This window comes from Mastigoproctus giganteus, chromosome 4 (genome assembly GCF_048544385.1).
Source record: "Mastigoproctus giganteus isolate SK-2022 chromosome 4, ASM4854438v1, whole genome shotgun sequence".
In the NCBI taxonomy this organism is placed as follows: Eukaryota; Metazoa; Arthropoda; class Arachnida; order Uropygi; family Thelyphonidae; genus Mastigoproctus; species Mastigoproctus giganteus.
This window is the reverse complement of record NC_143578.1, coordinates 98,371,767-98,443,855: the sequence shown is the minus strand read 5'-3', so window position 1 is coordinate 98,443,855 and position 72,089 is coordinate 98,371,767. Positions and strand designations below refer to the sequence as shown.

Genomic DNA, 72,089 nt, shown 5'->3' with positions numbered 1-72,089 from the left:
TTACTTTCTTCTGTTCTAAGTGTTTAAGTAGTTCGACTTCTTTATATCCTAATCCTCCTCTCATGTTCCATGTTTCAATATTTAAAATGTCCGTTATTCCTTTTCGTTTCCTTTTCCTAGTCCGAGTCGCGTCCCTTTGTCCGTCCGGTTTTTCTCTTTGAGCTTTATGAGTTTTTATTTTTTTTTTACATGGGGAGGGAACCAGCCTCCCACACAACCCCCAAACTGGAGGACCAGTATGTTACTCTTTGTCTGATTCCTACCCTTTGACCTGTCTGGCTAGGGTGGCCCTACCGGTAGTCTAGCTACCGCCAGCATAGTTCTCTGGGTCATCGGGATACTCAAGCCTCCCCCACCGCGACAAGGTGGTAACATTTTGGGGAGGTTAACCTTTTTTGATGCAGCAAATTAAGTGTAAGTGTTCTTCGCTCAATTACACGTGATTTCACCTTTAATTCATCTATTATTAGTCAACGTCATTAGTAAAGGACTGACGGAGGAAGGATTACATAACGTTGTGTGATCGATCGCCCCCCGCCCCACACACACACACACACACACACACACACACACACACACACACACACACACACACACACACACACACACACACACACACACACATCTCATTGTGTATAGCGATTCAAGAATGCCAGCAAGACTGAAGAATGTTGAAGGATTGTTCTTTCGTGATGAATCAAGGTTTTCTTTGAGAGAATGATGACACCAGGATCCTAGTGAAAGAAGTGTTCCTGGTTGTGTTCAGCAAATCAAAAACAAGAAATCATGATAGGATATGCGGTGCCATCTCTTACGATAACCTTATTTGAAGATTAAATGCACGAGGCATAATATGATATGGGTTTAAATTAACTACAGTATATAATATCGGTTTACCATTAGTAAACTGATATATAGGAGAAGCCAATTATGAACTGTTGGTGTTGATTCTTACTTCCTGATGTTGATTATTTGGTCTTGGATAGCAAGCATGAATCCTTCTGTTACGGGGAAGAGCTTCCTGCTCGTGACCCATTGGAAGCAGTCTTATCTACGTAGTGTTGATGGAGGTCAGGTCTTTGTAGTGTCTGCCATGGAGTGCCTTCTTTCCAACCTTTCTGTCTTCTTTAGTTTCTGTCTGTATGAGTGGAGGTCTCCTTGTTGAGGTTGAGCCAGTGGCGTAGTTACCATGTAGGCAGGCAAGGCAATTGCCTCCGGACCCGGGTACTTTAGGGGCTCGGCATCTTTGGTTGTCTCCTCTTTTTGCGATTTTCATTAATTAAGTAGGGGCCTGAACATGTTCTCTGCCTCCGGGCCCGAAAAACGGTAGCTACACTACTGGGTTGAGCAGTATGTGCCGTTTGTCTATCTTCCTTATGTCATGGTGGATTGGCGCTGTGTTTACCTGGAAGTAATTCCTCGGGTTCTTAATCGTCTTCTTCTGTTGTCCAATGAGGTCTGTCAAACCTCTCCTTTCTTCTTTCCGGGCTATGGTCAGTCTCTCGATGGCCGACTTCGGGTGGTGTTGGCGGCTCTTGGTCATCATTACCCTGGTCAATCTCATAGTCTCCTCCAGTTCGGTGTTGGTTCAATCTGTGATCTCGAAAGAGTATGTTGTTATTATTATTTTATAATGTTTTTTAAATATAATATGCACTACGGGCATGTGCCTAGTTAAAGTCTACAACAGAGTAGTATATAATAAGTGCAGATACATAAGATTATATGCATTATAATAGCTATAAATTCAGTTTAAAAGTAAAATATGCAATATGTACAATGATGGTACAGTATTATCAGGAAATCAGTCCTACACAAAAAAAAAATAACAAAAAATTTCATTGCTTTTTATAATCCCATATCACGAAAAAGTCATAAGAACCGTGACGTAGAAGTATAAGCAAGCCATCAACCAGATAACCGGTTCCAGGTAGCCGTGTGAAACCCTTTCCTATCCAAAGAAAGATGAAAGTCACCCTGGTTTATAAGTGCGACAATTCTTTTAAAGAAGGAGTTCTTGGATATCTGTAATCTTGATCTACCAACGTGGAAGGTAATCTTCTGTCTCGTAGCTGGTGCATGAAAATTAAAATGGCATAAGAGATCTGGTAGTTAACTTGATCCAGAGAAAATACACGATACAAATATAATATATTTGTTTCGTTATTACGCATTACTGAATTTGTGACTTTGTTTGGTTTCATGTATTTTGTTTCATTATTCAGAAGAGCGAGTTGCATAGGTAAGTTCCCCTCGTGAAGCTTTGGTAAGCATGAAGAGCACGGCAAAAAAGCAGAGAGAAAAATATGAATTAAAATATGTTTGAAAAGTGGTCAGCTCGTGAGTTTATCTAAAGCAAAGCAAAATTGTATCGTGATACAGAAAGTGGACTTGAAAGAGTGGAAAATGTTCTCTGGACCAACGAATTACAATAGACCCTATTTCAATCGGATGGGAGATTCTGGATATCTGGATTAGCCAGGGGCTGTTCGGGCTACTTCATCCTAATTGCTTTAACAGGGGTGGAATTTTGGTAGTGTGGTTTGCTTTTCCTGGATTTTTGTAAAGGGAAAATGAACAGGTTGTTCTACTATTATGTATTAGACTAGGAGCTGAAAGCCTTTTGCCTTTTAGCACAGTGGCTACAATTATTGTCCACACCGTGTGGAAAATGTCTGGATCGAATCCGTCAATGACGCCAGGAATTTTTATGGACTTTTTTAAAACTGTGGCCAGGTTAGCATTAGTTCAGGAAGTCTGTTCCAGCAATCACCTACCCGCTGGCTAAAAGCAAACTTCTGCACATCTATTCTACAACTGTCTTTCCCCAATTTGAATTTATGTCCCCTCAGGTTCTTAATCTGAGCAAGCGGAAATATCCCGTCAGCATTGAGCCTGCTCAAACCATTCAAGGCCTTATACACCTCGATCATATCACCTCACAGGTGCCTGTCTCCAGATGCTGCAACTTGTACAACTTAAGCCTTTCTTCGTAAGCGCACCCCTTTGTTCCTCTCACCAATCTTGTTGCCCTTCTCTGTACTCGTTCTAGCAGCTCTACATCCTTCCTAAAATGAGACCTCCAGACCTGTATATAGTATTCGAGGTGTGGCCTGACCATTGCCTCATACAAAGGGATAACCGCCTCCTTGTCTGTGCTAGCAAAATTCCTATATATCATTGACAAAACTCCATGACTGCTCTGGCAGCCCGTCTGCACTGCTCAGAGAACTTCATATCTGACTGCATAATTACCCCCAGGTCTTTTTTATTCCTCACCTCCCTGAGTGTAGTACCACACAGTTGGTACGTTTCTCTTGGGTTACTGTTACCCATATGGAGTACTTTGCATTTGCCAATGTATTCCGTATGGGTACCTAGGTGTGCGAGCTGCGACTTAGGAAACCCTAATATAGACATGATTTTCTTTCCTTTTTTTTTTTTTTGCTGTAAAAGTAAGTCCTCCACAGCATCTTAGTCAGCTCAATAATACAGCGCCACGGCATCTTAGTCGGCATGGTACATAGCCGTCTACTACTCGTTTGAAAAAGGACAGATTTAATTTATATAGATGACTAGAGGAATCTCAAAGTCCTCTCAATTGAAGATGTCGTTATCTGACCTCAGGCAGAGGACTTGTTAGAGTTTTACCAGTGAGTTATTCCGAGTTTTTCAGTCCGCAAAACGTACAAATCCGACTGTGACTCTTCTAAAGATATGATATACAGATATGAATGACAAGTTCGAGTGTAATTAAAATAAATAATAATTTAAATTAAAAAAAACTTTCAAAAATAAACAGTTTCGAAATCAGCCTATAACAAATGTTTAAAGTATATTTCTGTCTTCAATAAATATCCTGGTTTTAGAATTATTATAATTATAATTAATAATTAAACTTTAGTCATTTATAATTATTTAATTACTTACCTCATTAATGATTTAAATTGTTAAGTAATTAATGAGTTTTCTGTCATTTGTATAATTTTGACGGTAAATATTTTAAGGATAAAAATAAATTAATAAAAACTAAATATAACTTTTGATAATGCGATTTCTTACGACTATACTGTATTTAGTTTTCATAATACGACTGACAACGAAAAACCACAATGCTAAAGGAAATGCGACGCCGCAGCCAACCTGTGAACCTATGGAACACCAATAGCTGACTCTCTGGAACTAACCCAGAATTAGGTTTTGACGATGGAACTCGGTCGTTAACATTCTGCAAAATATTTAATATTAATATAGACAAACAAATTTTATAATATCTACAAAAATTTTGATGTTCATTTTGGGAGACTGTTCTTGAAGGGGTTTTTTAGGAGCATCAGCGACTAAGGCCATATTGCTCCGGTATATTCTATCCGTAAATTTTGTGTTCTGTGATCGATTTTCTGTTTTTTGGACGAAAAACCGGAATTTCCGGGAGAAAAAACCATGCTAGCCTCGCCTGAGACCGACTAACTCAGCCACGTTGTGAAAAAGGTCCATAAAAATACTGTACATTATCGACGGGACTCGAACTCAGGTCTTTTCCACCCAGTGTGGGGGAAGACGGTGATTCCACCAATTGTGCTACCCACGAGAGCCATTTTGGGGGAATGGTTGTATTTTTATTTCCATAAACTGCTATCGACCAGTTGATTAGGCTAAGATTCTTCATGGCCTATACTTTGCTGGTCTCTGTTCTAAACAATTCTGACCTTCCTATGCTGATTGAATTTTACCGTGGAGGACCTTATACGTTTCATCCGGTTATTGTTCTCTGCTTTAATTGAAATACGTGATAATGTGGTTTGAAGAGAGCAGCCTGCTATCGGTAGAACAGCCAGTTCAGGACCTGATCCCAAACAAACCAAGCATCTGTGGAGAGGATTGTGAGAAATCTATCACGGAGGCCGAATTCGCCAGTTGCATAAAACCATTTCCTAAGTTAGGATTGCCCGATTACTGAAATATTTCCGTTAAAATGTCGAAAATTGATGGGAAGTTTGACGCGTATATTGAAGGCCACAAATGGGCCTACACCATATTAAAATTGTGTTTTTGTTCACTTACTTGAATATCTTATGGTTTAGAATACTTTTTTATAGTATAGTATTCTAACTATGCTATCAAAAGTTAGCATACTTTTGATAGAATACAAGGAAGTCAATCCAGCGAGACATCGGTGCATATCGTGTTTGTAAATTGCATGTATTCTATGGTCAGTCTCCTGTTTTGTGGGATGCAAATCCTACGTTTGAGGGAGAAAAAACATCATACTCTCCGTTCGAGCCAGATTAATTTGGATGTGTGTGTATGTGTGACAAAAGCCCATAATTTTTTTTCCACGAGATTTGAACCCAAGCCTTTTTCACACAATGTGGATGCACAGCGATCACTTTTGTTAGCTGCTAAACGTGTCAGTCTACATTAACAGGATAAACTCAAGAACCTGAAGCAAAGATAATTCACATGCATTACACGAAATGCTTTTATTGATGAGTACTTTCAAAATCGGTGTATAATGTGCAGTAACACGGTTAAGAATGGTCGAACCAATTTTATGTGAAACCATGCTAAATTTTGAAAGTTATGTAATTGTTTGTAAGTTTTTTCCATGAATTGTATAGAAAAGTTTCAAGTTTACTTTCAAAGAAATGGTATGTTTATTTTGTAGTTTATTGGCAAATCAGCAACAGAGAGGCTATAATGCGCCGATATTGTTGCAATGGTCGAGATTGTCTCAGTGGTTGGAGTAATATACTATCTAAAATATGATATAGCCATTTGTTTTCCCGACACATTTACCTGAGAAACTGCCTAGGGCCGTTTTAGTAGTATATTCTTCCAGAGGCGTAACGAGGATATGGTGAATGTGACCCTGGACGTCAAAAGGAGTTAAAGAAAAAGGCATAGAATAACTGAATTTAGATTTCATTTTAAAAATATTACTATTGCTATTACACTATCAAAGCTAGATACATTTCTATAATAATTTAATAATTAATATTTTATTTCATAATTTAATTTTAAAAGTGAGAAAATGTGAATGCCTTGTTTTTGAAGATCTCAATTTTCCCCTTGATTGTAAATATTGGGAAGGACTCAATAAGGGACAAAATTTTTAAATAAACTAGACGATTATTATCCATATCAGCAAAGTACTGGGGACAGGCAAGGCAGGATTAACTGAAGTTCAATGACACATTTGCTCCAGGTTTACAAATATTTTTCTTATAAATATTTCATATTAAGAGAGAGAGAGAGAGAGAGAGAGAGAGAGAGAGAGAGAACAAACTCATCCACGCAAACTGCATGTGTTCTATGGTCGATTTTCCTATTTTACTGGACTTAACTTTGCTATCCCCGCCTGAGACTGACTAATTCAGTCATAGTATGAAAAAGGCCCATTGAAGTTTTTCGTGCCACTGACGGGATTCGAACATAGACATTTTCCACACGCTGTGAATATTTCCGTGCGAGGACTCTCTAGCATCTCAAGGTAATCAGAACTCCAGACCATTAAGGCTCCTGTTTCAAGGAATCCGATCTTAGGGCTTCTAAAATATGTGGGCCACGTCACCAGGTTACCTAAATCCACCATTGGGAACAAGATATTCTGGATCACATCGTCATCCTTGATACAGACTCTAGGACAGACTTGGTGTACGGAAATCCTTAGGGAGAAGTGATCATGAAGTGCTAAGGCTGATGATAACAGTGAGGTTCTGGTATTCAAAAGTGTTTCAATTTCAGGAAAGGGGTTTACATTCACCATATATCCCATAAGGGCTAGACTGGTTACTTTTTCTGATCGTCAGTTTTGTACAAAAGCATAATCTCTGAAGGAGAAAAAGAAAAAACATCGTGATGTACTGATCAAAGCATTGCCTGTTTTTCCATACAAAAGTGTGACAACAGCAAACTGCTTCTACTGGTAGTTTCGACTGATGGTGCAAGAGTTGCCTGTCTGACTCGCGCCTCTGTGAAATCGATCAGTATGTGGTTATGTACGCACGCAGCCACACCCACCCATCCCACTGACATAATGGCGCATTTTCACGCTTGGAACATTCAGATCACGTCGGTAGTCTCGGCTGGATGAAGTCAGCATGGAATCAGTGGATCGATGTGCGGAGAGAAAATATATAACAAAAGAGAATGAGCTCTTCCTGGTCAATATCATGCACGAATAGAACACTTGTAGATATATCTCGGAAGCAACGGTGAAACTATCATCCCGCCAGCTGCCATCCTGAATGGGGACAAAGAATTAGGGAATCCTGGACGGTCGTACGTAGTTATTAAAGTTCACGGAGAGTCCATGTACTTTAACAAGAAATCCGTTTAATCTCTGGGAAACCCCTGATTTATAGTTTTGCCACTACTCGGAAACGAAGATATATTTCATGAAATGAACTGTTTTCTATACAGAATTTAAATTTGAAACTGCATCTGAAAATTATTATTATTATTATTATTAATAGCCATATGGTGCAAGGAAGCCTGAGGCTTATGCTGCACCAGGAAAATAAATAAATTCCCGAGTTACCCTGAGAGAGAGAGAGAGAGAGAGAGAGAGAGAGAGAGAGAGAGACAAAAGTAGAAGGGAATCACCAAGAAAGAGAAGAATGATGATATCCAGCTCAGGACCCTGGGTGTGCCAAGCCCATACTCACCAGATGTGATCCCCCGGGGTTAATACTGTGCAATGCAATTAATTTAGAAAAATAATTCGTAATTATTTTTATTTGGTTATTTTTAGTTGCATTTTAAATGCATAGATATGTTATTAAAATTTATTAAAATTCTATTCTAACCAGTTTAATCAAAATTATATGCAAATTTCATTGAATATAACCCGACATATATTTTAAAATAAATAAATAGAGAAATAACCGGTAATTTGTATTAAAGTTTTTGTTGAATTTATGTTTGTTCGATTTCTATGAAATTTATAAGGGCTCGATAAATGTTTTAAAAAAAAATCAAATATAAATATATATGGAATCCATATCAAAAATATGGACAGACGGATGATAAACGAACAAACATGTTTTAGGTAATAGGCACTTTTCTCATTTTTGAACGCACATAAAAAAAACTAATCTTTAAATTATTAATATAATTTATTCTGCAATTAATCAGTTTCGCTAAACTGACGCCGGTAGGTGTCGACTTAAACATTCATAATTTAGCAAATCATTGCACTGTGGCAGACGACGAGATTTGGAAGCTAATGAGTGTAATTAATAATGTATTTTACGGAAACATCTGCCTGTAATATGATTTAAAAATAAAATTGCTTTAATTTGAAAGTATATTAAAACCGAAAGCATTTCAACGCTATTGCCTGGTGAATAAAATGCAAATATTCAGCAAGACACCGGTGATTCTGATATCTGATAGTAAAGGTGAGTTGTTAAATATTTGTATGAACCGAACAAGTGCAGATTTGAAAAGTAGGTTTAACGAACAATTTCAAATGATTTTTGAAAAATAGTTCCTTAGAGGAAAAAGTTTTATTTTAGTCAATATATGTACAGCGTACGTTTATTGAAGCGACGTGTATATATATATATATATATATATATTGATTTCGGCATTTAAATCAGTAAATAAAATTTATTAGATTAATACAGTACATAACATAATTTTTTTTTTGAAAGAGATGTACGAGAGTCACTTGTCTGCTGAAAGAGTAGAATCTTACTTGTATAGCGGACACAGTGGAAAGTATTACATTTGCAGTTTCACTTTTTAAAAATGGAGCCCTAGTTTAAGAAATTATGCTGTTGTTATTTGGAGGACTTACGATGCAATGTCAGCTAAAGGTCATTACGCGCCTAAAGAAATGATGTAATTTTAGAATATATTGTAGAATTTTTTACGTTATTATTATTATTATTATTATTATATGTGAGATAGTGTACAGATTTCAGTTTATTAAAAATAAACTGGGATCTATAAATAATTTCACTTGGTGACAGTGTTTTCCTTTCAAATGTATTTCTTAAGAACTATTGCGTTATGTCCTTTTTGAATTATGATATTTTATAATAGTAACAATTAATAATTTTATAATGTATAATATTATTTACAAATTTCATTATTGTTTAATTATTATTAATGTTTAGTGAACTATTTAATTATTATCAATTAATAAAATGATAAATCATTTAAATTAGTGATCCTTGTTGTTAATTAACGATCTGTATTAAAATCGTAGTGAAGGACTTATTTTCGTAAATGAGCATCTGAAATTATTTTAATATAAAATTATTTCAAGCAATTTTTTTTTTTTTTGGGAAAGTAGCTTTTTTGACAAGATATAGGAAACAGTTTTTATGGTGAGTTGAAATATAAGCACGTTGGGGTTGGGAAAGGTTTTCTTTTCCTACAGTATATAATTCTTAGAGAATAAGTTCATGTGTAGTGGTAATCGTAGTTAGTTATACTTTCACTTCTTAGAGTTTAAAAGCAATTATAAATTAAGACAAATTTGGGGAAGGGACTGTGGTATTCCACAAATCTTTTTTAGTACAACAGAAGCGAGCAATTCCTGTGAAACCCGTTATATGAAGCAAACTGAAAGCATGATCTTATGAGAAAATTACAGCCCACTTTCTGACTCTGTATAAAAGTATCGTTTGGAACTTAAAAATATAATTTTGAAAGAGGCAGATTTAGAGAATTCTAGTACTTTCTAATATGTGACTTTAAGTTTGTTGAATTTCGAAACTGATAGCACTGTATTTAACTATTACTCTGTATTGAAAGTTGGCTGTTTAGTATATGGTATGTGGAATTCCAGGCAGAAATTTGAAAATGCAATGGTAATATTCTGCTTATATCGTATATAACAAATATAAATTTGAATACTATATAAATTTTCTATTTATATAGTAATCAATAGCTTTTCCGATTACAGATTGTGTACAGTCGTAGCGATATACGGTCATATTTTCACAATTTATCAGATAATAGTAAATATTAATCGGAGTTGTAAAAGAAAATTATTTCCATTCTTCTCTGTAATAATGCAGTCAATAGAATATGCAGTTATAACTCGTTATTGTTTGTTATTTTGGGTTTTTTAGGAGCGTTAGCAACTAAGGCCATATTGTTCCTGGGGGATATGCGGTGGTCATTCCCTGACCTTTCCGCATCCTTCGTATTTGGTAGTCATGGGCTCGAACCCCGAATCTAATCAAGACCTGGCACTTTGCCGTCCCGGGGTGGTTTCCTTATGGAAATAAACGGATAATAATAATAATAATAATAAAAAGTGTGTGTTACCACTGCTGCTCCTGGCTGCGGAGGTGCCTATAACTCGTCTTTTAAGACGAGTTGTAACTGCATATTCTTTTAAGACGAGTTATAACTTTATTGACCCATGACTGCATATTCTTTTAGCCTTTTAAGACGAGTTACAACTTTACTGACTCACAAACGAGATTTTTTTTTTAAATTTAAATGCTTTTTAAGCGAAACTTTTTCAAATAATTGCAATTTCAGGTAATCCTAGATAATTCGATATCAATCCATTCGCCTTTCGACAGAGTGTCACTAATAGAGACTACCTGCTGTCTGATGATGGAGCCAAATAGCTCCGAAACCGTACCACAGTAGTGCCTTTGAGTTTTAATGGAATGTATGTGTTAATTGGTTATATATTGCATTATTGACGTTTTGTATATACTTTTGTAATTTGATCTGTTTGTAAATTTGAAATTTGTGTTTGTGCACACTTTATACAATGTGTGACTTTTGTATTTATGTAATGTGTGAATTTTGTTATTTGATCTGTTGATAGTGTACACCCACCCCTCTGGCCTGCAGGCTGCCAGGGGGGTGAACCAATAAGGTAATAAAGCAAATTTTAATAATAATAACTAATGAAATTATGGAACTAATTAAACAAAGTGATGAATTATAGAAACCGTTTTAGAAATTCCCCAGCCACTATAAAAATTATAAGTCCTTAAGAAAAAATTCCTAAAATGATAATAAAACAGAAAAATAGATATTGTAAACAACTTTTAGGAATAAATTATTTTTAAAAAAGAGAAATAGAAGGCAGTTTATTAAATAAGAAAAAAAAATAAACGAAAAGAATATGAACGTACTATTGAACCCAATCCACTGAGAAAAATAAACGATACCCAATTACCATTAGCAAATAAGTTTTCTATGGCATTTACACGAACCTTAAGTATAATGAACATTACTGTCATAAATTAGCTAGCCGTTTAGAAAATAATTATGTAGCTCCTAACCCTTGTGTTATAACTAATCCAGCATATCCAGAAATTATTAAACTAACAGACCAGTTAAAGCAGTGGTTTTCAACCTTTTTTTTAATAACGGCACCCTTAAGTAATTTATTTTATTTTGTGGCACTCCTACTCAATTTTCTGCCTATTAGATCCGATTCTCTCTCTGTACACATATATATAATATTAAAAAATATATATGTTATATGATAGCTATATTATTATAATAACTATAAACAAAATTAAAATTCATAATACAAATTATGTATACTTATATAATAATTTTATTCTTTATATAGAGGCACTAAATAAACATCAATTATAGATCACCACAAAATTAAAAACATAGCGTACAATGGATACTGTAAGCCTTTTTATAATGAAATGAATATATATATATATTTTTTAAAAATCAATTTAATTAAATTAAACCTAAATTACGTGGCACCCCTGGAATGTTGTTGCGGCACTCCGATTGAAAACCAGTGAGTTAAAGAATGAAAAATCAAACTGAGAAAGTAGAAGTAGAAATGAAAAGAAACAAGAATATTTGCAGTACTGTAACTGTAAATATTGCAGTAACTACAAAATTTGCAATTATATAAGCTGCTGTCAATTCATCACAAGGATGTTGGTTATAGGATATTATCTGACTCATTTGATAATGTTTAAAATGATTCCTATTTTAAAGAATGTCCTATTGAAATATTATATAAATTTATTTATGATGTATTGATTTAATCCCAGACCAGCTAACGTACCAGCTATATAGTACTACACTTAAGGTAGTGGAAAATTAAAGTCCTATGAGTAATAGTGCAGTCAGATATGAAGTTTGCTGAGCAATACAGAGAGGCTGCCAGGATAGCTCATGGGGTTTTATCAATAATATACAGGAATTTTTCTAGCAGCGATAAGGTGGTGATTATTCCATTGTATAAGGCAATGGTCAGGCCACACCTTGAGTACTGCATACAAGTCTGGAGGCCTGATTTTAGGAAGGATGCAGAGCTGTTGCTGCTGGTTACAGAGAAGCGCAACGAGATTAGTGACGGGAACAAAGGGGTCTCTTACCAAAAGAGGCTTCAATTCTGCAAATTGCAGCGTCTGGAGACTAGGCACGTGTGAAGCGATCTGACTGGCAAGCTCAATGATGATGGGATTCTTCCTGTTACTCAGACTACGCACATGAGGAGGCACACATTCAAATTGAGGAAAGATAGTTGTAGGATAGATATGTCGAAGTTTGCCTTTAGCCAATAGGTTGCTGATTTCTGAAACAAACTTCCATCTGATGTTTTGGAAGTGGAAAACCTGAATAAATTCAAGGAAGGGCGAACTGTTGGAGGGGATATGGATAGGTGAAATGGGCAGATCATTTACTTATACTTGAGTCTCTATCTCCAAATATGGAGGTGGTAGTAGTAGTAGAGGCATATGATACAAGAAAGCAAGCTTATGTACCATCAGCCAAAAAAAAAAAAAAAAACATTTCACACAACCATTCCCTCTAAAAGTTTGTCCAGTTCCTCCTTGAATTTATTTAAGCTATCAAGTTCTACAACGGCAGATGGAAGTTTGTTCCAGCAATCAACTACCCGCTGGCTAAAGACAAATTTCTACATATCTGTTCTACAACTGTCTTTTCTCCATTTGAATTTATGTGCTCCCTCAGGTTTGTAATCTGAGCAAGAGGAAGAATCTCGTCAAAACTGAGCGTGTTCAAACCATTCAAGGCCTTATACACCTCAATCAGATCACCTCGCAGGTGCCTAGGCTCCAGACGCTGCAATTTGTAGAACTTAAGCCTTTCTTGGTAAGTATACCCCTTCGTTCCCTCACTAATCTTGTAGCTCTTCTCTGAACTCGCTCAACCAACTCTACATCCTTCCTAAAATTGGGCCTCCGGACCTGTACGCTGTACTCAAGGCGTGGCCTGACCATTGCCTTATACAAAGGGACAATCACCTCATTTTCCCTACCAGCAAAATTCCTGTATATTATTGACAGTATCCCCATGACCTGCTCTGGCAGCCTGTCTACACTGCTCAGAAAACTTCATATATGACTGCACAGTTACTTCCAGAGTGGGAGCCTATTGAATAGGAATCTGCTGTGTACTCTTATCAAAAAAAAAAAAAAAAAAAAAAAAAAAGCAAGGGTAATCAACTGTTTGGAAGCATTAGTTTCCCTTTAACTCACATTTAGACAATGTTAGAGGTAAAATTTTAAAATAGCAAGAATCATTCACCAGCGAACTCATGCTTGTTTAATATACAGTAGCTTCTCAACGTATGGCATTTACACGCACTATTAAGTGTAATGAACTACGCGAAATAGAACTTAATAGTACTTACTAGTTCAAATAAATCACGGACCATCAATGAACTGAAAGCCATTCAAGAGGATACGCCCTCGCGGTAGCACAATAGTTTCGATCAATGTTCTTCTACACTGTGTAGAAAACACCTGGGTTCGAATCCTGGGTCTCGAAGGGAAGTTTTATTGGCTTTTTTTCGATGCGGTCGGATTATTAGGTCTCAGGTGAGGGTTGCGTGGTTCTATCTCTCAGAAATCAGTTCGTTTTCTCTGTAGTCTTTTGGGTTACTTTCCTTTTAAATTTTTGGATTATATTGTCCAAAAAAACAGGCAAACAGTTTGCCTAATTTTACTTTAGAGCAATAGTTTTCTATAGGGAAACCCCAACTTATGCGGGGCACCAGGAATATGAAATAAAGGATATGTTAAAGAATTCAAGTAAATACAGACATAACTGACGCCTCATGGCCATAGTTTCCTTGGTGCTTAACACATACGCAAACTAAATAATCTGTCTAGAGGACATGCTACCAACCTTCGTAATACGGAGCATTGGATACAATTCTGCTTGAACGTATTAAGTGAGACTACTTCTAACTTATGACGTAATCAGGATCATGCCAAAACCTGAGCTAGATTTCTGCATCAGGTCGGGTTTCGGGTAATTCTGTGGTTCTAATTTTTTTTATAAATAATTCATTGCCACACGACACCAAAAGACCAGAATTATAAGATTTAACAGAAAGAAAAAGGAGAAAGACAGATGATTTTTTGATTAGTAGAAGATTCAAGTGAACATGTTGACCACTGACGAAATCCAAAATTATATATGACATTGAAATTTCCGAAATCAGTTTTTGACGATGAAGGATATTTTAAGTTGTTGAAGTGGTAGAGGAGAAAAAGATTTTTTTTTGACAATTTTGCAGCTGTGTCTTGTTTCATATCTACGAGCGTTGTAGCCAGTGTGAGCGATTTTTCTTTGGTTGGATTTCTAATTCAAGAAGGAATAGAGCTGAACCGAGAAACTGTTGATGATTGTCCTCTTTCTGCATAGCAGAAAAATTAATTATGTTATGAATATATTTTCATTATTTTTTTTCCGTATTATATACAAGAACGAAAAAATTAATTATATTATTAATATTCCTTTTCTCAAATTCCAAATTCCGCCAAAATTCCTTTACTCAACAAGATAGGCTTCCTCAGATAATGAACTCTTGTGTAGTCTTAGCTCCACATTATACTGAGATTCTTAAAATTATAGAACAATTAAAGAACAAGAAATCTTATGGACTGGACTGTATTACAGTAACCGAGGTAAAGAGAAACAAAGAACAGTTCTCTGTTCTCTTGGTAGAGCTAATAGCACGGATGTTAGAGTCGGGAACCTATCCTACAAACTTACTGTCATTTAAGATAATTCCTATATATAAAAAGGGACCACCAGATGACTTTTGCAACTACAGACCAATAACAATACAGTCAGTTTTAAATAAGATAATAGAAAATTATATATTTTCCCATATAAGCAAATATTTACATCAATATGGACTGTTAAACAACTCTCTATTCTCATATCAGAAGGGCAAGAGCACACAGACATTATTAGAGAACTTAATAGACTCTCTAAACTTACATTTAAACAACAATAACTTCATATTGATTTTATTTATAGATTTGACCAAAGCATATGACCTAATTGATATCCCAATATTGCAACAGAAATTACTGAAATATGGTATAAGGGGAAGACTCAATCAACTACTAGCAAATTATTTAACCAAGAGAAAAATAACAGTAGAAGTAGAAAATACAAAGGGGAAATCTTATAATGTAAAGAGAGGAGTACCTCAGGGCACTCATGCTGGGCCAATAATGTTCAACATCTATATAAATGACATATTTGAAGTAATTAAGAACTCCTTTATAAAAATTTATGCAGATGATATAATCTTATATACAATAGGAAAGGACCTAACAAAAATGGTGAATGATTTACAACAGGATGCAATACATTTACAATCTTGGCTGCACGATAATAAATTAGCACTCAGCTTTGAAAAAACTAAATTTTTGGTAATAAGGCCTCCTCATCAAACCTTGGACATTCAACCCTCTATCAAATTGCACAAACATGATTGCCTACATGAACAGAATTTCCAGAATTGCGAATGTCTAACTGTGGAAGAAGTCTCAAATCATTGTTACCTTGGGTTATGGATCGACTACAGTCTAAGTTGGATAATGCATATAACAAACTTGTACAAAAAATGAGATTTTATGTGTACTTTTTCTACTACATTAAGAATAAGTTAAATCTTAGAACAAAAGTTACCTTATATTATGCATTAGTGGACTCCCAACTCAATTATTTAGTAAATATATGGGCACGAGCAAATAAAACAGAAATAAGGGCAATAGACAACTTAATGAATAGGATTCTGAAACTTTTAATGGGGACAAACTCTTGGAATGACCTGAATAAGAGAAGGCAATTTTTGTTGAAACATAAAATATTGTATCCAGTTGAAAAACTGAAGTTAAATCTATTCTTAAAAAATCTTAACACTATTTTTGATGAGTCGAATCTGCAAAGAAATGTCTCACATAATTTAAGGAACCCAAAAGCAATTACTTTGCCTCACCCTAGGATACTAAATAGATTTGGAGATAGGCATACAATGAATGTAATAAACAACTTGTTGGCTAGCATTGATTTCAGGCTCAGGAGAAGTTACCCCATCTCCAAATTAAAATTCCTAATAAGAAAATTCTTGATACTCAATGACACAGTAGATTAGAATTGATATGCAGATAAACTACCTCTGTTTACAGTGTGGAATATACTATGTGTAGTGACTTCATAGTCTTTTCTGTAAGATAACAAATTTGTACAAAACTTGTAAAGGAAAAACTACAACTTGTTGTCAAGAAATTTACTTTTCTTAACAAGTTCATTTATTGTAAACGAATTCTCTTGATAAATAAAATTGTATTGTATTGTATTAATATTATTAGTATTCGTCTTATTATTATTATTATTATTATTATTGATGCGTAAAATATTCAAGACAATTTTTTTTAATATGGCAATTGGTTTTTTTTTTTTTTTTCACGGGTTGCGGGCACAAACAACGCGAGTCGATTTCGGGTACGGTTTCAGTTACTATGGGTGCGGGTCGCATGCGTGTCTAATACAAAGGACTGCGCGCAGAACTGCGCCTGAGGTATGTTTCACCCGAACTTTAAGGAAATCCATTCATAAATAAAGGATAAGTTTAAAGAAACTTTAGAACCTCCATTTTATTATTGTCCTAATTGACTAGTGAATTACCTTGTACAATTATTATTTTTATTTAACTCTATGGTTAGGCATAGCGTACCTAAATATTTATGTCCTTGCCTTCAACCGATTGTGAATTTCAATTAGGTTTTTACCACTTAATATTTTGATTTAGACAAGCATTAATCTTCACAGGTTACTTAACCTGACTTCTAGGACTAGTTTATTTTAAAATACGAGCAACAAGAACTGTGATAAAAACACAAAGTGGTATCTCCTTCTTTAGACAAAGAATGAAAGTACAACTGACTCCTATTGAGTTAACTCTGTAGACTTAGGGCGCATTACTTTCGGAATTATAAGCGAGTGTAGTCTTGAATATTTATGTAACAGTATTTTTTATGCAAATACGAAAGGTTATTGGAACTTGTAGTACTCTAGGTATGGCACCAAGAATTTGTCTTTGGTTGTGGTGAGGGAGGTGGGGAGGACTAAAGATCAGATCAGCTGTTTTGACGTAGATAAAACTGTTAAAAAATTTTTTTTGTTGTGTATATATATATTTTTTTCCGTTTTAATTATATATCTAGATTGTATTTTTTAGGAAAATAAGCCTAAATATGGAGGGTAACAGGTAGTTTCCTGGAAGTAATTCAACGAATAAAATCCTTCAGTGGAAGTAAAATCCTGGAAGTAACTTCAATGAATAAAATCACTCACCAAAGCGACTAATTGGCTGGCGAATCATTTCAAAGTGGTCAGTGAACGATCATCGGAAAAGTTACATATGAGCAGATTGCCTGCGTTGTAGGCTGGATTTTCTAATAACAGTATTGCTATAAATTAACCGTGAGTAAACTGGCGGATTTATTACAGAATTAGCATTAGCACTAGCAAGGGCACATGATGCAAGAAAGCAAGTTTATATAGAATCAGCCAAAAAAAAAAAAAAAAAAAAAACATACACACACCCTTCTCATTTCATCCATCCACTCGCTCCAAATGTTTGTCTAGTTCTGCCTTGAATCTGTTTAAACTATCAGCTTCTACAACGACAGATGGAAGTTTGTTCCAGCAATCAACCACCTGCTGGCTAAAGGCAAATTTCCGCACATCTATCCTACAATTGTCTTTCCTCGATTTGAATTTATGCCCTCTCAGGCGATTATTCTGAGCAAGAGGACGAATCCCATCAGCATTGAGCATGCTCAAGCCTAATCTTGTTGCCCTTCTTTGTACTCTTTCCAACAGCTCTACATCCTTCTTACTGTGGGTGCGGGTCCTGTATCAGACCTGTATACAGTACTCAAGGTGTGGCCTGACCATTGCCTTATACAAGGGGATAATCAACTCCTTATCCCTGCTAGAAAAATTCCTGTATATCATTGACAAGACACCATGACTACCCTTGCAGACCGTCTGCACTGCTCAGAAAACTTCATATCGACATGAACAATTATCCTCAGGTCCTTTTCACTCTCTACCACTGTCAGTGTAGTACCACACAGTTGATACGTTACTCTGTGGTTACTGCTTCCCATATGCAGTACTTTACATCTGTCAATGTTAAACTTCAGTTGCCACCTCTCAGCCCATCTGCTCAACTTTTCTAGACCCTGTTGCAACAGCGTACTGTCATTAATGTCATTAATAATCCTGCCGACCTTCGTATCGTCTGCAAACTTGGACATTAAGCCTGATATACCATCATCAATATCATTATTGAATACAGAAAACAACAATGGACCCAATTGAACCCTGGGGGACTGCACTAATAACGTTAGTCCACGAAGAGCAGTGTTCATTGAGTACCACTCTCTGTCTTCGCCCACTCAACCATCCCTTTATCCATAGCAGCAATTTGCCTCCAGTGCCATACTGCTCCAATTTGTGTAGCAGTCTTCCATGTGCAACAGTATCAAAAGCCTTTCTAAGATCCAAATATATGATATCAAAGTTATTCCCTGCATCCAGTTGCTTTGTGACCACATCATACTATCCAATCAAATTAGTCAGACAAGACTTCCCCTTAGCAAAACCATGCTGTATCCGAGCTATAACTGAAGTCTTGTCTAGATGATCCTGCAGTGCTTCTTTAACCAGTATCTCCATTAATTTCCCTGGAACATAAGTTAAACTAACAGGTCTGTAATTATCTGTGTCTCCGTTTGATCCTCCTTTGTGAATTGGGGATACATTTGCACATCTCCAGTCCATCGGTACCTCCTCCGAGTCCAAGGAAGCTCTCATAATTATGGCTAAGGGTTTGCTTACTTCCTTTGCTGCCTCTTTAATATAACTGGATAGATTCCATCCACCGCAAGTGCCTTATGTTTATCTTCAACAATTTCTCCTCCGCTTTACTCTCTCTCAGTTATTACAAGGTTATCTAGTTTATTGCCAGAGTTTAATACACCTCTGGCATTCCCCTCCCTGAATAACTCCTCATGTGTGAATGTAGATGCAAAATATTCATTGATACTACCTAAGTTAAAAATTTCTTTGTATTAAATAATTTAGAAGGTAACTATTATGTTTACTTCTCTGTGAAATAATTCGTGGTACAACTTAAGTGTTTACGGAAATGTTATAACAATGTCTTATTATCTTGCAGCAACTTCGAGATGATCTTCAAGAAGTACCTCTGCCAGATCCAAAAAAGAAAAAGAAACCATCTATACCCACCTTAGGAACGTCCTACTTAAAAGTTAGTATTATTACCATACGAAATTGTATTGATAATACGTTAACTTGGGTGGCGCATGCTGGCTTCTGTTGTCTGTTTTTTTATCAATGTTCGAAATGTTTACTTAGTAAACATCTTTATATGCCGTTATTATGTATCTCTTTCATTGTCTCTTTAGAGTTTATCCCTTTAGAGTTTTTGGACTTCGGAAATTATCAGTTACTTGAATAGTACATATGGTAAAGGAAACGAACGTATGCTGCACAGATTTTGTACGAAAAAAAGAATTGAACTCAGTTGGTTTTACTCTTCTTAGTATATGTGCTCATCTCAGGTTTATATCCTGAAAATTTTAAGAATTGTTAACTGATTCCGATTTTAAAAACATTCTGAACTACTATAAGCCTTCGATTTTACGGATTAATAAGGTGAAGAGAGTGTCCATTATTTCCGAATATCCGCTATATCGAAATCTATTTTCGAGACCATTTATACCTCACATAATTAACGATTTAAACAGTTGCTCGGCATTAGCCTTATGAAATTTATAGACATTTCTACAAAAACTAAAGCATATTAAACTTCTCTTCAGTGTAACTTCTATGTACATCGTAACATCACATAATTTTAAAACTATTACAAGAAAATAGAAAAAATGTTTACATGAAATTCTCTGCGAAACGTTTTTTTAACAGTATAAAAATGCGAGTACAGTATTTCAAATTTAGGAGAAGAATGGCAGTTAGCAAAATTGCAAAGGCAATACGGGACATTTTGTTCCCTTTAATTCTTTAGGTAGTCGCAGAAGTGCGCATTGTGTTTCTTATAAAAATGTCATTTTGAATAGAAATTTATCTCGCTTTCTTTTGTTATTCTTAGGTAGAATTCGAAGATATAATCGCCGAGCCAGATGGCACTCATTCCGTCGAGTGTGTGTGGAAGAACGCCCGTTATGTTTTCACAAATTCCAAGAATTACTGCTATAAGATCCTGACAGCCTTGTTTGCCATTCCAGTGACTCTAATTGTCGGTATCAGCTTCGCGTGCCTCAGCTTCGAGCATATCTGGTGCATCGGCCCAGCGCTTAGGCAATGTCGAATGAACTGCCACGTAGTCAGAGAATACATGAGGGCGAGTCTCGAGGCGTGTGTGTCGCCTTTCTGCACGTCGATGGGCCTTTTTTTAAGTCGAGTACGCGTTACTAATGCTCATTTGGCCGAAGGAGTTTGAGAGCAATGGAGTTTAATATTCAACCTGTGATAAGGATGTCAATAGCCACAGTCCCCACCGACATTTCGTCCCGCTTTGATCCTGCGCTATCCGAAGGAGTACCACGTGTAAACTCGGTGAGCCGAAGGGTAATAGCATGGAGTTCTGCCCCGACTGTTTTTACAAGAGCTTGGACAGAAATTACTTTTATACGTATTTCTTTTCTTGCGTTCATATCTTCTCCACTCCCATATATACCCCTGTGATGTATTTTAGATTGTGTGTCTGAAACTTGATATAATTTTAAACAAAAAAGCGATACGCACAGTGAGGATTACCCGTATTATCCAGTAATCAAGATGCATTTCTTACTATTTTCATGTTTGCTACATCGAGCGGAATATTAAAAGATAATTTGATCGCCTGTCGAATGAAAAGAATATATAACTGAAGATTCCTCGTTATTATTACGTACATAATGTAAATAAACCCCAGTTTTAGAATTATTCAATCATCTCATCACACGTTCTTTAAGCGGGAGGTGTCATAGTATGCGTCCAGCCTCAAACTGTATCATTTTAAATCACACACGTATCAAGGCCCTGTTCCATAAACGAAAGAAACTTTAGATTACAGTAGTTGTCCGTGTACGTAAACAATTGTTTCTGATAGTACAATTTGTTTTTGTTTTATTAGTTGGTGTTTATTAAAATTGTATATAAGGAAATATGCAAAATATGTACTTTTATAAATAAATCAATCATTTCATTAAAATGAACTGCGTAATCCCTATTATAACTTGACAGCTGAGTTTTACAACATTCCATTTTGAATTACAAGTTTTAATATAATTTCTGGATAAAAGAAGCTAGTTATAAACGAAATTAGTTATTACACGCACTAACATTTAAAAGGCATTTAGAAATCTTTCTCATCAGATGAGAGAGATTTCTAAGCGCCTTTTAAACGTCAGCGTGTAATAACTCAAAGAAATTGACTGAGATAGTCAATAAACATTATAAACACTATTTCACTTTCACTATTTCAGTGAAATAATGTTTACAAGGTTATAAACATTATTTCACTTTTAAATTAACGTATTTCTTTTAATGAGGAACCAGTATAATAGATATAAGTGTAGAGGAAGTATAAATGCTTCAACGTTTTTGGTAGTCAACAAATAATACAAAGAAATTATGATATTAGTGAACTCTTATAAAGAAATTGATTCTCATAAATTAGGCTTTTTTTTCATATAATAGTTTTTAAAATCGGTGCTAGTAATGAATGCCAAATAACTCCATCATATTTGTCTTTCTCATTTTCCTTCTAAAGAATTCGAGTATATTATATAAACCTTCCGTCTGATCAACGATCGCCAGTATGGATTCCGTCAGTGTCGATCCACTGGTGATATTCTGGCTTATGTTACCCATTTATGGACAAATTCAATGGAAAAGTTTGGTGAAACACAAGTAGTTGCTCTTGATATCTCAAAGGCTTTTGATCGTTTTTGGCATAAAGTCTTCTAATCAAGCTTCCATCTTATGGTTTGCCAAATGTTTTTAGTAATTGGTTATCCAGTTTTCTCTCTGACCGGTCACTGAGGGTGATGGTAGATGGCTCTCTGTCTTCTAACTTCTCCACTAATGCTGGTGTCCCCCAAGATTCAGTTCTTTCCCCCACTCTTTTCCTCTTGTATATTAATGACCTTCTTCCATTGAGTAAAAATCCTATCCATAGTTTTGCTGATGATAGCACATTGCATTCCACTTCACAGTTTGAGAAACATCGCCCTGCTCAATCAGCTTCAACTTCTCGAATATCCGCCTACCAAATTCCGATCTCCAGGTAATTCTCCAGTGGGGCAAAGACAACTTAGTTGATTTCAATCCTTCTAAAACTCAGTCCTTTCTTATATCTCGCAAAAAGGATTCTTCTGCTCCCATGCTTATCTTTGGTGACACTCCGATCTCCAGGCAAGATGATGTATCTCTTTTGGGGATTACTCTGACTTCTAATCTCTCTTGGCACAAGCACATTACAAATATTGCTTCCTCTGCATCTAAAAAACTTGGTTTTCTCTTTGGCCCTCGGCGTTCTTTTCTTCCTGACAGCTGTTCACTCTGTACAAATCGCAAATCCGCCCTACCATGGAATATTGCCCCCCCCCCAAAAAAACCTTTCTCAGGCGTCTAGATTCCATTCAGAAGAGGGTAGTTAGGTTAATTAACGACCCACCCACCTCTAACAGAGTCTCTGCCTCATAGACGGTCTGTTTCTGCTGCATGCCTTTTCTACAGATACCTCTATGGGCATTGTTCTTCTGAATTGGCTTCTATAATTCCCCCTCTCTCTTTCAAAACAGTTCGAACACGTGCCACCACCAGCCAACATCCATTTACTGTCCAACTTCAAACTCAGAACCAACTTTTCAACTTCTTCGTTTATTCATTCAACTGCCGTTTTCTGGAACAACCTTCCTTCATACGTATTTCTTGAAAATTACACTCTACGGAAGTGCAAGTCTAATGTCAACTAATCTTCTTCAAACAATCTTCTTTCGTCTTCTCAACCTCGAACCCAAGCATGTAAGTACTATAGGTTCTAATACCTCTCGTGTTTGGGGTTTTCATAAAAAAAAAAAAAAAAAAAAAATTGGATATATATATGATCGCTCAGAATAATCTTTTAGCAAATATTTACTTAAACTATTATGGAAAAGAACGTAATATAAGCGAGCAAATCACGTGCGTATCGATAATTTTTTTTATGCAGTCCGTATGTATGTCAGGTATTTCGTAACCAGTGACTTACCTACGTGCAGAAATGTGTGTGCATGTTTGTGTGTTAATGATGTTTGCTTTTTATTATATGCAGTAACACGAAAACATTGGATGTTTTCGTGTAAAGAACAGTTATTAAAGCATGATCACATCCGATCTCTCTCTCTCTCTCTCTCTCTCTCTCTCTCCTTTTGAGTTGTAAAGACTGGAATATAAACGGCAGATTAGGAAAAAAATACTTAAAGTATAATATAGAAATCATATTATTTATTCTGAATGCCTATTCGGAATAAATAATTATTCCGAAAATCTATAATTGCCTATTCCTTTTTGATTATATTGAGATATGGTTTAGTTTGTGCCAGCTTTTCCCTTTTCTATATGGAAGAATTACAACTATTTTACAAAAAGAGTTAGATAGAATTCAGAGCAAGTCAACGTATCCGATTGTTATAATCGTATGTCGTAATTCTTGTAATGTGAAAAAAAAAAATAGGGAAAATATAGAATTTTATTGAATTATATGGCCATTTGTCATGTGGATGGAATCATATGGACAGTGGCTCTGAATGGTAATGCTAATTCACCGTATTTCGTATTAACACATCAAGGAAAAACTTAAATTAAATAAATAAAAGATACCCTATACAACAAACAATCCGTGCTCTAGATCACGGTAGACCCTCAGTTGCGTAACTATGAGAAAGCAAAGCAAGCTTTGGAAGCTTTTCATTCTGGTTAGCAATCCGCATAACGTGAGGAGACCCTCCCCCCTCTCTCTCTCTCTCTCTCTCTCTCCGATGCCCGCGACCAAGCTCTCGCTCACAGGTACTATAAGAAGTACGGTTGGACAGAAATTGTGCGGCCGAACATGTCATAGAGGCAACGCAGGCAGGAATAAAATTTGAAAAATTGATAGAGAAAATGGAATCTTCTAGCCACAAGAGATCCTAGAAAATTCTGAAACACTTATGTCCCATGACTTTTATATATGTGCATTGTTTCGCGCTTATTTTCAGATTGTACATCTTTATACGAAAGCTGCGTTTTTCTTGAAGAGTCTATATAGGAAAATAAAACCGATTTGGGGAGGGGATAGGGTGGAGACAACTATAGCTGAAGACCTTCAAGATAATCTGTGGATATCCACATTTATTAACTAGTAAGTTATAAAAGCAGCAAATGAAGGGATAAAGTAACCAGCATAGGGATAACTAATTGGAATCTTGAGTATGGTAAAAGGGCATCTCGAAATTTTGCTCTCTCAAATATCCATATTTTGTTACAACGAACATATTAAGTATTTTAATATATATTAATACATGTTTAAAAAGGAGTTTATTTACTATAAAATTTATTTCTCACCTTTTCTAAACTAATTTTAGAACAAATACTCGCTTCAACTTCAAAGCGCCGGAACGATATGAGATGTTGATTCTCCCCCCCCCTTAGTTATAACCAATAATAAACAGTATAACGCAGATAGCATAAAAATGCATTGTAAAAACATGTAAGAAATAACTATCATTCGAATCTTTGTGCTTTCCAGATGATCATACATTTATAAAGAATCTGCGTCATCTGCCATATAAAATCCCATCTGTAATATTTTATTTTTGCCTCGCTAAAGTTCTAGTGCAAGGTGATGCCATTTTCTCGCACGCATAACAATATTATTTGCAGGAAGTATGAAAACGAGGGCGTATAAGAAGCAGTAACTCAAGGAAGTTATTTTTAACAGTTCAGGAAAGGTGTGGTGGTGGTCGATTTATTATTCACAACCAGGCGGGTCGGCATTCAAGTGTCATTTAAAGAAAGAAGCAAGTCAGCGATGGCTCTGGTTGATGGTTACGTATTCTGGGCGACAACACATTTACTCTGATTTTGTTTTATGCTAAAGGTCGCTATAATGATAACGAGCATGGAAGGCGTGATTCTTTTCTCTTACGAACACTCATGCATAGTAACATAAATGAATTGCATTCTCACTGTATGTTTAAATTTCAGTGTATTAATTACGATGCATTTTTTAATTACAGCGCATTACTGTATATGTTTAAATGCAATCTCTAATGATGTTTGATTACTAACTTTTGTCTCTTATGAATCCTTTTTCCTGTACTATACTGGATACTTTTCTACTAGCCACATTCTTTTCCATATTCTTCTCGAAGGTTAACTGTAGTTAAGGCTCATTTGTAGGAATGCATTTCGGAACATGTCCAAGTATAATTACTTATCCTGCAGCGAAATAATCTTAGGAATGAACTCTTTTATATTTACAAGTTTACAAAGAACGAAATGCATGTCGTTTATTTATACTTGGTCGTTTTGTCGTTTATTTATACTTAAATATATTTATGCATATATTTAGCTATTTATTTTTATTTCGCTCTGTTTATTTATTTGGTGCTTTTTATTTAAGTAGAGCGTCAGTTATTCAGAATAATTAATGTCAGACCTCTTCCAGATAGCAAAATTTTCCGGATAATCGAACGTTAAGTAAAATGAAATAAATTTTGGTATAATGTATTAAAAAGCAAGACTTTAAATAGTACGAAAAAAAAAATAATTTATTTAATTAAAAAATAATAATAATAACTTAAATTCGCACATTTACATATATATGTTTCGGATGGGTATTTTACTTCAAATTTTATGCGGAAAAAATTTAAAGTAATTTTTTTTAAATATTGTTCGATTTTTTTTGTTTCGTTTATTGTGATCTATTTTTTTTTCGATGATAAATCTCTCAAGTTCCTTAATGATATCAATTTGATTGTACCGCATTCTTCCTGGTTTTATGCCCATTTCAGTGTTGTTTCTTTTTGTTGATATTTTACCGTAAAAAAAACTGAGAAAATAATAATTTGCACAGTTTCGGACCGATATTATTCTTACCAAATGTGGAGCTAAACTAAACATAATATGAAATGAAGAGAACAAAATATGTGGAAAATTGGGTTCACGGAAGCGAATGACTAAACTCTTATCACTCATGGTTTCCGAGAAAACCCATCAGTCCTAATCCGCCATTTCACCAGATATACCGACCTAAAAAATCAGACAGAAATACTCTCGTAGCATAATAAACATTTATCTCAAACACTACCATTAATTTAAAAAAAACAGGGGAAAAAAAGCAGAAAAATATTCCGGACAAATTATTCCGGATAACCGACGTTCTACTGTATTTTTATTTTATGTGCATTTATTTGTTTATGTTTATTTAGTTATTGCTTATGCTTTCACTTTGTAGATGGATTCATCATTGGCGCTGGGTGTTATTATTATTGTTTATTAGAAGCGGCATATACATTTAGAATATCAGGTTAGTGATAGTAATTGTTAAGAAAAATAATAAACTTTGTTTAGAATTTAAGCATATGAAACTGTGATAGTAGATTCCCATGTATTAGCATCTTGTGTCATTCCCTTGAATTTTGGCATTTTTCATTCGGTGTTACTGTGTTCCACTAAGGATACGAAAGCTAAATTTTAACATTCCCTTGAGAACAACAGAACATCAGAATTCCATGAACGGTTCAGTTCATGGAAAATTTTTATCTAGGATATCTCTCAGCAATACTTCCAGCTGTGAAGAATGCGTCTGAAACTTATTCCGTATTGCGCCGTATATAATATGTCTGTAAATTGCGCGTGTTCTGTGGTCCATTTGTTATTTGCTGGATGAAAAACCCTTTCTGGGAAGGGGGGGAACATGCTACCCTCGCCTGAGACCGACTAACTCAGCTACGTTGTGAAAGAGGTCCATAAAAATTCCTCACGTTATCGACAGCATTCAAACTCGGGTATTTTCCACCCGGTATGAGGAAGACGGCTATTCTAGCAACTGTGCTAACCTACGAGGTTAGCACTGTACCGAAACCACAAATTCCAGGACCCTTGCGATAATTTTAAAAGCGCTGCTCCAATTTTTTTGACCTAAATGTGTACTATTTTTCAAACATATTCCACCTAGCATCTCACATATTGTGACTATTTCTCATCGCTGAGTGGTCAGGTCTGCATGGTGCCGGCTTGCCCACTGATAGGAATCCCAAACCGTGGTCAAAAACACACTATTTCCAAAACCGCGGTTTTGGCAATAGTGTGTTGTTTAAATGAAAAGCGGTATACATCTCCAATGGAGCAGTAACGTTTTTTAATTAAAATTGCGTAGTACTGGGGGGGGGGGAGACTCATGTCGTAGTGTCTCTACAACATGAGATTAAAGCGTTTATAGCAACCTTAGTTTGGTCAGAGCTAGGTTATAAATCTGTCTATTGCCCCAAACCTGTACAATAATGTCATGTAACCGTCGTAGCTTGGGAGTTTTTGCCTTTAATGTCCACTTCATATATTTTAAGTATTCTACAACCCACATGTTATCGTGTATTCAGTATATGACGAAATATGAAGTCTTCTTGAAGTTTCTTTGAAAGTAATGGAACACGGTCAATCAACGTACATACAATCATAATTTCAGCTGTCATCACCTATCACTACGGGCAGGTTGCAAGTCATCAAAACTTGAAGAAAACTTTTTGACAGTTTTGCTGAAATACGTCTGAAGAGCTCAGATTACTGAACGGGAGATAATGCTGCTAATCCTTCCATTAACTGACATAACTTATTGCATAAGGGCATGGCCCAAATGCATGTGGCGTGACAGGTATATGCACGAGAACAGCTCATCTAACACGCATAAAACTCATCTTCGGAACAAAGTACCTAAATTAAGCGTTCGTGTTAAGAGTTACCCCCTCGCGCTGTGTTGCCATGCAGGTGTGGTTTTCGGCGCTGTCTCATCCCCACTCACTTCTCACTAGTCCTTAATTGATCTGCGCACGCTTTTTTCACAAGATAACTGAAATGATCGCCGAAATAATTAAAATTTCTTTCAAATCTAACTTTTGCAGTGCTTTCCTAATTCTATGATATTAAAGAAAGCAGTTTGAAGAAATAAAGGGACACATCACATCTAGTGAAAAAGGTTATTCTGAATAAAGCACTGTTCGGAATAGACCGAAACTCATCGAAACGCTGTTCCTGCTCCTCACACGTTCCATTTTCTAAAGTTTTTCATTTCGACCCTTGGAATAAAGCCAAGTAAAAAAGTAACGCTTAAATCCAAATAACGAAGTAAATATTGCTTTTCTAAATCATTAAACAACATGATATTTTGTATTGTTGTTTTCATTACATAAAAGAGCTTTAAAATGTCTAGGAAAAGTATGAATATATTATTACTTGCGACGTACGCCCTTTCCTGTACTAGGTTTACAAACCAAAGTTTTATTCCGGGGTAGGGAAGAATTTTTTAGTCATATCATAGCGATTTTCCCGAATTTTCACTATTGAAAAGTCAGATCATAAGGAAAGATCAATGGCAAGTGATAATAAAGTTGTCGAGAAATATGGCAAAAAAGTGATTTTATTAAAAGGAAATAGAAAACTTATAAAACTTAATGAGAGAATTGCGAAGTAATTATATATATTTTTAATATAATTAATTATTATGTAACTGGTAATTTATGAAAAATAACACCAAAATGAGTCCTTAAATTATATTTATATTAAAAAATCAAAATAAATAATACCGTTTCTAAATGATATTAACGGTGCACCGGTACAATACGTTCGCTTCATTGTAAAATTACCTTCTTAACATTTACAAAGAGTCAAATACCATTTGTACAATTATTATTGATTCTAATTGTTAAAAATAAATTAACTAATTAATAATCACGCATTTTATTAATTCAACTCTTTAGGAGAGTATTTTTATGACTTTTAGTCAGCAAATCTGTCTAATAATTTGGAGGTATTTAATTTTGATCAACTTTATTTTCTGTTTATAATAAAACTAAGGTACGTAGTCTCCAGTCATCCATTAATTTCAGTTTTATTTTATTTTCAAAAATGACCGTTTGCGCGAAGTGGTGACTAATCCAGTGAGAAAGAACAGATGCTGGAAGATCGCGAAAATATTTCAAATTTTTTTACGATAAGAAGTTAATAAGTCCTGCACGCTATCTATTTAAAGAGTTCATTTTTTAAGAAGAATTGTAAAGATATTCACCGAGAATCTATTTTAGATGTAAGTCGTCTCGAAATGGATATATCAAGTCGTTGGAATGGGCATTTCAAATTAATATTGCAACTTTATTCAAAGCATCAATCAAAGCCGTTTGCTTAATAATTTAAAATAATTCCTGGAGATCGCCAAGAAGCTGGTATAAACCTGCATGACTATAGCTTTATCACAGAAATGCGAACAAAAAATTCGCAATACCTAAAAACAAGTATAAAAGATCGTTAAAATAATTACAAAAAAATCCGTACGTGTTTCAAAATTTCTGTTCGCTGTATATTGCTGTTTCATTAATGTAAATATAACGATAGAATAACTATTTATTAGTCTTCACAAAGCTCCTCAGAAAACAATATTTTTTTCTCCCTTTTTTTTGTGACATTCAGCTGTTGCAGATCAATAATATAACTATTATTTTGTCTGTTTTGAAACATGTTATATAGATGTTAATAGGCCGTGCTTTATGTAAATCGAATTATGATGCTTGCAAAAACTGGAACCTTTGAAGGGAGAGAAGTTGCTCTTTATGTCTATTAATGAACTTTAGAGATAAAATTCTTTAATTTTTAATGAACTTTATCTCTTATTTTTAGACTTGAAAACAGAGCCCAAAGTTGGTCTGAAGCGTCAAATATTGTCCTAGATTATTCAGTTATTGAATAATTTTTGTATAATTCTGACAATTTAATCTATTTACTAATAACTAACAGAGTAATAATAAGAATATCAACAACAGAGAAATGATAAGAATATTATTAATAGAGAAATAAAAAGAATAGTAATAATAAGAACTAATTTTACTCAATACTTACGTGGAGTGAAGTGCTCTTCTTGAAACCTTAATTTTCTCTTCAGCTTAATTTCTAATAAATGAAAAGACGTCTACTCGTATTAACACAATCGGTGTTCTAATATTCTAGTGAAAACAGCACAAGTACTAGGTGCATCATATTTGAAAATTACGTGTTGCAAGACCCGTTTCCATGGAATACAGTACTTTTCGAAATGAGTCTTCCCAGCCACGGTGCTGTTGTTGCACTAGTAAGGTTTTAGGAGCATCAGACTAAGACCATGTTCTCCCCCCCCGGTGTATACTGTCTGTAAATTGCGTGTGTTCTGTTTATTGGACGAAAAACCAAATTTCCGGGAGGGCAAAACCATGCTACCCTCGCCTGAGACCGACTAACTCAGCCACGTTGTGAAAAATGCCATAAAAATTCTCGTCATCAACGGGACTCGAAATCGGATCTTTTGCACGATGTGGGGAGGACAGCGACGGAGCTCAGAGTTTGAGTATCAAAGCCTCGGTTATTTAAGATCAGCTTTGCCACTTCATTTATTATTTATTTATATATGAAATTATTTTTGACTAAAACTCTTAAATCGTTTACAACGGATCAGTATGGTTATGTGTATCAATGTAATATGCACTTTAAAGTGCAATGTGGTACTCTAATTATGCGCAAAGATCTCTACTTAATGAAAAATGACTGAGTGTTTACATTTATACCTGTGTTAGATCTTTTTGATAAATATGTTTAATAAATTTATTTAGTAATTGAATTCTGCTTATTTATTTAATAATTGCAAATTAATTGTAACCATTTCTCCTTAAAATTTTACAGTTATCTACTAAAAATCTCGGAAAATTAAGTACAGTATATTTTACTGAGAAATTCAGTAAATTTTTCAATAAATTTAATTCACTGTTGAAAACAGTGAATTAAATTGAGCCCTTGTTCCATAATCCACTTAGCTGCATTGGCGTTTAATTCAAAACAACCCAGTGGGATATAACGTAGTAGAAGGGTATTTATAATTGCTTACCATTCTAATAGTTATGGCCGGAATTAATAGGGAGTGATGAGTTATACGAGCGAAAAAAAAACATTAATATATCTACCATGCGTTTTCTCTTCCCACTTTGACCCAGTTTTATTTTTCCCTGAAAATCTCATAAAGCAGAGATTTTGTTTCCTGCTGAGCAGCATTCAGTTTCTTCCTGGCATAAGTGTTTCCTTGCATGTCGCCAAGACAACCTCCATTTGCAGTCAATTCGTGCGTGACCTTCTCTGCCATAATTGATAGTACTTCGCTGCCATGAGATGTAGTTGGTTGACAAAGTCTCTTTCCGTCGCTGTGAAACTCTAATGTCTTAGAAATGAAACAAAGTATGTTCCAGCTTTACATTTTCCTAATTAATCGTAGCCAGTGCTGCGCATTTGTTTTGTGACTGTTGGTAGTATAGACCCTGCCTTCCCCCCCAACTTCAATTGATCCGATTTGATTGTCTGATGGAACTGAATTTCTTCCTATCCATGAACAATACATAAAGTGAAAATAATTCTTAGAACTTGTGTTCTTTAGTACCATTTACCTATCATGTGGATGGCATATTAAAAGTTTTCCATGGTACGGTAAGCAATAATCTGGAATTGACAGAGACTGACAGGGTTCCCTAAAGTTCAATTTCCTTGTTCCATGAAAAAGAGGTTCACGTATGACCGGATCACTAACCAAATATACAAATAATTTTAAAAAGCCTGGAAATTTAGATGATTTAGAAGATGATACTTGAATTAATATATGGTATAACAGAGACCCTGTAAAGCTCATAGACTTTTATTGACGTATTTAACTTATAAAATCACTATAAATTAAGAAAAAAAACCAATAAAATAATAAAAAAAAACAATAACTTAAGTTACTGATCACTGTAGGTTTCTAAGAATAGGCTTCTTTTTTCTTCTTGTAGAAATTTGAATAACTGTTTGATTTAATAAATAACATGTTAATCATGTGATAATGCAACTCAATTGCCGTGCACCACTGCAGCGGAAAGTGATGATGTAATCTCTACGTACGATTCTTAGGAATTGATTCAACTGGCACTGTGCCATCCATTATCACTCAGAGAAATGACGCTCTCGAAAATGGGTGTATTTGCGTCCGCCTATCTCTATTTATTGGGCATTCGAAAGGAAATGGCTTTCGCCCATTTCCTTTCGAGCTATTTATGTGATTTATCCATCGTTGCTCTTGAATCAATCTGATTGTACACAAAAGCAAAGAGCCAAAACTGTTTATTAACTATAGTTTGACATATTGACAGCAAACTGATGTTTATCTCTTTTGTCCTTTAAACAATGTCCCGTTTAACCTAAATTTACTCCACAATTCGGTCATTGAACGTTGTAAATTTTCTTACCATTCGGAATGTTTGCTATAAATGTTGTAACATTACCTAAGTGGATGGGTTTTAATTTTATTTTCTCAGCAATCTAACATACAATTGTATACAATGCGAATACAGAACTTTGGAGATGCATTCAGACATGCCTGACCAATATGGTGGAAGAACTGGAGAAAGATGGGGGAATCAACGTCACCTCTCCTGTGACCTCTCAAGGCCACTTTACAGCAATCCATTCTTGGGGACACTACTTTAAACGATCCATATTGACCCTCGAAATCTTGTTTTATCCTCAGCATTACTGCAGTACAGAGAAGTGGTTGCAAACTCTTCTCTGTACTTGCACCCACCATACTAGTTATTTATTTGATTCAATTTGAGATCGTCGTCTCACCACTGGACAGCAAAGCGCTATCGGGGTTTATGTCAGTTACACTAATAAAATAGGAGATTTGGTATGAAAATACAAAAAGCTTGTGCGCATTTTCATACCGTGTTCAAGTTATTCGGTCTTGGACAAGGGTTGCTTCGTTGTACTCCTCCCCAGCTACTGGAGTTTTCATCAAGCAAAACAAGAAAACCGAATATCGAATACAGGCAACTGACAGTTATGAAATATACTGATGCCTCGTGTCCTTAGCTACCTCAGTGATTTTCTAAATAACTCACTCCAACTATATATATTAGACCTATGAAAATGTTCAATATATAAAAAAGCAGAAGCGCCCCTAGGGATTAGTGAGTGGGAGATCTCCGAATGCAGCTTAAAGGAGGCATACACAATAGGCACAGGGTAGTATGCACTGGAATATGGGATTCACTTCTAGGAACTTTCCCTGATGCAGATAACTTGCGATCGCTGAGGTAGCTTCCTCGATAGCGATCGCAACTGTCAGTCTCAAGAAGAGATGACTCAACGCTGATCCTGCGGACGTCCACAGATTTTGGAGATTCCAAGAGTCAAAGGACTTGTACCAGGAAACCTGATGGAAGTAGGCAATGACCTTAAATGAAAACAGATATCTTTGAATGCCATGAAGACTCGTGCAAAATGACCGCTGCTGTGTATTCCCTTTCACCTCCCTTCAAAGCCTTTAAGTGCTTTCGTGAATTTGGGAACATCATTTCCACAGGATGTTTTTTGATAGCCACATCAACAGAGTACAACATCAAGGATGTTGCCTACTTCCATAAGGGCTTGCAAATACTGTTTGCAGTCGGGAGGAGGGGGAGGGGGAGCTATATCCCATATTGATCAGCAATAACATTCCATCTAGACTTCGCCCGTGACCAGTATCTTATCCTCCATAATTTGTGTATATATATTCATTGTCATTTTAACATTAACTGTCATAAATTAATTGTAATTTTCAGTTTACTAGTCTTGTAGTCATTAAACATCATCTAAGTGCGAAGTTGCAGTGCAGCTAAATTTTTTTGAGTAGTTCCTGTGATATGCTGCATTAGTGGCTATTTCTCAAGTCTTAGAAATCATTTTACATCAGAGATTTCCCAAGTGATACAATGTGGTAGTTGCTAACTTTCGTTCACGAATGTATTTGACCCATATTTCAAATATCGTGCGAGTATAGTTGGTTCGACACTTGTTATTCGCTTGGAGAATCTTGATTAAAATCTTGTCGTTAACTGGAGGAATTTTTAAAGTACTCTTTAGTCGCAGCTGACTTAGCCAGTCTCAAATAGAGGGATTAAGGTTTCTCCCCGTGAATTACTTCGGAGGTTTCCCCCAGTTTGCGCAGCATGCAGGGCATGTTGTGTACTTGGAAGTAAAAGCCAATCTGTTTAAGTACTGGAGAGACCCACTCACCTGATTCTTCAGGAGTACGGCAAGATATTATAACACAACCCCTCTAAATGTACAGGAATGGAATGGAAAGAAGGGTTATTTAGAATTCGAGCACTAGTTAGAAGAAACGTATCTTTTTGGCAAAACTAGGGAAAATGACTATCCATTTCATTTTTTTATAGGAAGAGGGTGCGGTTTGTCAGCATATTATCTGCTTTCGCGTCTGGAATCCTTAGACATAAGTAGACCTTAAGATTTTTTTATTTTTTTTCGTTTTATTTTGTCTTTCGTTGTCCATCTGTAAAATCCATAAGTTGTGACATTAGGATTATTATAAAGATTTCTCGAATTCTCACTCATTTCTTATAAGCGAATTTCTCATATCAACACAGGCCTAATCACTGGGCTACGATAATAGCAAGGCCGTAATGACAGCTTAATAAGTATGACACTAAAACATGTCGTGGCTTATACATACTACAGGTGCAAATTACTGTCGGATACTTTTCCCAAATCACAGTACACATAGCCTTTATTCGTAATTGAGTAGGCTTGCCACTCTAGAGTATATAGGAAGCAGAAAGAAAGAAAGCTTATTGGCAGATTTTATACATGAATCATATGTTTAATTTTATACACACATGATAAGCAGTTCTAATTTAAAACTGAAAGTGACTCAGTATAATGGATTTACTGATAATGGCAGTTATCGCAACACCCTCAATGTTAGAAAACACTGAAAGAACCACTGTCTGATAATAACTATAGAGTCCTGCTCTATGCTTATTATTCGCAATAATTTTATTCAGAATTAAACTATGGGATGCGATACTTATTGTGAATTACCATTGCGATTCAGAAGATTGCTTTAATCTTTTGTAAATACAATATTACAAACACTAGACTGGACTATCCCTCTCTTGTTCATTGAAAGGACAGAATTCATGGGATACCTGGTTCCTAGGCAACTCAACGCGTCACTCCTCCGCTTGGAGGGGTGACAGCGTTGGGTTGAAGGGTGGACGAACCTACCACTTGGCAGGTATATAGGTACACTTCATCACTGCATTCACGTAGACGGTAATTCGATGTCAGTATGGATAAACGTCGTGAATTAACCGACTTTGAAAGAGCGATGATAGTGGGTGCCCGACGATTGGGTCACTATCGCGAATGCTCTTCGAACCATATTCTAGTCACCATGGCTCTGTGAGGAGGCGCATTGACCTGCTGGAAGAGTCCATTGCCCTGTGGGTGCACAATGACCATGAAGGGATGCAGATGGTCTGCACGGATGGACACATAATCTGGACCGTACAGATACGTCTAGACGTACCAGAGGTCCCAGAAATACCAGAAATTGCACTATCCCCGTTCGACAGTATCAAGAGTGTAACGGAATAACATCTCATCGTGGACAGCGCTGTGTGCGGAGAAAAGTGGAGGATGAAAATCTGCCTCGCATTCTTTCAGTCAACCGGAGAGCGACAGTGGCGCAAATCACTGCCGACTTCAACGAGGGAGGTGCCGGAAACGTCTCCACCAAGACCATCAGATGTTCATTAGCCGCAATAGATTATGGGAGCCGCCGACCCACCAGAGTCCCATTGCTAATACCACGACCCAGGACTCTGAAGCCTCAGCTGGGCAAAAGGAAATAGGCACTGGACCTTGGATGATTGGAGACGGGTCTCCTGGTCCGATCAGTCCCGTTTCCAGTTATTTCGAGCGGACAGGAGGGTGCATATCTGGTGGAAACCGCACGAAGCTGTGCACTCACTCGTCGTGTCAATAAGGAACTGTTCAGGCAGTCGGTAAGGGTCTGGGGCGTGTTGAACTGGCACACGTTGGGACCTCTGGTACATCTAGACGCATCTGTGAACTGTCCAGGTTACGTGTCCATCCTTGCAGACCATCTGCATCCCTTCGTGGTCATCGCACACCCACAGGGCAATGGACTCTTCCAGCAGATCATTGCACCTCCCCACAGAGCCGTGGTGACTAGAACATGGTTCAAAGCGCATTCAGCAGATTTTACCACCATGGAATGGGCTCCCCATTCATCGGACATGAACCCTGTGGAGCATTTTTGGGATGCTGTGAAAAGGTCCATTCGAACTTTGGATCCTCCACCCAGGAATGCGACGGAATTATGGGCAGAGGTGCAACAAGCATGGATGGAACCTGTGGAACGCTTTCGTGAACTAGTGGACTCAATGCCTCGCTCTGTGTCTGCCCTTATCCAGGCGGAAGGTTATTATTGTTATTATTTGGTTTTTAGGAGCTTTAGCAACTAAGGCCATATTGCTCCGGGAATATGCGGTGGTCATTCCCTGACCTTTCCGCATTCTCCGTATTTGGTGGTGACGGGCTCGAACCCCGGTCTAATCAAGAAGCGTGTGCTACGCACTGCTGCTCCTTCCCACCTGGCTACGGAGGCGCCTCAGGCGGAAGGTGGGCCTACCTGTTACTAGGTAGGTATCTCCTGATTTCTGTCCACTCAATGTATATATATATATATCCAGGTTTCAATTTCGATCTAAGTCAGCTGGGGTTGGTAGGCTAAGTAGGACTGTTTTTGCGAATGGGGGGGAACGGGAATCTGATGTCAGCATACTATTTTGAATCTTGCATGCAGGACTGTATGATATGATGGTATCCTGGAGCCCTCTTCTGTGTTTATGCCCAGACGCGTCGCATCCACTGTATCCCCCTTTTTCTCCTCTTTTGTATAGTCCTGTTTCATGTGGGGGAGGAGGAATTTCTCTGCTTAGGTCAGTATAATGGCTTTTCGGAGTTTTTAAAGAACTCGGATAGGCGATCAATGATTTCAACCAGACACGCGCACACGCACACGCAAACGCACAGTTCATGAACACATCAGAATAGAAGAGAAGATGAATAGAAGAGAATTAAAGGCAAAACACTCATTTATTATTTAATTGAAATTATTGCTTCATGATAATGTTTATTTATGTACGTTTTATGCAGATTTCCTCTACAGGATTACATTTCTGTTTGCTTCCTACCACAATAAGCAGCAATATGGATTATGGCTGTGACTGTTCTCTCCTAGTCATCGTCATCATCCGAAGATTCTCTTCCTTTTCCGCGACCTTCTGAACGGCAGTGCTATAAAGAGAAAATTAAATCTATTAATATATGGATAGTGTGGTTAACAACACTCAGAGATGGTGGAACATCTCTTTTCCTTAAATTTATTGTGTGTATATATATATATATATATATATATATATATGTATGAACTTCAATTTTTAAAAAAAGATAAGTTTCATTTAGGTAAATGAATTTATTTCGTCCTAAACGAAAGCATGAAGGTCAGAATTTTTTTCCGTTTTAAAGTTTCAGAACGAATTGCACTCATAAATAGCCTTTTCCTGTATGCTTCTTTTATTACGTTTGCGAAATGGAAAATGTTCTCCAACAAATTGACTCTTCGGGTTTGTCATAAACTGCACTATCCAAACTTTTTAAGAGTGATATACAGTGTATAGGCAGCTTTGGTCATACCAGACTCAAACTAAGATGTCACGGCGAGACCCCAAGGAAGATATCAACATTGTACTTGTAGCTATAGTTGGATTTACATCCCAATTTCAGAGCACATACAAAGAAAGACGCTAAAGTCTTTTGAAAGGCATATTGATCAAATTGTAAGGCTACCACGACATTGCCCTAAGCTGTACTTCCATAAGAAGAGAATATAATGAAGTAACACTTCTCTAAGAAGAGAAATATAATGTGTGCTATTAATAATGTGGTGTACCTCCTTCCTTCCATTCCCCAGACAGCCATTGTCAGCACCTCATTGATGGGAGGCTGGCACCTCAAGTACAGCATCTGACAACCGAGTGATGGGCTGTCAACCGAGTTGATCGGTTGAATTCAAAAGATGCCAAAAAGTGTTCATAGTAACTTTTCAAATATGAGTTAAGGAAATCTCCGGGCCTGTTTGTAAATAATAGAGTAAGTCTATAGCAGGAATTATATCCTTATTTTATAGCATAGGAAAAGAAAGAAAGATTGAGCAAAATATCAAAGCACGGTTCTCTGGATTTTTACAAAGTACATTGGAATAGACTTCTGCAATTTGCGCGAGTATATATCACTTACAGTATTGCTGTACTGACATATCACTATGATTTTAACGCCTTTTATGCCTTTTCGTATTAGAAAACATGTTTATATTAATACAAAAATAATTGTTTCACCTTTCTACAATTTAGGTTTTTACCCAGTGCACGTACCCAAACTTGTACAAAAAAGGGTTTCGCTGAATATATACGAAATGATTGCAAATTACTTGAAGTGTAGCGTCCAAAATTTATTTAAGATCAATCATAAATTGTAGAATAGCAACAACAGCTATTAGTACAATGTATGATTGGGACAGTTGTCTGCAGTAGCAATAGCTGTATGCAGTCTATATTGTGCGCCCTCGCTGTAACACAGTTGATAATCACCATCGTGGAAAATGCCTCCATTCTAACCCCCGTCAATGAGGTTCGGTTGGTCCTTTTTTGTTTCACAACGTTGCTGAGTTAGCCAGTCTCAGGCGAGGGTAGCATGGCCTTTCCTCCCGGAAATTGTTGCAGAATTTTCAACCAGTAAACAGACAAATCGGCCACAGAATATACGCAATTTACCGGTACAACATAAAACTCATAGCCTTAGTTACTTTGGCGCTATATACATACTATATGGAGTACAGAGTACAACTCGACTATCGTTTTTTTTTTTTTTTTTTTTTTCTGTTTCAGATTACTGTTAGTATTGTGCCATGCGACTAATTTGGGCTCACCAAATCAGGGAGTGCATTACACCTTTTCCATCTATTGCTACTTTCTTCTGATTATTATTAGTGTGGTATCCTTTCTTCTCTGAATCCTTTCTAGAAATTCTATTTCTTTCTTCGAGTGTGGCTTCTAGACCTGAATACGACAACTGGAAACTCTACACAGCCTTTGGCATCCAGGCTTAGCAGCAACAGTTCAGGTAGGAGGTGCTGCAACACCCTGCCTGCTACACACAATTTACAGACAAGATACTATGACGCCTCATAGCTTTAGTTGCTTTGGAGCAAGAACAAAGCAACAATAATACGACCTATCATCCTGCGATTATCACATCTTTGTGTACCTGAAGAAGGCGCTCAAATGACTTGTCTCTTTCATTCGGACAATAAAGTGAAGGAGACCGTCAGCCAGCGGTGTTTTCCACTGAAAGTGTTGCCTGATGGGGCCGCAGACACTGATTTTAACTAGGTGCGTCTTTGAGCTGTTTATTCCAAATGTCTGTTTTATCTGAACCACTTTTATATACTTGTAAGTATTACAGCTACACCCAGCTCTTAACTCTTTAGTTAATCATTGTCATCACTACATTCTTGGTCTTTACAGAATGTACTTCTTTAGCTGTGAATTTAAACAAGTTTTTGAACGTTTAATGAATCTATTGTTTACATTAGTATTATAATTGCTAAATGTTACAAGGAAGCGAGCGCTTTTTCTGCATCTGCCAAAAAAAAAAAAAAAAAAAAAATCGATCATTCGTACCTTTCCTATTGCCAAAAAGTGCTTGTCTAATTAAGCTTCCAACTTTATCAGATTATCCACGTCGGCCACTGTTTCAGCAGTTCACTCCAATGATCTACGACACGAAGCCCGAAAATAAACTGCACGAGATCCTGCCCTCTGTTACTCCGCAAAAGTTTGTATTTTGCCTCCTGGTTCCCTCTTCTGCCAGTGAAATATATCTCCCTCGTTCATTTGACCGTTTGACCGATTCCCTCCAGGACCTTATACACCCGCTATCGTGTCTCATCTAAGACGTGATTCCAAGCTTTTTGTTGGCCACACTTTCTAAGCCGTTTTTCATATGGACATCGATTAGCACACCTCACCAATCTAATTTTCCTTCTCTGAACCCTTTCTAGAAATTCTATTTCTTTCTTCGAGTGTTACTTCCAGACCTGAACACAATAATGTAATACGGTTTCACCATCGTCTTATCCAAAGGGACAATGACATCCTTTTCCCTGCTTGCGAAGGGCCTGTATATCATAAACAAGACACAGTGTTGCCTTCCTAGCTACCTACACTGCTTAGAAAATTTCATGTCTAACTAAAATATCACCCCTAAGTCTTTTTCGTCCTGGGACACTTCACTCCCCTTAGCTTGTGAGTAAATTCTGAATTTCTGTTCCCTAGGTGAAAAACCTTACATTTAGAAGCATTAAACTTCACTTGCCATTTTTCGGACCATTTATGGAATCTATCCAAGTTAATTTAAAGCAAAATAGCCTGATTCTGATCGTTAACGATCCCTCTAATTTTACAATTTCCCCTGCACTCCCTCCTTAACGTCATTAAGGAAAATAAGAAACAGAAGCGGTCCCAACATTGATCCCTCAGAGACTCCACTTATTACGCACTGGTCCACCCCGAGGTATGTCCATCTACGACTAATTCTCTGTCTCCTGTGTTTTAGCCAACCCGTGCTCCAACGAAGGATCTTGCTATTGATCCCATTGTTCCAGTTTATATAAATAGTCTTTCATAGGGAATCATTTCAAAAGCTTAGTACAGAGTATTTTTATATTTGCTTATTTCCGAATGTACTTTTAATCGTCAAATGATCGTGTTTAAAATTTGAACTCACTGTACAAATATAAAAAAAAAGCCAGGACAAGATTCGTCATTAATTTAATTATTTATTTACTGGTTCATTTAAGACCAGAAGCAACCAGTTTGGCATTTGTTACTTATATGCTTGTATATCGCATAAACTGTTCCAGTTTATGTGTGATATACAAGTATATAAGTAAAAAGTACATAATACAGTTTTGTTAAATTGTCCTGAATTTTGGTTCATATTGTGTTCGTAAGTCACTGCTGTTATAAAATAATTATTTGCGATATTATACTTACATTGATTAATTCCCTTTTTACACAGTGGATTGTCCTCTGAAAAGAAAGCAAAATTTAGCATATTAATAACAATCTTTCCGAACAGACTTGTATTTAAGTACATTAAATGGATAAAAATAAACGTTTCACATTCATAGCCAGTATATTACCTTTCAAATGAAGTTAATATACATCTTTTATTCAGACAGTTCTATTACTACCCCACAATGGCTCACCCTTTCTCCTTAGATCATTAATATTTCAAATGGCTAAAAATTGTGATTACGAGTCAAAATAAAGTTTCAAAAATATTTTCGAAAATTCAAGTACTGCGTTTCTCAGGATGAAACGTCTAGAGGTCCTAAACACGAGGCCTACAAGTTTTTTCAGACTCCATTTTTTCCCCCCAGTCTTGGACGATTTTATTATAATTATAAAATATGTCCGGTTTAGCGATCCAAGAATTTTTAAATACGTGAATCGCCATAAGAAAATGCAATATTCAAGAAGCCTTACAATTTGGCAGCTAGTACAGGGTTTTCCATTTTTCTGTTGAGCAGCGAACGAAACATCGAGCTATATTTTCCCATTAACGTTCTTCATGTCAGCCTCTGGTTATTACGTTAAAAATTTCAAGTTTTGATCTACAGACATGGCGCCTTTGAATAGCAAGGTTGGCAACACTAGGCATGGCAACGCTGAGCGCGGATCGAATTCCATAAATCTTTAAGTTTCTCTGCACGCAGAAAATTAAATTGGCGGAAGTTTCGTCGCAGAAATTAATATTTATTTAAACTTGATACGCATTTTTAATACTGTGAACTCATATTGGTAATATTTAAAATTTTTATATAAATGGTAACGCAATTGTAGCAGCTTTATTAAACAGCATATATCTCCAAAGCAGAAAAAAAAAATCATGCATGTGTTTAAAAATGGTAAGCAAAAATTTAATTGCGTTAAATCCAGTGATACAGATATCTGTATATCACTGGTGTATATACCAGATTTATGACCACCCCATCCGTAATGGACTATGCCGCATAGATTGCAGTATGAATTGCCGAACAACTTCGTACGCTAGAGCAGTGGTTATTTGCATCTGATCGTGCAAGCCAAAGTGATAAAGTAGCAGTTGTGAGACGTAGTAAAGTTATCACGGAGTTTCAAAAGAGCATTACTGTGGGATCTCGTGCGTCGGGTGCTTGCATATCGGAAACGGCACGTCTTGTTGTTTGCGTACGGCACACTGTGGTCAAAGAGTACAAAGAATGGTGCTTGCATCAAATGGGTGAAACCACCATCACCACCAATAGAACTGTAAAGGATTACACAAGATGGATGTTCGTGGTGAGCGAAGGGTGCAGCGCCTTGTACGGGCTCAACGGCAGGTCACTATGCGACATTCGACATAGCAATAAAATATGGAGAATGCAAGAACAATATACAAAATAATGATGCAATACACACTCGGATATGGGGTTCCAAGAAACACCCTCTTCTTTTGACTTTGCGCATTATGACCTCAGCTGCCAAAGCGCCATTAAACATCAAATCAACCAACCAACACCCTCTCCTCACCGCTGATCACGTCGACAGCGAATGCTCTTCATTCCAATTTGGCTTCAAGAAGGGAAAATTCTGTGAATACGTCTTGGTCTCTTTAGTATCAAATTCCACATATCAGCTTCCAGGGCAAAATACGAACTGGCCATATTCATTGACTTCGAGGGAGTTTTCAATTCCCTCTTGTGGGAGAGCGCTCTCAATTGTCTTACCAAAGCCAAGTACTCTCAGCAACTATTCCAAGTTATGAGAAGCTACTTCCAAAATAGACTCATCCAAGTAATCTTGAAACAGCAGTCTCTCTCAAGGACCATCTCAAGAAGATGCCCCCAGGGATCAGTTTTGGGATCCCTCTTCTGGAACTTAGTTTTAGACAGCTGGCTCATGCGAAAACCTGACAATATCTCTGCCTTCGCCTACGCCGATTTGGTTCTTCTAATTCCAGGTCGATCTCGTCTTCAACTAGAACAATCAGCCAATATAACTTTTTCGGAGCTAATCAAGTGGTCTAGTATAAATAAACTGCGAATCTCTGCCACAAAAACCAAACTGATGGTTTTTAAGGGCAAGTTAGATTACAGAAGACCTAATATAAAGATAGACGGTAAGCAAATCCATTTTGTACCTGAATTAAAACATCTTGGCGTAATTTTGGATAACAAGTTAACCTTCTCCTCTCATATTAATCACTTCGCCTCGAAGATTAAGAAGTTCACTGCAGCAATTATCCGCATTTCCAACTGGGGACTAAATAGGAAAGCTCTCTTACTATATTATACAGCAGTATTCGTACCAATAACAACATATGCTTCGGGAGTCTGGTTCCATAGAGTCGTTAATGTTAAACTCCGTTCCAAGCTCATCTCCATTCAACGGATTATGCTGCTGGCCATGCTCCAATGCAAGGCCGTCCTTGCATTGCAAGGACAGTGTCCTCTGCTGGAGTCTTACCACTAGACCTGCATGTCATCTCCAAAGGACTATGCTATTGTCTAAAGCACAGAGTTCCTGGCGAGATTCTCGGCATCTCATGCAATCTAACTGCTAACATCAAAGACGAGAAACGGAGAATCTGGAATGAACTTATCAATGTGTGGCAATCACGATGGAATTCCAGTACTACTGGTCAAGTCACCCACTCTTTTGTTCCTGCAGTTGCCCTCCCTCTCAACAAGAACGTCCGCCAATGGTTTTCTCCCAGCTTAACATCATATATAGTTACTGAGCACGGCTCCATCAACTCCAAACCATTTCAATTTAGCTTGTCTGACACCAACCTCTGCTTGTGTGGTGCTGAGGAAACCTGGACGCACATTGTGTATCGATGCAACCAACCTGTACCACGACGATAGATCTACACAACAAACTGCTGTCAGCAACTTTTCTGAAGGAAATGAAGTGGCACTGACTGAAAATTCTCTATCGTTCTCAGCTCTACAACAATTCTTCTCTGCTGTTTTCACCAAAAGAAAGCAACTCTTCTCGAGTCTATCATCATCTCAACAGCAAGGAACCAACCTTGCTGTTGGAACCAACCCTCTAAAAATTGATATCACCTACCATCTTTATTTATTTAATTTTTTTTTTTGTTTTTTTTTTTTCAGCTGGTACCCCAGTTTGGGTAGCTGTGGGCACCCGTACCCACAGCTACCCAAACTGACGAAAACCGAACCCACTACCTCTAGTGGGTTCGGTTTTCGTCCTTCCTAGGACAGAAAAAGACCGCTGTCTTGTGGTTCCTTGTGCCACAATTTATACTTCTGATTAGTTGCGTGATGTGATTTGCTGTGTGGACATGTTACATGTTCATTTCACTTATGACATTGTAATTAACATGATTCTGTGTATCATTGTATATAATATATGTATGTATGTACATAGCGGATTTGCCAGTTTCTGGCTATAGGCCGCTTGTTGTTTTGTTAATAAAGAAATATAAGAAGACGGCGAATGCTATGCTGTAAACGACACGCTGGAGGATTGAAAACGAGTGTGCTGGTTGGATGAGTCCAAATACCTGATGCAACATGCTCACGGGCTCCTTCGAGTCTAGCACAAGCACACGCGTCCATGGACCCACCATGCAAGGTGCCCACTGTTCAAGCAGGTGACGGTGGTTTCTTAATATGAAGTATGTTTTTTTTGGCAAGTACTAGGCGGCTGGTGCGTATGGACCATGATTTTATTGGTGAAAAAAAATTGTGGTCTGAATTGTGGTCTCCTAACGGTCTGCCGGCAGCCGTTAGGAGACCACTTACCTCCTGCCATGTTGCATTTTTCCCGGACAGAAATGAAATCTTCGAAGAAGGTAATGTGCTGTATCATCGGCCAGGCTGTACAAGAATGGTTCGAGGAACACAGTGAAGGTATCACATATCATGATTGGCCTCCAAATTTGCCTAACCTCAATCCAATTGGACACTTGTGGGATGTTTTGAATAGGAAGTGAGGCGTATGGACGCGCAACCGTCATCGATTCTGACTGTGGAAAGCCTTGCAGGTAGCATGGCTGCAGATCCCTACACGTTTTCAGAGATCTAGTGGAGTCAATGCCTAGACGAACAGTGGCTGTTATCCATGCGGTGTCCCAACACCAATCATAATTCGGTGAATGTTTTTTTTTTTTAATATTTTATTGTGAACAGTGTCACTGAAGGCGAATATTTAATATCATAGGCATCTTGGCATGAATATTCCGAGTATCCAATAGAAATGGATATACCGCCTTACAGAGCCGCACATTATTCAAATTATTCATGACTATAAAAACACGAGTTGTGACCATATCACTTCATTCCAATTTTTTGGCTTCCTCAGTGGAATAGCCACATCTCCAGTACTCAGGATGGCAAGTCATTGTCGTTTAGATGATTATTTGAGAGTGCGATGACGGGCCGTTGGGCAATTTGAAGCCGGGCAGTCGCAGGAGGAGGAGGTAGCACGTTGGCTTAATGTGCCACGCAGTGTCGTCTCGGCACTATGGAAGTAGTTTCAGAAGACAGGAACCATTACAAGAAGAGCTGTCCAAGGTCACCCAACAGCTATGTGAACCAGAACAGACCGCTATATGGCTCTAACAACAAGATTAAACCCTACGATATCCTGTCATCAACTGTTTCTTACAGTTTCTGTGACCACAGGTGAAAACATTTCCAACCGGACTGTGTTAAGAAGGCTCAATTCAAGAGGACTCTACGCATGGAATCGGGTGGTTTTTATCACATTAACACCAGACGCAGAGCTCATTGCAATGAAAATGTGACTTGGAGCCCTGACAAATGGGATGCAGTTCTGTTCTCTGATGAGTCCTGTTTTAGGACTAGAAACAGATTATAGACGTTATTTCATCTGGAGACAACGAGGAATCGGTAGCATCTCTCCAACATCAGCGAAAAGGACACTCACGGTGGAGGCGGTGTTCTCATGTTGGGCTGAATAATGCCGCGATCAACGGCCGCGACCTTCTTCAAGTTTTTGATAGGGGTACCGTAAATGTGCAGAGGTACCGAGAACAGATCCTCGAACCCTATGTGCTACTTTTTAGGGGTGTAGTTGGCCCGGATTTTCTTTTCATGCACGGCGGAGGTATATCGTGAAACAAGATATCCAAGGACTACCGTGGCCAGCACGATCACCAGACTTAAATCCGATCGAACATGCTTGTGACGCCCTTGAACGTCGCATTGCACGCCGCCAGCTAACTTCTCGGTCACTTGGTGAACTAAGGGCTGCGATGATGGAAGAATGGGATTTGTTGCCACAGAATTTTATAGGCACCCTTATATTGAGCGTGGGTCGCCGCTGTCGGGCCTGTTTAGCTGTTTGAAGGTATCATACGTCGTATGTTATGTGACCATATTTTCGAACATCTTGTATCGACTTATGGCCATATGGTGCAAGGAAGCCTGAGGCTTATGCTGCACTAGCCAAAAAAAAAAAAAAAAAAAAAAATTCTGAATTACTTGAGAGAGAGAGAGAGAGAGAGAGGAATCACCTAGAAAGAGAAGAATGATGATATCCAGCTCAGGACCCTGTATATGCCAAGCCCATACTCACTAGATGTGAGCCCCTGGGTTACACGAACATACCAAATTTTGTTCCGTTTCATCGCAAACTGAACAAGTTATATCACGTTGATTACTTTTGTTCTCCTGGAAACTCGGGTTTTTCGTCCAGCAAACAGAAAATCGACCTCAAAACACACGCAATTTACAGATAATATTCACGGAGAAGAAACATGGTCTTAGTTGCCGATGCTCCTAAAAAAATCCCATAATAACACAATAACAACAACAACGTATTCTGTTAATTTTGTCGAGCAGTGTATATATACTTAATTGCTAATATGTTTTATGCGCTTTAAAGGAATAAACTTTCAGTTGTATTGTGGTTATGTGGCTATTGTAAAAGTTATCGATTAAACATTATACGCACATTATTTGAATTAGGGAATGATACTTTTGGGTTTGCGTATGTTGTGTGATTTATATTTTGGGTGGAAGACATTTCAAGCATTAAGGCCTAACGCACAATTTGGTGTGCTAGCAGATGCTGGTTCGCCTAAAGATTTATGTTATAAAATTAAATTAAATTAAAAATCAATTAAAAAAGGAATACAAAAAGTTAGAGGAAATGGAAAAATTTCCATGTCCTCTAACCTTTTAAATAAAGTAAGGTTAATGGATTATAAAAACAATTTGAAAAAGGAATACAGAATGCAATAAAAGTTTAGAGAAGAAGGAAAAAAGGGGAAAAAAAAAAAAAGTTAAAAAAAAGAGCCAAGTGGATGAATGTAATTCCCCTCCCCCATTTTCCCCTTTCCTTCTTCTCTAACCTTTTATTCCATTCTGTATTCCTTTTTAATTTAATTTTACAACGTAAATCTTTAGGCGAACCGGCATCTGCTCTCACACCAGATTGCTAGGCAGTACCGTTAGGCCTTAAATGCCTTCCATCCAAAATATAAATTGCGCAACATAAACAAACCGAAAAAGGATCATGCCATATATATATATATACTACATTTTTACTCTATATATAGTAAAAAAATCCTCGGAATATCTCGTGGGGTAAGCCGTGTTTCGAAGAAACTATCGTGATCAGTTAATTCAGTTTCGATTGAAGATATGGTTATAAATTTTTCAATCAATAACGGGATTTGAACTCGCCTCTCTAAACAAGTAGACAAACGAGTGACAGGTGGCAAAATAGCTATATTCTTATCGAGGACCTTGTGACATTTAACAAGGTGGTAAAAATGAAATATATTTATATCTGGAGTAAGAGCTGATACCTCTTTGATTAAATGCCATGCAACGCACCGCACCGCACGTTACGATATCTAGACCTGTGGTTTATGGTGGGGGTGGGGAATCATTGCGCAGAAAGTGTCCTGAGGAATTGGCCACACAACTGAAGAAATGAAACGAGCTGTCTGAAATGCATTCAATGCCATCACTCCTGGTGCTCGATTCTCACATCGTATATGGAAGCTCATAATTGCAAGGAAATAGCGGAACACATATATACATATACCCTGGATGTGCAAGTAAAGTTTTTCATAATTTATATTTATTACATTTTATTTTTGAATGATGAATACATAAGGATTAATAGATATTTTCTAGGGTATACTTGTGGAGTTTACCGTGTGACTGCATGTAGCAGTTACGTAGTCATATTATGTTATAGGGTTTTAGGCGCATCAGCAACCTAGCCATATATCATGTCTGTAAATTGCGTGTGTTAATCGGTCCCACGCCTGGGACCGATTAACTGAGCAACCTTATGAAAAAGGACCATAAAAATTGATAGGGTTCGAGGTCTTTTCCAGCGGGTGGGGAGGACGGTGATTATACTAATTTTGCTACCACTAGGGCAGTATCACGGTCAACTGAAACGCATGTACTCAAGAAGATATTTATTAATACGATGTTTTTGATCTTATACTCTCTCTCTCTCTCTCTCTCTCTCTCTCTCTCTCTCTCTCTCTCTCTCTCTCTCCTACATTTCGATTCTTACCTCATTTACAGAAACAAAACGTCTCAGTAATTCATTTAATTGAGTTCCGTTATGAAACCAATGTGGTAAAGAATACCTTCCTCGAAAGACGCTGTCTCCAAATTACTAGTTGAAGTTTAGATTTCTTTTATGATCATTTTATTTTGTAATCATCATTATCTACAAATCGATCACATCAGGAACACAATAAATTCTAATTTTTTCTTTTTTTTTTTTTTTCTTTTTGCTTTTCATACGTCAAAATATGAAACTTACCATGCTAAAGGTGCGTCCCGGCGAAGAAGAAGGTGGTGGAGGTGGCTGCAAAAATAAAAATAGAAAAAACAAAGGAAAATTATTTAACTTTAAAACAATAAAAGCACTCTAATTCCACGCGATAAACAGACGCAATTATAGTTTATTGATTCCTAAGTATAGTATGATCACAATACAATTATTACAATTACTCTTATATTTACTAAATTATTTCTTTCGAGTATGATTTTGTCGTCATCAGGAACAGTTTATAGTGAATATGTTGCTTATGTAATGTACTCTAAGAGATTACCAGAAAGTCACTGTATACCCCACAATTGGAATTATCTTTTTCATGGTGCAAATCAGAATAATCAATTGTTAATTAATTAATTAAAACTTATTTACAATTTTATTTACAGTTTTTAATTTATTTATAATTTCTGAATTTTACTCGTGTGTTAATATTAATAGTTTCAAATACACTGAAATATGATATAGCTTGCTTAGAATTTCCCGAATCAGATAGAGGGGAAAACTATTTTACCTGATCTCCACTATTACTGCATGTATCCAGTGCACTTTGAAGACTCTCATTGGAATGATCGTCAGTTGAATTGCTAGCTGAACTCTCTGTTTGATTGATTTGTTGCTAGAAGGAGCAAAACAAGCAGTTAAAAAAGTACAACAGCAACAAAACTTCACAGATTTACAGAATTCTCTTTCTCTTAATCTTGAGGGAGGGTGTAGGAAGAGAAAGAGGGTGGGCTGGTCGGTTCGAAATTGTGTTTTCCCATGAAATGTCTATTGAAAAATAAGAGAAATGGGTGCATCCAATGTCTTTAGGTGCTTTGATCGATCGCTACTATCATGGTCGATGCTCTTATAACTTAATCTCTTGCTAATACCTGTTCTTAATTAAGTATTTAATAAATCTTAATCTTAATTAAGTAATTAATTAAAATTATCGTACTAATATCTTAATTAATTAATTAAGATATTAGTAAGAGATTACTTAATCTCTTACTAGTATCTGTTCTATTTGAATTGATTATTGGGTCTCTGTATACTAGATTGTATTAATATTGTTAGTCAAAAACTAGCGGTTCTCCAAGATGTGTGAACTGTTGGAGGAGGAAGCTCTCCTCCGAGTACGCTGCCTTGATAGTTTCTGTCCTTATTTAGATCGAGCCCTTGAAGTGGTAAGACGAAGGACAGACTATGGAGGCAATTGATGCAAGAAAGCAAGCTTATATGGCATCAGCCAACACACACACACACACACTGCTTCGGAGGGAGAGCGTTGCTCAGCATGCCTTGAGGTCTGGCATGGATATGGGTAGTCCCATGATATGTTAAGCTGGAAGTGTCCCCGGCCTTGTGCAGTCATCAGGGAGATCTGAGGACTGTAAAAATGGCAGTAGACCTGTGATGTGATGTGTCTATTGCAGGTGTTGAAATTATTTATAACTAATTGAAGCTTAATCCAGAAATGTATGAGAGCCTTGATAGTAGCGACCTACCTTCTCGTGGTGGAATCGATAACTCATGGTGAGTGTATGTATCCTGTCGCCGTCACGAGGCCAAAGTTCGCTTTCAGTTGATTAAATTTCTTTTATTTTCGTTTTGTTTAAGTTTACCCAAAGTGAGGACCTCTGTTTGTATTCAGTATATAATAATTAACTGATTATGTCTAGCTATGACATTACAAGCTGATGAAATTTAGTCGCAGCTCACTTAAATGAAAATGCAAAAAATGAAATGATCCTTCGCTACTCTCATGTCGATGCTCTTATTATTGCTTAATCCCTTACTAATATCTGTTCTGTTTAAGTTGACTGGTGGGTCTCTGTGTATTATATGTGTTAATATTGTTAGTCATAATCAACTAACTTGAAGCCGAGTGATCAGCAGCGAGAATGCAATAGCTTACACTATTTGAGTTGGCTGTGTTCAAGCCGTGACGACTAAATACGATTCATGATTTGTTGTAAAATCCTCTGACCTAGTGTTCGTGCCGGAATATATATATATATATATATATATATATATATATATATATATATATATATATATATATATATATATATATATATATATATATATATAAAAAATGATTTGTTTTGAATTATAACACGGATGAGTATCAATACGCATATGGGCGAGATGCCCGGGTGGCGTGTTATAGTGCAAGCTCACTTAAGTGGAAATAAATTCTTTTCTACTCCACTGCGCATAATTTTCTAGCAAGTATATGTTGGGGGATGAAATCGTAATTGGAGGTACGCCAGGGAAGCTGACCTTCTTTGAGCCAAAATACCAAAATACTGTACTGTATATCTAAATACCAAAATATACATCCAAAATACTGTATATCAAAGCAGAGACGCCCCCTTTATAGCCTGTACTGCAGAGACAGGCGCGTGAGAGCTAAAGTTCGTATCGTTGGTCTTCGTTTCATCGTCACTCATTGTTTATCTTATAATGGACTGCTTGTATTTCTTTATTAACTGCTTGTTAGTGATTTCTGCTAACCGGCGTTCCTTATATTTGTCGTAGTTAGCTAGACGTCCATTGTTTTTAATTTCCTTTATAAATATTTCAGGACCTTTCTTTGGGCCTGTTCACTTTAATTTACTGAAAAATTCAAGAAAATTTGTCTGCAAAACTGCTAAATGCGAATCCATGTCCTCAGTTTTAATTAGGATAAATTGTCCACAAAGATTCAGCGTGCCACTAATGAATGACCAATATAATTTTACTTGTATTTGACTAAGGAGAAAAACAAAAACAAAAACCAGTCAATATGGGCATTCTTTTAACGCTAGAAAGTTAATGATCAGAGAAACTGGCGCTGGAAACTATTTTGAAATATGTATTTCTATTTTGCATTATTGTAATGAGTAGTCCTGTAACCTGCATTACATTCATTATTGCCAGTGTTTTGTTTATTTTATAATTAAGATTTCATTGACTCATGTTTTTATTAATTTTATTTATTACTTTTCATTCTATTTATTATAATTTTACAATTTTCGGTTATATTTTTAAAGTAATATATGTAGTGGAAATAGATATTTCTACTACACCTATATTTTCGGCTGCTTCATATGTTTTTTGATTTTTTAGTGTACTAAAAAAAACGAAAACTAAAACAGGAAACTGAACTAAAACTAATTCTTTATATGTATGTGTAACCTTCTTATCCGTTTTAATACCGTTTCATCTTTCTGTTAAACCCCTGTCCTCTGTTATCCGTTCTGGGTATACTGTAACTTTTATATGTATACATATCTTAATGCCCCAATAAAGAGATTAAATATTACATTAGCAGTAATCATGAGTATAATTTTCTAATACTTTGTGATTAAATAAATAGTGTGTAAGATAAAGTAGAAATTTGAATTTAAAAAGCCTCCCCTAAACTTTCCACAGCCCTGAAATGTTTATCTGGTTAGGGCCCTGCTTCAAGGAGTAGAGCAGTGTGTTGTGTCGTTTTTTCTACGTATAAAAGGTAAGAAAAGTTTCCCTTTTTTATGTTCTTTTACGGGCCCTTGGCGAAGGAGTTTATAATTTTATCGTTAGGAGTTAAATTGAACAGCACTCATTTAAGAATGGAAATTTTGTGATAGCATAGATTCGATCGGATAATTTCCTCATCTCTCGCTCTTGTTTAAAGCATCGTTTGCTTAGTGTATGCGCGCTTCTTTCTTGCTTGTGTCAATACATAAAGAAATACCTCTTTACGTTGACCAATGAATCGCACCTTTTTGGTTTGTCATGTCCATTTGTTTACATTAGCTTTTTTTTATTAGGAGAAAATTATTGATTGCCTAAGGCAGTGGTTACCAAACGGTGTGTCACTGCACTTTGGTTTGCCGTGACATTCTTTAAGCGTGTCGCAAAATTAGGAAAAACTCCATGGCAACTTTAGTGGCATCGTTCTTAAGGTGGACTGCCTATATTGTATCTTTTAACTGCAAGTGCGACTCAAGTAACAACAGGTTGGAACCACTAGTAATCATCATGTTAAAATTAAATTTAAACAAAGCCTAATAATGTTAGGTTATTATTATTATTATCATTAACCATATGGTGCAAGAAAGCCTGAGGCTTTTGCTGCATCAGCCAAAGAGAGAGAGAGAGAGAGAGAGAGAGAGAGAGAGAGAGAGAGAGAGAGAGAGAGGCGGAATAACAATACGTTAATTTTATGATTACATTGTATAAGTATTCGATCAACTGTCAGTGTCCTGTGGCGACAGGGCTTGACCCTTAGAATGATGTCAATGTGCAGAGCCGACCGATGCTAAGCAACTGCTGCTTTATTTAAAATCATTACTCTCGCAAGTTGTCATCTCTTTCAGGTTTCTAAAATTAATGTCAGTTTTCTTACAAAGGAAGAGTGGGTTTTGCGAAGATTGTTCATGAACTATTCCATGGTCATGGACACTTCACAAAGTGTCCAGGACAAAAGTTAATGCTATAAGCTGCTTAAAGAGTTACACATTTTAACTCCTGGAACATAATTTAATTGTAAATATTAATTTCACATTACCTCTTATTATTGAGATTCAAACAGTAGCAAAACAGTTGAACATTTTTCAGAACGCATTATTTATTCTGACATTAAAAATTCTTTATATATACCATTCCTGGAGTTTCAGTAAAGTAGTTCCGTTATTTTACTTACCAAGGCCAACCTCACAGCACACAAAAGACCCTGCAAGAAGAAATCGTGTTATATCATTTTATTATGATAGTAAAATTTAGAGAATTAAATTCCATTATAGTTAATTAAATTTCTACCAATAGGTTCATATTATTATCACTGCTACCATGAGAATTTCAATTGTTTTTAAATCGTTCCTTCTCTCTCTCTCTATTTGTTTTCCCGCTATTTTCATAGCTTTACATACTAACTGCAATTTTTTTTTTTTTTTTTAGTGCCCACGCTCCTATATTTACTGGGTATTCCTATTTAGTTACCTTTTTCATAATTTCAAAATACCTTTTCAAGATATTCATTTGAAGAGTCTTTGGATTATTTTTAGGATATAATTAAAAAAAAAGAAGAAGAATAAGAAAACTAGGGTAGAATAAAAAACGATGACCAATATGAGTTTAAGGCGATTTGCAATTCATTGACGCGGCCCAATGATATAAACGTGAGTACTAATTCTGAATTTCTGTAACCCCCGCGCACACTTTTCTTCGTAAAATGTAGAGGTATGCCGGAGTAAGTCAAATCTTTTCTACATAAAAGACACACCTGTCGAAACGCACTGATTTTCTTCCCCCCCCTTTTTCACTCCCATCCTTCAGCTATCTTCCTCACTCATGCACTTTTTTTTTTTTTTTTTGTTCTCCGTTAGGAAGCTCAGGCGACTCCTAATGGAGAGCAGCCAGAGTACTGTGGACAGCCTAGCTCACCTCCCAGTGGTGGTGGTGGGCAACGCGGAGTCCCACTAGGGGCCTTACGGCCAAGAAGCCAGCACAAACAACAGAACCCAACACTAAACTACACATGCAACACACAGCAGTTTTCTGGCTTCTGGCTTTTACAGAGGTTCTGTATTCACCACGAGAGTACTGATGGTACAGATGTGGAGAACCACAGGTGGCGCCTTACTCAAGCACTATGCCACTATGATCGATATCTAATCAGGAAATGACCTATGTAATTATTTTGGTGTGCATTTGTAGTGACGTAATTGCCCTGCCCACGTGTACCACGTGACCCGTATCCCTCTTCTCCCATTAGCTACTCCACCACGCGGCATTCCCAAGGTGGAATAAATATCACTATGTAATTATTTACTTGCTTTTACATAGGTCACTTAGGAAAAGGCCTTTTGCTTCGGGTTCCATAATGCATGAGAAATATTGTTGCATCCGAAAGAGCAGGACTAAAATATTTACAAACTATACATACATTTAAAATATTTATAAAATACTAAACTACTGTATTTACAAATGTACAAATATTTAAAATATTTATAAAATACTAAACTATTTACAAATATACAAATTATATCGGGTCCCTTCATCAGCTGACATTATTTATTTATCACAATGGAACATCAAATGATGCCGTGCATGGTCATGTATTACAGAGTGAAGCACGTGCACGAGGTTTGTGAACATTATGGAGGCAATCTTTTAATGGAAGACAATGTAATTATTTACTTGTGCATTTGTAGTGACGTAATTGCCCTACCCTCTACTACCATTGGCTCGATTAAATATCACTAGGAGGAAAACGTTTTTAATATATAGAGAGATTATAACCTTAAATAAAAGTCTACTAATAAATAAATCAGTAAATAAGGTTCTTACCATACGTCGCTGTCTAAACTCCTTACAGTTGAATGTTCCGCTGCAACATTGCTCGTAAACCTTCATAAATAATAAATATGGAATATCAAACTTCCACACAATATCGAAAATCTTCACTTGTGCAAAACTGAATTAATTTTCTTTAAAAAAAATTATTTAAAAAATTAATCCTAGCCATTTCTCAGGGAAAATAGTGCTTATATTGTTAACATCGCTCAAAGCATGACACCGCCACCACCGGCTTGTTTTCCTCCCATGGTGCATCCAGGCGCCATCACTTCCCCAGGTAAATTACACACACGTACGAGGCCGTCTACATGGTGCAACAGTAAACGTGATTCATCGGACCAGACGACCTTCTTCCAATCACTCAAGGTCCAGTTTCGATAGTCGCGTGCCCATTGTAGGCGTTGTCGCCGGTGAACTGTGGTTAGCAGGGACACTCGGAGCAGCCTGCGGCTACGTAGCCCCATTTTCAGCAGAGTTCGATGTACTGTGTGTTCTGACACATTACTCCTGTCACCATCATTCCAATTACGGGCGAGTTGTGACACAGTCACCCTTCTGTTGCCACGTACCATCCGGGAGAGCCTTCGTTCACCTCGAGCATCGATGAGCCATGGTCGTCCAACACCTCGCCGGCGGTTCGTGGGTTTTCCCTCCTCGGACCACTTTCGGTAGGTACTAACCACGGCTGTCCGTGAGCATCCCACCAGCCGTGCCGTTTCGGATATTCTCTGACCCAGTCGTCTGGCCATTACATGGACTTTGTCAAACTCGCTTAAGTCCACTGCCTTTCCCATCTGAAGAACAAGAGTGACACTGATTAGCGGAGCTCAGTATCAGGTGTTTTTCATACCGTGTCCCGACCCGCGCACGCGCCGTAGTTCACCTGCAGTTGCTTCGATTTGCATAACTAAACAGATAACTAAGTCAAAACGTTATGAGTGTCATAATGTTTTGGCTCATCGGTGTAAGTATTATCACAACTTGATGAAGAGAGTATAAAATATAAGAAAGAATATGTGTATTTCAAAAGTTGCGATTCGTTTGATTATAAATAGATAACCATGCTGTCCGTCGAAGATTATGATTATAAATAAATAGCGCCGAAATTTTTCGGTCGAAGATTGCATGTTTTTTTTTTTTTTTTTTTTTCCTGAAACTCGGATTGTTTTTCGTCCAGCAAAACAGGCAAAGCGACCAGTGAACGAACTCAATTTATGGGCATAATACATATGGATAGATGAGGTTCCTGCATAATTCTAAGATAATTTGTTAATCATATATTATTTTGAAGCATGAATATTTCTTTGAGAGACTTAGTTCAAGCGTCAAAGAGCCACCGTTTGGCCATGTTTGTCACCCTTCAACCAATGTTAAATCGAGGTTCTTCAAAGCGAAAAGTGCTAGAAACTGTGAAGAGTCAGTATCATTCAACTATAGATAAAAAAGGAAGAACATGATCCATCGAACTGAGAGCAAAGCTGATTGTAGTTATTCGATAAAACATACAGTGCCTGTGAAAATATAAAAATCTGATGAACACACTCGTTTAATTCCATGAATTAAACAATAGTGACTAGATGACCAAGTGATAACACCATACTCTTGTGTTGGGAGTAATAAGTGTTTGTGTGTCTTCGTAACTGCTGCTTCTGAAGAGAAGACACGTCCTAGATTTTTCTAAGTATGAAGCAAGTATATTAATATGCTTTGTTATCAATATGAATATTAATATCAAGTATATGAATATGATTTGAAGACAAAATTCACACGGATGCTTAAATCAAGAGCGAGTCTCCTTTGATGAGCAGAGAACTGCAGTTGGAATATTATATTATATTTGACAATGAGATAAAATATAATACTCTTAGTAATGAAGGAATCTGGCTATTATTAATTAAGATTCACAGAAAAGTTTTTTTAATATGAGTTAAGGAGCTTTTTATTGAGGGGAATTTGACTTCGTTAAAAATGCAATACATACGCTATGCTCTTAAAAGAAGTGAGTTACTTATATTAAGGAGACTCTACTGTTTGATTTTAATATAATATAATACAGTATAATATGCACTGCCTGGCACTGTAACTGACCACATGTAATCTGTACTAGTGTCAGCCGTCCATATCTGTTTGGAGACCCGAAGATGGGATTCAGCACAATTGTAGCCAACTTGTACCAATAAGTTGTAGGTTGATGCGGAACACTTCAATAAACATTTTAAAACAAAACTTCTGACAAGATAAAGCAGTGTCCTTTTATATTTAATTTAATCTAATAATGACAAACCACGTATTCTTCCTGTTTCAAACAATTTAAATTACAGTATACTAGGTGCGACAAAGTTTCTGCACTGGTACAATAAAAAGAACACTTTGTGTTCTACAAAGTGAAGGAGCTCAAAAATTGTTTTATTTTTATTCAAAGTAATCGCCGCCTGATTGAATATATTTATTACACCGTTCTAAATGTTTCTGAAAAGTTGTTGTTGTTATTTGGTTTTTAGGAGCATTAGCAACTAAGGCCATATTGCTCCGGGGATATGCGGTGGTCATTCCCTGACCTTTCCGCATCCTCCGTATTTGGTGGTCACGGGCTCGAACCCCGGTCTAATCAAGAAGCGTGTGCTATGCACTGCTGCTCCTGCCCACCCGGCTACGGAGGCGCCTGTTTCTGAAAAAGTGTCAACGAAAGCGTGCAAAAAGATGATATTCAGTTTGGCGGTTAAGTTTTTCATTATGTCCTCTACATCCCGAAATCTCGTCCAGTTCCCATCTTGGGAAAGAGGAAGAAGTGTGCTGGTGATAGACCGGCCGAGTAGTGTGGATGGTTGAGCTGTACAATGCCATGTTTCTTCAAAAGTGCGGAATAGGCGGGGGGATTGTGCAACAAGAACCAACTGTCCTCTCGAAATTGTGGCCTCACCCGGGAAGTGCGCTTCATTAGTCTTTGAAGCACTTGTATGTGTTGACTTTCTTCCCTTCAGGTACAAATTCCTTGTAAATCACACCTGTTTGTTGAAAAACATGATCAGAATCGTCTTGATCCTAGACTTCTGTATACGAAACTTTTTGGGCCTTGGTGATTACTTTGAAGTCTACTGCATGCTCTAACACTTCGTCTCTGGGTCGGACTGAAACACTCAACACTCATCTCCAGCGACAATTGAGTAAATTAGAATTGTCTTTACAGTTTTGGATGAAGTCTTCGCCTGATAACACTCTTCGTTGCTTCTGCTCATTCGTGAGACTGTGCTGCACAAATTTAGCACAGACAATTCCTTTTCCCTAAAACTTCATGCAGAATTTGACCAATCGTCTCCTTATCCACATCCAACTTGTCAGCCATCATTCTTAGAAGAGATCGTCAAACGACAGTCTCTTCCCACAATTTCTCGAATTTCTGAAACTCTGTCTTCATTTCGAGAGGTTGATGGACGCCCACTTCTTCATGAAGATCTATATGTCCGTCTTTGAACCGCTTATACCATTCTTACACACTGGTACAACTTAGTTTCATCACCATAAACAGTTTTTAACATTGCATATGTTTCTGTTGGGGGAAGTTTGAACTTCAACATGCCACTTATTTTTTCTTTTCAAACTTATCAAACAAGCCAGTCCGATCAGTACTGCCACTCCTCACTCTTCGTATATCATAATATCTGTAATTTGTATGTTTCTATTGGCCACTTTGCGAGATGAAAAGCACGAGTGGCTAGGACAAATATTATATTATCTTTGCAAGAGCCGATTAAATGTATTTTTTTCTTTTTTCACACGGTGGTGGAGTTATACTTAATCATAACCACATCATCATGAATTTTTAACATCACTCCTCTCTCGAAATTCTGGCTATGAGCAATATTTCATGTAAAGGTCTGAGCGCACTAAGATTCAAATCAATTTTTATTAAAAATAAATTGATCGAAAGTAAGAGACGGGAAAGTTTTTAAATTGAAAATGAAGCTAGCCCTTTTCCATAGGATATCGCAGAACAGCAGTCGTGCGCTAGTCGCGAGAGACCTCCCCAAATATCAGTCCCCAGAGGTGCCCTAAAATCATAAGGATGTAATTTTTTTTAGAAGATATCTTTTTTCGTTTCTAGTGTTATACTTTGCTGACACTCTAGGGAGCAACGAGCAGAACGAATTTCTGTCAGCGCAGCGACCTTGTAATCCTTTCATAAAATGTAGCGATATTTAAGATTTAGAAATCAAACAATTACTTACTCCTTCAGATACATGATCTTTAAAGCAATCCATCAAGCTGTCGTGTGTGCTGTTATCTGAAAAAATAAAAATTAAGGTTGTAAACGACTACTTGTCATGCACACCGCAGATGTTTTCCTGGAAATAAAAACACACAAAAGTTATTATTTTAGAAAGAGGTCATAAATGTAATTGTAAATTTCGTGTGTATTCGTGCTGTAACCCAAAAAGTTCTCTTTTTTTGGTGTAATGTCTATACCTGTGCTGGTATAAGACGAAGAACGTGTACAGAATATGGAAGTGACATTACAGACAAAATCTTAGCTTGCAACACAAATTAGAGGTATTGTCACCAGAACGGGAATGTGTACATGTATTCAAAATTTCATTTTTGTTCTCACGAACCCTTCTTCACTGTCCATTTTCACTGATTAAAAATATTTTTAAAATAGTTTCCTTTCTTTTAAATTTTTAATTTAAACTTATTTATAAATTAAATCTTCCCTGTAATATCTTCCCCATACATATGAGAATTACACTAGTGATATGTGCTCTTTTAATTTTTTTTATATGATTCTATGTACTGTATATTCACTATAGTTTATTCACAAATAAAAGGAAATTAATTATTTTATTAAGGTGATAGTAGTAGAAGTAGTATTAGCCATATGCTGCAAGGAAGGCCACAGCATTTGCGCACCAGACAAAAAATAAAAAAATAATAAAAATAATAAATAAATAAATAAATAAAAGAACAAAACAAAGCAAACCACCAATCTTACGCCCTCCTCACTTATGCACCTATCCAATTGACCTTTGCATTTCCCCAAGTTGTCAGCCTCTACCATCCATGAAGGAAACTTATCTCAGTAAGCAATAAATCAGTCATTAAAGTGGAAAGACATTATCAATTCGAATATGGGAAGAAAGCACCTGGAAGAAGTGTTTTCTCCTGTATAATGGTTGTTGGAACCATTTTCAAGGAAGGTTTCTGCACCGGAAAGGGGTAGCAGGCCTTCTGTTGAGTTTCGTGAAACCTTGTAGGCAGTCCGGGATAGCTGAGAGCGGAGACCAGCAGAGAGCGTCACTTGGTCTGATCAACCGTACGGAAGTTTCTCCGTGCTTGTTTGAAGCTATATGCATAAGAGGTCGGTTCAAAAAATATCCAAATTATGCTTGTTGATATAAATAATTAATAAATTATTAAGTTATTAGCAGTACCTTTTCGAAAATTTCGCAATTGGCAGCAGAGTTTTAGGTTGATATAACTGAACGCCCTGTGACAAAGCATAACGTGTTTAAGCATGTCTCCTCATAATTATGTTATTGTTGGATTTTAGGCGCATCAGCGACTTAGACCATATTGCGCTGTATATTATTTTTTTTTAAAATTGCTTGTGTTCTGTGGTTCATTTACCTTTTTGCTGGGCGAAAAATTCGAGTTTCCGGGGAGGGAAAACTACGCTAACCGCGTTTGAGCCCGACTAACTCAGTTATGTTTTAAAAAAGACCCATAAAAATTTCTCATACCTTTGATGGGATTTCAACTCGGATCTTTACCACCTGGTGTTGGGGTGGACGGCACCCACACCAGATGGTAAAGATCCGAGCACCCACGTCCAGTAGCACTGGGTTTCTATGTGCCGCCAGTAAGCAAAATAATATTTGTCGCCCTAAATGTTGCGTACTGTGGACATGTGTTTTTGTAGAGGGCAGCTCTTAGAACGTCAGTTCATCTCCGCCTCGTATCTCTGTGAAGAACAGTGCCACTGTAAGAGGGCCAGAATTGTGAGTAGTGTAGGTTTGTGTGTGTGTGTTCTGTTGTTGTTGTGTCTGGCCACTTGGCTACCCAGAAGCATCAATCACCTGGAGAGATGATTCTGGATACTCATCCACACCACGGGAAAGTGAGCCAGTCCCAGTAGTGCTCGCGCTGTCTCAATTCGAGACTCTAACCCACCTGATGTTGCCAAAAGGTGGGCCAGATTCCTCTTGGGGCCCACTCTAGAGGAGAAAAAGAGAAAAAAAAGAGAGAAGAAGTTCCCGTGGTGTATTAAAAGAGAGAGAGAGAGAGAGAGAGAGAGAGAGAAAGAAAGAAAGAAGAGACTCCTGGTGGCTAAACCAGAAGGAGGGAAAAAAAAGTTGAGATTTGCTCAGCTACAACAAAATTAACAGCAAAATCAGTTGTTCTATATACAGGTGAAGACGCAGCCAGACAGTTCGTCGTAAACACCACATTGCAAGTAAAGTTGGGTTCGGGCCAGAGGGATGAATAATTACTGTCATCTGAGATTGTACAAGTGTTCTCATAAACGTTTCTTTTGCAAAAGACTGCAACGCTCGGTAGTTATCAACATCCTGCACCAACACTGATTCTTCCCCAGTATACAGTTGAGCCAGTGCTTCTCTAAGCCTGGCCTTAAAATCCGTATAGTTAGGACATGAATATAGTACACGTTGCCAGTCTTCAATCTCTCCACACTAACATAGATCTGTTGTTGACAACCTAAATTTATATAATTTCATGTTCATTGAACCGTGACCAGCCAGCAAGTATGAAGTAAACATATCCATACTGAACCAGACATTCATCTTCTTAATCATCAATGTGCAGGCCTCGAGGAAGGATTTTCTCGTAACGCAGCCAACTGATGAAGTGTCCCATCTACATTGCCAAAGAGTTATTAGTTCATTCCAAATTCTTTTATATTCATGTTTAAATTTTACGTTTTAGTCTGTAACTCAATCCTCTGTAAATCACGTGTAAGTGGATAGGCAGAAAACCGCCAGGACCTGAAGTGCGGCCGTTGAGACTGTGCAGCAGGCTTTCAGGACACTTAGTAACATTATTCTCTGAAGTGTCATCAATTTAGCTTGGAACTTTACAAATTTTACCCTATGAAACCATGCCCCTGCGGCATAGGCCACCACAGGGTCAAACACAGCTTTATAATAGAACCTAAAGGATCGTCTAGAGAGGCCTCACTCATTTCAAGAAACTCTAAGTGCATTGGCAAGCGTTTAAATTTTGCATCAGGGCTTGACATGCTCCCCAAAATTCAATTTATGGTCAATAATAACTCCCAGCAATTTCGTTTCTGTGACTGTAGGGATTTGGGCATTGCCAATTTTACACGCAGGGGACGCCGGATATCAAGTTTACCCCCAAAAACCATGATCTTGGTCTTGGAAGGACTTATCTTCAGTGTAATTTCGTGGGTCCAATTCTGTAGGTCTAGTAGGACTATCCTAGCTGATGCTTCCAAGGAAGGTCTTGAGTTACCGCTAAGAGGTATTGTTAGATCATCAGCGTAAGCCATTATCTTGGTATTTTCAAAATTTCTCTTTATCCAGTCCTGTAACACCACGTTCCAGAATAACGGTCCTAAGATGGATCCCTGAGGACACCCTCTAGAAATTTGACGTAGAATCTAGTTATGCTTGTATCTGACTGTGACGAATCGGTTTTTAAAGTAGCTCTTAATAAGAAGATTGAAGGCATTATGCAGAACGTAGACGTTCGAGGGTGCTGTCCTACCAAAGGGAATCAAAGGCAGCCTCGAAGCCTATGAATATAGCCAATGTATATTTGAACGGAAAGTTTTCAACATGGCAAATAAAATCTATAAGGGCGTCCTCACAAGACCAACCTGAAGAAAACCCATATTGATTGGACGCATGAAGATATTTTTCAAGGAAAACAGAGTTCAACCTTAGGGCAACTAAGCTTTCCAACAATTTTCCCAAATTGGCCAGCAGTGCAATTGGCCGATAAGATCTAGGCTCGTCCGGAGGTTTATTGGGCTTTTAATTAATCTCAGAAGAGCAGTTTTCCAGAGCTCTGGAAAGCGTCCTTCCTCCAAGCATTTGTTAAATAACTGTAATAGAATTTCAGGCTTAAGTTTTGCAGTCTCCACAATAAATACATTGTCCTACCATTAATATCCGGAAACCTGCCTTTAGACAAAAAAAGAGCTTTTATTGTGTCATTTAATATTTTGTGCTGAGACCTTTTGCTTTAATGATGGCCTTCAATCTTCGCGGCATACTCTCAACCAGCTTTTTATAAATGTCAGGTGATATGTTCCTCGTTTGTTTGTTTGTTATTTGGTTTTTAGGAGCATTAGCAACTAAGGCCATATTGCTCCAGGGATAGGCGGTGGTCCATTGGTTGGACGCATGAAGATCTTTTTCAAGGAAAACAGAGTTCAACCTTTCCGCATCCTCCGTATATTCACGGGCTCGAACCCCCGTCTAATCAAGAAGCGTGTGCTACGCACTGCTGCTCCTGCCCACCTGGCAGGAGTTCATAGTAAATTTTAACTAAATTTATTTCTGATCAAATGGGAAACTATATTGAAACAGTATTTTATAAAATAGATAGGGATGTTATTGTTGATTAGCTTATTATAAATCAGTTGTAGAGCTTTGGTGAACAGTAAATGGTTACTACATATGTTAACCAATCTGATAGTTTGAGTACTACATATATTTTTATGTATTTTGTTGGAAATATTGGAATGCCAGTTGGTAAAGTAAATAACTATATATATGTATGAACACTGGGTTTTCTGAAAAGAAAATTCAAAGTTTTATGTTTAAAACAAGAAACTTTATTCTTATTTTTACATAAACATATAATAATAACCTTATTTATCATCAATTTGCTATACATAGAACGAATAATTTGACCAGTTCCAGAGGGTCGTTTCGCGGACTCCCTAGAACTGGTCTACGAACCCCAGTTTGGGAACCGCTGTTCTAGAATATTGTTACGTGCGGAAGAAAGGTCGGGATTTTTCTGGAAGTGAAAGGTGCTAGACCTTTCAACGGAGTTCTCTAGAAACGTTGTGAGCCTTCTAGAAACTTCTCTACCGGCATATATGCGAGTGGGTTGCGCACCAAGCAAGCATTTTTTGTATTTCAAATATTGTATGCAAGGAGTGCACTGCACCCGGGTGCCAACGTTCAAGGGGCGCCTGAAAATTACATATATGTACATATGAAGAAAATTTTAAAGGGTCGCCAAATTTCAATTGGCACATACCCTAGGAACGCCCCTGAGTGTACGTGTTTCAGAAAGCGAGTGGTGAACAAGTGTTTTAGTGAATTAGTGTTTGTAAACAAGTGTTTTAGTGAATTAGTGTTTGTAAACAAGTGTTATGTACATAAATGTAAATCGTGAACTGTGTTTAAATTAGAAATAAAAATCTACAATTTCTTAATTGAGTTCGTGTGTGCGCGTACCTCACCGTACATGAAATATGTCGCGTTCTTGCCGAAATAAGTCTGATAACTTTTACATTTGCGGAGAAGTTGTATTAATACCGTAGTGGAAACCGTTGTTACAACCTTACATTTATGACCTTACATTTCAACGTAAGGTCATAATCAAGGTAAAATATGGGCTCCAATGATTTCTTGTAGTTTCATGTTCAAGGACATTACAGACTGGCTTAGTAAAGTAAAAAAACTGACAGACTGGCTTAGAGGTAGTCATAAATCGATGCCTTTCGCTGTTCTTGTGGAATGTCAGGAACCTCGAGACAACATAAACAACTGTTACTTTTGCGTGACCAATATTTCTGGTTTTTCTGGGGAATCCAAGTATAAAATAGAGTATCCCAACATACCTTCTGCTGTAAGGTCTATTCCTCACGATGATATAATGCCAGTGCCAAAGCCACCAGAAACTTGTGGACTTGATTGTGATTCAGGATCGGAAAAGGAGTCTCCAGAAGGTGCAGAACCCAGAACGAGTACGGATCCAGTCTTTTTAACTCTTGATACTGCAAAGCCACATCTAATCATTTAGGAATTGAACGATTTGGTCAGAGATTTGGACTTCTCCAAAACCAAGGCTCAATAGCTAGGATTACGGCTTCAGCAGTGCAGTCTTCTTGAAAAGGATGCCAAGGTGTTTTTTTATAGGAAGAGGCAATCTAACATATCGACCTAATTATTCCATGGATGGAGCTTTGGTTTATTTTAACAATGTCCAGGAATTAGACTCAAGCGTTTAGGGCATAAGCCTCAAGCTATGAAGGAGTCTAGACTATGTATAAATATAGTGCAAATGCATCAGGAATACATAGCTATATCTGAATAAATCAGATTATTAATAAAACGGCATCGTTTTAAGTTATATCTCATATTGTGAATACCTTCACAACGAGTTGCCATGATATTGCACTACTCTTCGAATAAGTAACGCTTCACCTAAGGAGAAGACTAATGTTACTTATTCTCAGATGGATACCACCACCCAGACGGCACCGTTTCAGGGCTATTTGGCCCTTCTTCGGTGGGTGGGTAGGTACCCGAGTGATGCAATGATGCAATGCATCACTCGGGTACCTACCCACCCACCGAAGAAGGGCCAAATAGCCCTGAAACGGTGCCGTCTGGGTGGTGGTATCCATCTGAGAATAAGTAACATTAGTCTTCTCCTTAGGTGAAGCGTTACTTATTCGAAGAGTAGTGCAATATCATGGCAACTCGTTGTGAAGGTATTCACAATATGAGATATAACTTAAAACGATGCCGTTTTATTAATAATCTGATTTATTCAGATATAGCTATGTATTCCTGATGCATTTGCACTATATTTATACATAGTCTAGACTCCTTCATAGCTTGAGGCTTATGCCCTAAACGCTTGAGTCTAAATACATGATACACCATCAGGCATCTCTCATACTGTGGAGTTATACTTCATAACTGTTTTGCCATCATTGCATCACTCGGGTACCTACCCACCCACCGAAGAAGGGCCAAATAGCCCTGAAACGGTGCCGTCTGGGTGGTGGTATCCATCTGAGAATAAGTAACATTAGTCTTCTCCTTAGGTGAAGCGTTACTTATTCGAAGAGTAGTGCAATATCATGGCAACTCGTTGTGAAGGTATTCACAATATGAGATATAACTTAAAACGATGCCGTTTTATTAATAATCTGATTTATTCAGATATAGCTATGTATTCCTGATGCATTTGCACTATATTTATACATGTCCAGGAATTAATGATAGAGTTATATCTGGAGCACGTCCTCGAGTAGTGGAGGCTTTTCATTGATTCATCCAAGGTCAGTTTGAAAGCAGTTTTACTCCATAATGGAAATAAGTATCCATCTATACCATTGGCCCTTGCAGTTCACATGAAGGAAACGTACGCCAAACTACAGGTTCTTTTGCAAAAAATATGCTATCCAGAATACAAATGGAATATCAGTGCCGAACTAAAAAAGCGGTAGCTTTGCTGACTTGGGTGCAAGGTGGATGCACCAAATTACTGCTGCTTTTGTATGCGCCTGCGCGAGCGAAGGATTACCACTACAGGGTATAAAAATGGCCGGATCGTTCAAAAACTGCACCAGGCCAGAAAAATGTACCACATCCTTCTTTGGTGGATAAGCCTGTTACCTCCATCTGTTAAAATCTGTTACCTCCATTGCACATCAAGCTAGGTGTGATTAAAATTTTTCTGAAGGATTTTTATGTTTAAGGCAAAAATTTCCTCGAATCAGTGAGGCCAAGATAAAAGAGAGAATTTTTGTGGGTCCTCAAATCAAACTGCCATTCCAAGATGAGGAACAGCAAGTTGATTTGATTTTTCACTAAAAAATTAAATGCTACGGAAATAAGAGCCTGAAAGGCATTCAAAGACGTCTGCCGGAACTTTTTAGGCAATGAGAAATCACAAAATTACATTGAAATTGTGTGTGAGCTAAATTTAGCGTACAGAGAGTTGAGATGCAACATATCGTTAAAGTTCATACATTCGCATTTAGACTTTTTTCCTGAAAACTTGGGAGCGGCCTCCGATGAACACAGTGAAAGGTTTCACTAAGATATTACACAAATTGAATAAAGATACCAGGGAAAATGGAGTCTAAATATGTTGGCAGACTACTGTTGGAATCTCGTACTGGAGACACCAGTGGACGATTATAAAAAGGCAAAAAACGACAAGATAAGTGTTTTGTTATCAGATAAACATTTTTGTAAATAGAATAAGGTTAATAGACCCATTGTTCAATATTTAGTATTGTATGTAACATTTTCTTAAGATATATGAAATAGTTTTACTATAAACTTAGACTTTAATCCCTTCTGCCTTAAAATTGGTGGGTGTTACAGCAATATGGTTGCCATATTTGAATTCATCAATGTCAAATCTACAAGAATCACCCTGAACTTTAACAGGCAATGATTTGTTTTTGACCAGTGTTATCTAAAAGAGACAAGGACAGTTGCAAGTTGAATGTGTTGTGCGCAATTTCCATCAATCGGTGGTTGGTCACTTCTTTCATGGGAAACTGTCAATAGTGCCAGTTGACTATGTATAATATGCTTTGTTTGCTGTACAGCAAATGGAACATTTGCAACCAAATGTAATTTTTCCTCAGGATGACCTTCCTTCACACTGACGCCAGTAAGGCAGATAATTCCCGCTAACATCTTACCAGGCGGATGGATTGAAAGAGAATAACTCATTTCTTTGCCTCGTCACTCACCACAAAAACTCCTCTGGAGTTTTCCTGTGAGGTTAAGTTAAGCAACACGTGTATCACACTGAAGTTCAAAGTGTGGATGAACTTCGGGCGCATTCATAACACAGTTACTTCTGCTAAACCACAGATGCTGGATAACAGCCGACACGAAACAATATTATTTCCCCAGGGGTTCACATCTGGTGAGTATGGGCTTGGCACACCCAGGGTCTTGAGCTGGATATCATCATTCTTCTCTTTCTTGGTGATTCCTTTCTACTTCTCTCTCTCTCTCAGGGTAATAGGGAAAATTTTTTTTTGGCCGGTGCAGCAAATGCCACAGGCTTCCTTGCACCATATGGCTAATAATAATAATAATAATTTCAGCGGCGTTCTTCTGGCCACAAACGAAGCCTACGTAGAGCCCTACGTAGTAAAACTTGAGTTATTCTTTCAAATAAAGTAGTAAACCGTTTATCTTTATTTGGTCGACTTTTTGGTTTAGGACAGTTTGTAGTGTGGTGAATAACATATGCTCACCTTGAATTTTAATTCTTAATCAAATATATTAAGCATGAATTGTAAATAATTTGTCTTTCCTTGTGCACCTTTTAACTAATCTTAACTAATCAATGTTTGTATTAAGACAGCCACAGACAGAAGAAATGCAAATAAATGCGAATGAATGCAAATAGATACAAAGAAAACTGTCACATGGGATGAGGACGTGTTGCCTCGTTGAGTATAAAGGCTGCACAGGCTGTTCGACTACAGTAAACTGAAGCCAGAATGGGAAAAACGTGTGATTTTTCAGAATTTGAAAAAGGTCTTATCGTCGCTAACCTAAACCAATGGCAAGTGATTATCGGTACTTAATGGTCGGCGATGCACAGAACCTCGCTTCATGTAAATAAGTTGTAGCAAAAGGTACGAGCTATTTAATGGTATGACTAGACAATTGCTGATACGACACGTGCCTGAAGTTAGCACAGTAATTGTAACTTCATGGCTTGGATTACTTTGGCTCTAATCGAATCAACCGAGCCCTTGACTGATTTTGGAAAATCGGAAACTGGTAATTTAACTGCTGTTGTGATAGCCACCATCATAATATTTTATTAGATTGTAATGAATGATTTTAAACAAAAGTTGTTTTTCCGAAGTTATTGTTCATAATATGTAAATGGATTTGTGGGACTTACCCGCTTGAAGCAACGCAGAATTCGCGAAGACCAAAAAACATATGAGGAGAAGATTGGCCATGCTTCGATGGAGTGATTACTGTGTCGGTTCACAATTCAGCAGATCTGTTTATATATGCGAACCGCATAAATGCCACCAGAAGTCCTTTATTTAATGAGTTCTTGGAATTCTCTTTTATAACTAGCTTGTATTTAAATTGGACATGCTATTATCTGCGGCCTAGAGTTTACCTTTTTTAGCAGTGCAAAATGAGCAAACATCATTTGATAGGAAATATCTTCTTTTTTTTTTTTTAGAGTAAATATTCCGTTCAGATTGAGCTAAATGCCGGAAGAGATGTTCCCCCCCTTTTTTAGAGGGTGATATTGTTCCCATTTCCGGGGAGTTCGTAATAGTTCTCCACAGGAAAGTAAATGGAGGATTAATGAGGTACGATTTGATAATACTGGAAGAATGAACAAACAAGTCTGAGAATGTGTGGTCAGCTGAGTATATAAAACATCAAATATATCACTTGAGGTGACACAATAAACTACTATAGTTACACCATACATACATACATCATGTAGCTGGTAGGCTGATTCATCAGATACAGACTACTTGAAGTGTCACAGTTGGCTACTATAGATACATCGATGCTATATAAACACGCCATTTTCATCACAGGTAAAATATGTCAACAAGGAGTGAGTCATATATTCTTATTTCTTTATAGTAATCTCGACGTTTTCAATAAAAAATGAGGGTGTGAACTGTTTTCTAGAACCGACAGCACGCCAGAAAATTCAAATTTTACTATGATTTTAAATGATTTTTGGATGTAGAGAGGGAGGGAGGGACCCAGTAGTTCACAGGGAGGCACCCAGTGAACTACTGGTGGGAGGAGGTGAAAAGAAAGGGTATGTTCTTCAAAAGAAATTCAGAAAAGAACTTATGAAATTAATAAAAACTGTAAATTGGTCACTTATGGTTTATAAATTTCGTTCAACACACACACGGGTACATGCTGTAACTTTATTGAAATGGGCCCTTAAATAGGGGTACATGCTGACTAGTTGCAGAATGAACCATGTTGTCACCATCTAGACCTGGATATCACTTGAAATAAAAGATTCATATTCACTCAGCAGCTGAAAAACGTCATGTAGTAGGATTTTAGGAGCATCAGCAACTAAGACCATATTGCTCCGTGTATATTGAATATAAATTGCGTGTGTTCTGATGTCAATTTTCTGTTTGCTGGGTGAAAAACCCGAGTTTCCAAGAGAAAAAACTATGCTACCCTCGCCTGAGACCGAATAACTCAGCCACGTTCTGAAAAAGGCCCATAAAAATTCCTCGCCTAAGCGACGGGACTCGAACTCAGGTTTTTTCCACCCAGTGTGGAGAGGACGGCCTGTGCTACGCACGAGAGCAAAGAACGTCGTAAAAGAAAACTTATGTGGTTATTCTAGCAGAAGCTTGTGTTAACAGAATTCCAGTTTTAGAATTCAATTCAGCCTTAACTGCCTACTTCCATTCCCATTCATGCTTTGATTATTTGGTCATCGGCACCGACAAACCATCAGAACACAGGGTTGAAATTTGGATTCTAATATGGATAAACAAAATTTCTATGAAGGTACCGAAGACCGTTTCACTAAACTTCCGTGCTGTTCCATCGAAATTACTCATCATGGCTAGGAACATTGTGGTGTTTTGTTTGATTTGTTTTTGTGTTTGTTCTTTTTTTTTTTTAACATCAACTTATTTAAATGTGTTAAGTTATATTAACATAGATTCTGTTTATAAGCAAACTAAACTCAAAATTTTAACATGCCATGGCTACCTCCTCTATAGCTTAAAAAAAGTAAACGTAACAAATGAAATGGAAATTTGAACTCTTGGTGCTGGAGAATTTTTTTTTTTTTACAATAGTTGTAGGATTTTAGTCGCATCAGCGACTTAGACCATATAATGCCATTGTATAACGTGAACATATTAAGTAGGTGTGTGTTTCTTTAAGGAGGTCTCGGCATATGGTTCGCTCCAGCAGTTGGATGAGATTCTCTGCGTCATCAGTTTTTTTTTTTTTTTTTTTTTTTAGTTGTTGACGCATCGGCTTCTGTGGCCATAATGCACCTTCCAAGGTTTTTTGCATTTTCTACTCTGATCCAGCCCGAGGCGGGATTCGAACCCGCAACCTTTGGGTTGCCAGGCAGGCACTTTACCCACCCGGCTAGCCCGGTCGGCTGCGTTATCAGTCCGGTGTGGGTTACTAGGCTAATTTGCTTGTTGTTGGAGGATTAAAATCCCGGAATAACTTATAGGCAGACCCTACTTCCATCTGAAATCGGCTTACTATAGCCTTACTAGAATTTTAGTAATTCCACTAGTACAGAATCGTATCCAAACCTCCAAACGAGCAGAGTGAGAAACCACTATACTGCCACGGAGAAATTTTT

General features: G+C 37.2%; 1 protein-coding gene across 1 annotated transcript; it reads right to left on the bottom strand.

The window, feature by feature from the left end:
- Positions 1 to 37,654: 37,654 nt before the first annotated feature.
- On the bottom strand, positions 37,655 to 69,716 carry LOC150086939 (uncharacterized). The gene is made up of 8 exons (XM_090371696.1): positions 69,645 to 69,716; positions 59,972 to 60,027; positions 55,737 to 55,796; positions 54,091 to 54,120; positions 49,948 to 50,052; positions 49,422 to 49,466; positions 41,601 to 41,636; positions 37,655 to 37,782 (listed from the first exon to the last, which is right to left on the bottom strand). Exons 1-8 carry the CDS (start codon positions 69,703 to 69,705, stop codon positions 37,723 to 37,725), a joined length of 453 nt encoding a protein of 150 aa, XP_090227822.1. The 5' UTR covers positions 69,706 to 69,716; the 3' UTR covers positions 37,655 to 37,722.
- Positions 69,717 to 72,089: the final 2,373 nt, after the last annotated feature.

Excerpts from the sequence above, each read along its gene's own strand:
- LOC150086939 (XM_090371696.1), bottom strand. The coding sequence starts at position 69,705 with ATGGCCAATCTTCTCCTCATATGTTTTTTGGTCTTCGCGAATTCTGCG. Across the intron at positions 55,797-59,971 it reads AAGATCATGTATCTGAAGGA|GTTTACGAGCAATGTTGCAG; the intron begins GTAAGTAATTGT and ends TTATTTATGAAG. Across the intron at positions 37,783-41,600 it reads TAAAAAGGGAATTAATCAAT|CACTGCCGTTCAGAAGGTCG; the intron begins GTAAGTATAATA and ends TTCTCTTTATAG.